At 42.3% G+C, this 70,592-nt stretch overlaps 3 protein-coding genes across 3 annotated transcripts in view; 1 reads left to right on the top strand and 2 right to left on the bottom strand.

The window, feature by feature from the left end:
- Positions 1-16,096, top strand: part of LOC136365623 (LIM and senescent cell antigen-like-containing domain protein 2) — a 27,740-nt gene extending 11,644 nt beyond the window's left edge. Inside the window, exons 2-10 of the mRNA XM_066326239.1 lie at positions 834-993; positions 1,894-1,960; positions 2,268-2,388; positions 11,341-11,490; positions 12,229-12,379; positions 13,405-13,497; positions 14,388-14,436; positions 14,623-14,698; positions 15,509-16,096. Coding sequence (XP_066182336.1) covers positions 834-993; positions 1,894-1,960; positions 2,268-2,388; positions 11,341-11,490; positions 12,229-12,379; positions 13,405-13,497; positions 14,388-14,436; positions 14,623-14,698; positions 15,509-15,656 — 1,015 coding nt within the window. The 3' untranslated portion in view covers positions 15,657-16,096. The remainder of the gene's footprint in view (positions 1-833; positions 994-1,893; positions 1,961-2,267; positions 2,389-11,340; positions 11,491-12,228; positions 12,380-13,404; positions 13,498-14,387; positions 14,437-14,622; positions 14,699-15,508) is intronic.
- LOC136365622 (uracil nucleotide/cysteinyl leukotriene receptor-like) lies at positions 3,313-9,415 on the bottom strand. The gene is made up of 2 exons (XM_066326238.1): positions 9,284-9,415; positions 3,313-5,137 (listed from the first exon to the last, which is right to left on the bottom strand). Exon 2 carries the CDS (start codon positions 5,104-5,106, stop codon positions 4,075-4,077), a length of 1,032 nt encoding a protein of 343 aa, XP_066182335.1. The 5' UTR covers positions 5,107-5,137; positions 9,284-9,415; the 3' UTR covers positions 3,313-4,074.
- A 3,636-nt stretch (positions 16,097-19,732) lies between the features above and the next one.
- MYO7B (myosin VIIB) lies at positions 19,733-66,466 on the bottom strand. Its single transcript, XM_066326231.1, has 47 exons — positions 66,424-66,466; positions 65,019-65,132; positions 64,261-64,413; positions 62,865-63,049; positions 61,885-62,006; positions 61,073-61,215; positions 60,866-60,979; positions 59,066-59,219; positions 58,062-58,138; positions 57,635-57,754; positions 57,258-57,400; positions 55,674-55,884; positions 54,062-54,197; positions 53,675-53,835; positions 51,255-51,392; positions 50,147-50,299; positions 49,475-49,573; positions 48,838-48,932; positions 47,635-47,719; positions 46,199-46,432; positions 44,737-44,886; positions 43,805-44,014; positions 42,735-42,899; positions 42,375-42,455; positions 41,726-41,853; positions 40,184-40,310; positions 38,679-38,798; positions 37,639-37,812; positions 37,017-37,244; positions 36,408-36,575; positions 35,702-35,819; positions 35,480-35,606; positions 34,583-34,752; positions 33,709-33,896; positions 32,825-32,952; positions 32,169-32,326; positions 31,574-31,727; positions 29,593-29,748; positions 27,009-27,114; positions 26,760-26,873; positions 26,292-26,379; positions 25,093-25,199; positions 24,463-24,648; positions 23,496-23,612; positions 22,791-22,874; positions 21,973-22,092; positions 19,733-21,269 (listed from the first exon to the last, which is right to left on the bottom strand). The coding sequence occupies exons 1-47, from the start codon at positions 66,439-66,441 to the stop codon at positions 21,186-21,188; spliced, it is 6,411 nt and encodes a 2,136-aa protein (XP_066182328.1). The 5' UTR covers positions 66,442-66,466; the 3' UTR covers positions 19,733-21,185.
- Between the last annotated feature and the right edge of the window lie 4,126 nt (positions 66,467-70,592).

Genomic DNA, 70,592 nt, shown 5'->3' with positions numbered 1-70,592 from the left:
CAGAAGGCATAAAAAAGTTTTTCTATATATAAAAGTGAAATAATATTGAGGTTTTATACTATTGGATAGCCTGGTGTTTAAAAGACTGTTGCACACTGCAACAGGAAACTGATATGTGCCTGGTAATTTTTCCCTCCTGGTTTGCACAGGTGATACACATTTTAAAACTCTATGAACTTAGATTAGCATGATGGCAGGCATAAAAATTTTGTGGAAGAGGTTAGGGTGATTCCTTATTTTAGGGTAGATCAAGGAAGTGTTCTTTACATGATTTGTAAGTATGGCTTGAGGGAATTTTATCCTCCCGTTCTGAGGAAATGAAGCTGAGGCACTGGCCAAGCCAGCTAGAGGGACTTCTCCCTGCCCATAGCTTTGTAACACTTGGACAGTTTGAGCTAATTTGTCAGGACAGGGGACTGTAGAGGGGGAAATGCTTTGTTACTGCTGACAGTAAAGGGGAGAGTGCAGTGGGATATTAACGTTTATCACATGTCAGAAAATCCACATCCTGAGACCAGAAGACCCAAGAAGTCAGGATCACTGATTTTACTATTCTCCAAACTGCTGGTTTGTGAAAAATTGTGGATATTTGCTCTGAGCTATTAGCAGGATGATGTAATGGGGTGAAATATTGGTAAAGCAGCCAGAAGTGTTTAATAGGTACATCTAGTAAGTGACCTCATCTGCCCCATATGCGTTGTCAAAACCTTATTTCTGACCAATGTCAGTGATTCATTGACTCATTGATCTTTCCTTTTTTTTCATGTAAAAGGATGTTTAAAGCAGCTGGAATGTTGTGTTTATAAACATTCTTACTCTTGTCTTTATTCCAGTAATATGTCTGATGCTCTGGCGAATGCGGTGTGTGAGCGCTGCCAGACGCGGTTTGATCCTGCAGAGAGGATTGTGAACAGCAATGGGGAGCTCTATCATGAGAACTGCTTTGTCTGTGCTCAGTGCTTTCGGCAGTTCCCAGAGGGACTCTTTTATGAGGTGAGTTTTCAGACTGGTCGGAAGAGAAGAGAAATAGCTGTGGTAAAATGCAAGGAATTCTCATCTTTCTTGGACGTTTAATTTCTTAGCCCTAAACATTTGTTGTCATTTCTTTGAGGAGCTTCCAACTGATTTCCCTTTTTTGCTTCTCACATATTCCTTCAGTAACAGCAAAAGCTGCTCTTTGGGTAAGACACATTAGAGAAAGAAAATAAGAAGTGTTTTGGTGATCATCACAGAATCACAGACTGGTTTAGATTGGAAGGGACCTTACGAATCATCACATTCCAAACCCTGCTGTGGTCAAGGCCACTTTCCACTGGACCAGGTTGCTCAAAGCACTGTCCAACCTGGCCTTTATATTTCAGTAGACATAAGTGAATTTTTTTCTTTATTTTTAAACCTATTGCACCAAATTGTTCCAGTTCGGCAACATAAAAAAATAAGTGAACCCATTTAAAAGCTAGGTTGAAATTTTTTTGCAGAATGTGCACAAGCACGTATTTTGAATAACACATTGTTTTAAACTTGCTGTATTTTATTTTGACAGGAGTTTTATACTCATGTCAGAGGAGAAGAAGTTCTGAACTAAATTAAAGCAAAAATGAAATTAAAGGAGAAACTATAGGAGAAGGATTGGAGTGTTCTTCAGGATTTTTACTGTCTTGTAGCATCATTGCTATTAATTTAGCTGTGCAAATTCACCATGAGCCTGACGCCACATGTGGGCATTTCTTTAAGGAGAACCTTTAGGAGTTGAAAAATGTGTGTAGGGGGCTAGAAGGGGAAAACTTGACTGACCTTGACTTGTCATGTTAATGGAAAATCATGTTGGACTGTGATGATGTAAAAGTAGTTCAGTTATTCATGAGGGCTCCTTCTCTCTTGTTTTGTTTGCAGTTTGAAGGTAGGAAGTACTGTGAGCATGACTTCCAGATGCTGTTTGCTCCTTGCTGTGGAGAATGTGGTAAGAAGTGGCAAATATCAACACCAGGGCTTAACGACTGCAGGGCTCTGCAAACCTCACAGCCCTGCTGTGACATCCAGCCTTGGGCTGGGATTATTGGAGTCACTTTAAGGGGTCAGGATCTCTGGGTGGGAACAAGGCATGACACTGGCAGTGATTTTGGGTTATCCTGGTTGTGGGAATAATTGGGGTTGTTTTCAAAGTTAGACTGTAATAGTAATTGTGGAATTAAAATGAAAGGACTACAAAGGACAGTAGATTTTGATAATACTGTTTCCTGTGTGCATCTCATGCTTTCCTTTTGCAGGTGAGTTCATTACTGGGCGTGTTATCAAGGCAATGAACAACAACTGGCACCCGGAATGTTTCCGCTGTGAGCTCTGCGATGTAACCCTTGCTGACCTGGGGTTTGTGAAGAATGCTGGCAGGTAAGATGGAGCAGGAGGTCAGAAGTTTTAGCAGTGTGTTATTGGTACAGCTGTGAGATGCTGAGGGTGGTCAGTTAGTTTTACACTGAGAAGGAAAGCTTGAAAAGGTACAGAAGAAGCTTTAGGAATAAACTTTTAGGTGGAAAGTTCTTCATCCAATGAAACATGTAGGAAATCAGATTTTAGTGGCTAGTGAATGGGTTCTGGAAAAGAAAGGGTTTTCAGGCAGAAGGCTGCATAGTAAGTGAGAAAAAGGGATTACGTGATCTTAGGCAGGCTGTTTATCAAGTAAGCTGCTGAGCAGGAAATCAAGATGTAGCAAAAGGCCAAAATAATAACACAATGATTTCAGCAAAGATTTTTCAGCCTGTGATTCCACTGGTCTTCAGAGATCATTCATTCTAAATGCAGAAATACAATAATGAATCATAGAAATTGATTAATGCATTTAATTCAGAAATAAGAAATGAAAACACAAAAGGAGCTTAAAAGCATACCATTATAAGGAAATGAAACAATCCAGCAGTTAGCAGTGTTGCACAATTCAGAGTTAATTATGGGCTTTCATATGTTATGAGCAAAGCCTTGTAGTTTCCTAGAGTTTATATTTTCACTAACTAAATGGTGAAGGGAGGAGGAAAAGATCATATACTTGTACCTGTCCAGCAGGGAGTCCTCTTAACTCTCTTCCTTTTTGAGGAAGCAATCAGGATAAAAGCAGTTCAAGCAAGATAAAGTATGTTTGATTTTCTAATTTGTGGACCAAATCTAAAATGGTAAAGAACTTGTTCCCAAAAGCATAGCAGAGAGACAGGTGTGTGTATCTACATAATAGTGTATTTCACCTGTCACATGTCCTATAATATTTATCTCCATAGCATTGAAGTAAATGTCTTCTAGTAAATGTTATTGGAAGCTCTTGCATTCTTTATTTTTTCTTTTCATTGTACCTGGTCTGCCCTAGTCTGCCTGTCATTTCCAGGCATATTCTGCTGGATACAATTTTCTATCAGTGAGAATAAAGATAATCCCTGCTCTGTCCATGGTGAAGGAATAGTCTTGCTAGATAAGTCACAAAAAAGAACTGTAAACCATCTTAAAGCTAGGAATCTTTTCTGTCTCATTCCCTGTCCAGGCTAGGTTCATTGCTTCATTCTGGTCTTTTTTCTTTTTCTTGTCACCATTTAGTACCAATTTTCTCTCTTACATATAAACACTTTGAATTCAGAGACTTGAACAAGATGCACAAATGTGGGTTTTTTCATCAGGCAGGTCTATCTCAGGAGCAGATCTCTACTGCTGGCACAATGTGAAATTTTAAATAAGGCTGTATGCATTGTGCAGAAGAAGAACTGAGTGCTTTGAGAATTAAGTTCTTTGAAAAAAAAAATTCATGGGTCCATTTCCTTCGTTGTCCCCTTCCCTATTCCTAAGCACTCAACCCTCAGTTTAATTTCTTGGAAGTCAGTAGGACTGTCCTTCTGTTTGCAGTTTCAGTAGTACAAACATATGTTCTCTATGGTCAGAGGGGTTCTTGTTAATGGCATCCCCATGAAAACAGAACTTCCCTTCTCAGGATGAGTTTGACTCTGGGTGGACTGTCATGCTGCATATTTGTGCTCTCAGCTGGTTTTGGTGGAAGAGAGTGCTCTTAAGATGAAGCGCTGACACTGACTAGAGTCATGTTCACAGTTCAGATTTGGCACTTAGTGAGCTTTCATTTGTCTTACCCTCATATGTTTGAGGCAACGTTACGGTCTTTCTAATACAAAACAGATTGCACAAAGCCTCACGGAATTTCTCAGCTACAAAGAAATACATGACGGGGTCTAAGGCGCCATTGAGGCTGGTGAGGCAGGAGGTGATGCGGTTGCTGAGGGCCAGGAGACGCTGTGTTTCACAGGAAGCTTTGGTCCTGTTGTAATGGAGAATATAAATGTAGCGATTGACATGATAAGGTACAAAGCAAATTAAAAAGATCATCACGACCATGATGATCATTTTGACAGCTTTTTCCTTCAGGTGTTTCTCAACTCTATTCCCACTCCTCAGGCTCTGGATGATGAGTAAGTAGCAAGTCACAGTAGTAACGAAGGGGAAGGTGAATGCCACTGCTAAGGACACGAGGGCGTGACGTGAGGCCTTTTCTCTGTAGAGCTGCAGGCAGACAGTTGTATTTTTCATGTGGACCGTCTGCACGTTGAGCAGCAGAGGTGCCATTGCCACGCCAACAATGACCCACAGAAAGACACATGCCGCGTGGGCGTACCGGGACCTGCGGAGCTTGATGGACTTCACGGGGTGCACAATGGCCAGGAAACGGTCAACACTGATGCACATCAGGAAATAGATACTGGCATACATGTTGAGGTAAAAAAGGAAGCCGGTGAGTCTGCATGGGATCTCACCAAATGGCCAGTGGTTGCCAGAAAAGTGGTACACCAGGCGGGTGGGAAGTACCAGCACAAAGGACAGGTCAGCCACAGCAAGATGCATCAGGAAAATGTTGGCAGGTGTGCCTGATTTTTGGTCCCGGATGAAAAGCCAAAGAGCCAGAGCATTGCCAGCAAAAGCCAGGATGAAGTCCAGAAAGTAGAAAGTGGCAAAAATCATGTTCTCAAGGTGTGTCTCTTTGCCACATTGCTCTGATGTTTCCAAAGCAAAATTTGATCGATTTGAGCAGTTGAAGAGCAGGCTTGAAGCTGCTGGCCCATTCATTTTTCCCCACGGTTCTGAAGAATAAAACGCCCTAAATGTGAAAGAATTAAAACAGTTTATTACAAAAGAACCTGGGTTTGTGGAAAACAACAACAAAAAACAAGACCCAAAATCCCACACATGAAAGTCAGCATGGTCTCCTTTTTGCTAGTGTTTAGTATGGCATGTCAGTCTGAATTTAAATCTTATATTAGAATTCTGAATACCCTCTGCTTAGCACTCATCAAAGCAGTGTCATAGAGTACTAGACATACTGTACAACTGGCACAAATGTACATTAGGTACAAAAGTTTGAAAACCCTTTTAGTTTTGAAGGAGTGATGCAAACAAAGGTGAGGAAATTTTACCAGAGTTCACCAGAGCAGTAATTCCTGTGGAAGGAATTCCAGTGAAGAGCTGGCCTGCTGGTGTTGAGCTTGTCTCCAGCTTGTGTTGAGGTCAGTTGTATAACCAGGTAGTGAAGTACTTGTGTGTCTGGTTAAGAGGAGTAGGAGTGAGTTGTGTGTATTGAACTAGAACGTATTTGCCATGTTTCAGTTTGAAAGCCTAGTTAGAGACTGAAGAGTTCATGAGAAGCTCAGCTTTTCTGAGCATAGGTATCTGTTGTAAGCTGATCTAGCTTAGAAGATCTATCTTGTTCTTAAAAGAGAGAAAAAATAGGTCAAATATTTCTGTTACTGAAAAAATCCACAGGGCTCCTGAAAACCTTTGGGCGTTATTTTAGTTTAAAGTCCTGTATTTAAGGCAAATGCATCTCATTGCAATATAGGAGGAAACTTTTCAGATGGGTAGCAACATGTCTTTTGACACCAAATTGACTTGGGGAAGAATTGAAATAATGCCCATGCTGTCAGTCACCTGTCAAAGTGTCATCCTTCCCTGCAGCTTTTATCTTCCACCACAGCTCTCTCTTTTCCTCCCTCAAAAGCCTGAGCTTTGCTGTAGCTTATCCAGGGCCTTTTACAAGAAGCTTAGTAAAACTGGTCTTATCTTTGCCAGTCTCTGTTTGCAATGTCCTGAACAGCATCAACATCAGGAAGTGTGATGGGATTTTCTGGGCACCTATGCATGGCTTTTTATACATTGCTTGTCTGTGGGTATAGGTGGTAGGGAAATGCAGGTGGTCTGAAATTCCGGCATTGTCTCTATTACTTGAATTCCTCAGAGGTGTGGAATCCAAGTAATCCTTACAGTTTGGGCAGCAGTACCTCCGTTTTGCTCACCAGTGTGTTTTGTACTGACTGACCATTTCTCCATGATATTCAATACATCTTTAAATACATCTATTATGCACTGTGTCCAGGTCCTCAACAGAACTCATTGTTCAGATGTCTAAAAATACTGGGATCATGGAGAATGTGAAATAAGATTAAGGACAAACAAATACATTGGAAAATGTTAGAAAATTCCAAGGTAATTAATATCTTCAGTTTGGCTCCTGTTACTTTCAGGTGAACAGAAAACTGGAATTGCTGGAGATTAATGTGCTGGATCACTTGTGTTTGGTTCACAGTTGAAGAGACAAAGTCAACAGCAGGGAGACTGGATGAAATTCTGAAACTGGAAGTTCTTCCTATGGCCACAGGGGGCCCTTCTTCCTTCATGCATTGCCTGGAAACCTTTCTTGATTTGAGTATTTATAGCAAGTTGCTGTCTCGCCATTACTTGCAATTGCATGTGCAAGGAAGACTGTACAGCCCTCTTGTTCTTATCTATAAAAATACTTGTGAAATTGTACTTTCACATACAAAAAGAAAATGCCTTACTGCATTTTTTTATGTGAAAGTCACAAGTTTATAGAATAGGCCACAATTTTTTGTTTATATTACTCGTTTGTCCTTTACAAACTAAAACCTGCAAGTATTCTTGAACCCTAGAGTTTAAAGTTTGTATGGGATAGTAACATTGACTCATAACTTGTCCTCCCTGGATGGAATTAGTTTGAATATATATTTTTCTGTTGCATACCAAAAGAGAAGCACATGAGACCATGCCTTTTTACTGGCTATTAATTTATGATGGTGCTTATTACCTCATGTTCTAGCTTTAAGCCTTTTTTTTTTGTGTCAGGCCCATCATTTAATTAATGCTTTTCCAAATGCAAAATGTGTAAATCAGGTGATCTTTATGTGCACACCTGTCAGGGATGGGGTGGTCTTATGGCTAAATCCATGGTTGTGACACCTGAGCAAGCAGTAAACACTGGCTTAGAGCAGCTGAAAAGGCAGAAACCAGGGTTGCCTGATGGAGCAGACTGGGATGGCTCTTGTCTTATTGATAATGCTTTAAGTCAGTTCTCAAAATGAAGGAGTAAGCAACTTTTCCCTATTAACAAGCTAATTATTAGGGGTTTACCAGCATGATACACTGAACCAATTCTACTTGAGTTGACTTCCTAAGGCAGATCTTGGAAATTCAGATTCAGCTGCGTGTCAGTGCCAGACTTAGAATAGGCAAGACTTAAAAGTTGAGAGTTTTATCCTCACTGATGACAACATTGAGTCTGCTATGGATTTCTATACCACATCTGCTGTCGGTGCAAAATGCTGTGGGTTGGAGAAGGGAGAATGTCAGAGCTATCTGGAATCCCAGTATGTCAGTGTCAGGAAGAGAGAGGCTCAGAACTAATGATAAAATTGAAATAGATTCCATCTTTGCAAATGATGGCCTTCATAGGAGAGCTGCTGTTATCTAATTTACTTTTTGGAGTAAAGTGAAGGGAGATGTTTTTCATTGTCTGGTTAGAAATTACAGAAAAGGAAAGTGCTCCTCTTTCTAATTTTGCTTATGTTTTAAGTTAAAAGGAAGTTTTAATTACAGCTTTAATGTTTGGGGTTTTTTGTAATTCTAGTTATTGGGTGAAAATAGTGGTGTAGCACTTGAGTATGTTCAGAAAAAAGCCAACATATCACTAGAATTAATTGTTTGGCTTATTTTTAGACTGTACAGGTTTTCAACAAAATTCTACAGCTTTAGAAAAGTAATAATTCTCTGACAGTGTGTCCTCTAGAAGGTGTTGAAAGCCCTTTTGCAGTTACTTGCAATTCTACTCCTATTCTCCTTGGATTTATCCTATAAATTTAAAATAAAAGTGTTTAGTTTTTTTATGCTTACAGACAAAGCACTGGGATTCCTATAGTCTGTATAAATGCTAAGAGCAAACTAGAAACATTCAGAAATGACCTAGAATGTGTAGTCTTTGTTAAGCTGTATGGGGCAAGAGGCATTCATTCCACAGACAGAAAACTCCTTTAGGAGTCTGGCTCATTATCCAATAATTTCTGCTTGGACTGCACTCTTGATGTTGTGTGATTATTTAGTGATTTATGTATTGCTAAACAGAGCACTGTTCTGGAATGAGCCATTATCCCAGGCCTCCCAGGGCTAATGGGGATGTCACTGCTCATTTGAAATACATGCATGCACACTGACCATATTTTTTGCCCTGTTTCTCTTCTGCTCAGAAGCAAGCAAGAGAACAATTCACAAGGCTGTCAGTATGGACATAAGGCAATCACTCTTCCACCAGATGCTCTGTCTGTCATTAATGAAAGAACTAGCAGGAGAAATCTTTAGCTCATTGTACACAGTTACCTGGTTAGTTTGGAGCTTTTGTTTGCCCAGTGCAGATAAACTGTTAGGGTTTGTGGTAGGTATCAAAAATTCCTGTTCTTGCTCTCAGCTAGAGCAGTTTCTGGTATGATTATACTGACTTGTGCATTTTTATGATTATGAGTTTAGTTTCTTGTCAAATGAGTGTCTCCTATCTTTCACTCAAAGTACTCTTCATTAGAAATAGTCAGTTTCTGACTGAAGTTGTTCTCCTGAAAATCACTCTCTGCTGAGCCTGTATTTCAGCTGAAATACTTGTGTTTTGTGACCATCAAAGCAGTGTCATAGAGTACTAGACATACTGTACAACTGGCACAAATGTACATTAGGTACAAAAGTTTGAAAACCCTTTTAGTTTTGAAGGAGTGATGCAAACAAAGGTGAGGAAATTTTTCTTTGAAGTTCAGAAAATGCTGCCTGTTCTTAGATTCAGACATTTCCATTCTGTTCATCCACCTTGGTACGTGTACTGCTCCTCATTGGCACCAGCTAAAACTAATGCCATTAAGAAAGCTCCTTAAAAAAAAGCTCCTTAAGCTCCTACTAACAAAAGTTGGTCTCTTACCTCTGCAATGCAGTCCTGTGGGTGGAGTGTAAGGGTCCTTTTGGAGAATATCTCAGCGAGCCCCTGATGACAGCAAACTAGGTAGAAGCAGAGCAGAGCAAACAAGATGATTCCAAGAGAGTGCAGAGTTGCTGAGAGTCAGAAGGGGAGCCCCTCTATATAGTGTCCTCCTTGCTCTGATAGCACATTATCAGCTCAGGCACACAACAGAGCAGGGGAGAGGACACCCCAGCACTGAGGAGCAGTCTTCATCCCAGCTGATCTCTTGGCACTGGGGCTGCTGCTGCTCATATAGATATGAGTATCCTGCATGAATATTCCAGTGTTCATGGTGCTTACTGAAGGCTGCTACTGAACCCCCAGCCCTAAACACAGAATCCTTGGAATCCTCTGATTATTTTAGGAGGGTGGAGAGTTGCATTGTTTGGGGGAAATCTAGTATTAACAGACACAACAGGACATTTCAGAATGGGATAATTCCATAATGGTGTGGAGGGGGAGAGGGTGAGGGAAAGGGGAGGCTGCTATGGTAACAGCTTAGCCTGTCCAACACTTCCCTTTGCTTCTAATAGAGAGGGCCTGTGGGAGGGCAGAGGGTTTGTGAGTGGGGAGGGGGTTGATAATAGTTTATCAGTGCAAATGGCTGAAGGCATCTCATTCAGCTGAATGAGAGGGGTCTCTTTCAGGACTCTTGCTTCGGGGTCCCCATGTCCAGCCCTGTATAATTATTCTGCATTTGACAGTGCTGAATAAAATTGATGCCTTTATGCTGGGATGAGCACAGCTGCATGTTTCCGTATAATGGGGTGCTGTCTGCTTTTTCTGGACTCCGTCTGGGCGGACAGTACTTCCAGCCCTGGACAGAGACCCTTGCTGACAGAGGGCTCAGATTTGGAGAGAATAATAATGATACTTAGCACTTAGACAGGCACCTGCCAGCTGAGAGTCATAAATGTTTGAGGCCTCACAACAACATGTTTTGTATTCTTATCCCCGTTTTACAGATCTGAGGGTAAGTAATTCATCAGGGCAGAATTTTGGAAGGGCCTCTGGGAGGAACCTGCTACTTAATCCATAAATCTGCCCTTTCCATTTGAACTTTTTCTTTTGCCCGATGTGTTTTGAGAATGACGTGTAAAATCTCAGTGAGTGTTTGACATAGCGATACTGTGAAAGGAATTAAGCAGATTTCTTGGTTTTGGGATGAAGCAACCCATAGAAGTATTAATCTGTCATTTTTCTTTTATCATGAATTCTTCCCAGCCCACAGCATTGCAGCTAGAGGGATAGGGAATAGGCAAGTAAACTGAACGACTTCTCCTCAGAGCTTCTAAATATTTGGATAAAACTGGTGGCTTTCATGAGCCTTCACAAGTTTTTTTATGCCTTTGCCTGAGCTTTTCTACCAGAAATTTGGATTATCTGCCTGTTCAGAAGTGTACTTGTAATGTGTTTAAGAACATGTGCTAGAAGTACAGCTGTTTTTACCACATAAAATTGCATAGTCATTAATTTCCTTTAACTTAGGAGTAAAAGGAATTTGTAGGCAAGAAGAGGTCTCTTGTTTGTGCTAGATATTGAAAATTAAGGAATCCAGCCATGGTAAAAGGCATTCAAGCAGTGCACTTTGGTTTGATCCATTGTATGCTCTCTCTTTGGCTCCCTGCCAGTGCTGTAATGCCTCTGTTATGGTTGGATTCATTAGTTATAAATAGAGGGTGTTGCCACCTTTCCTTGCCCATCTATCAGAAAAGATTTAGAGGGTTGGAAAGGATCCCTAGAAGAATGACTGGATGATACCCCTGATGGCATATAAATCAGTGAATGCTGGACTAGTATTCTAAGGAAATACAACTCTGTGGCTGCTTTATACTCATTTTCTTCTCTGTGCAGCTAGTGTGAAACACTGGATACCAAATTGAATTATATTTAGTCTGACCTCAGAAGACAGTGCTGTTACATAAGGTACTTCCTACAGTATGTAGGAGAAATGTATGTATGTTGTTTTAGAAGAAAGAGTTTTTAAATATTTTCTTTCCTTTACTTTGTTCAACCAGGCATCTGTGCAGACCCTGCCACAACCGTGAAAAAGCCAAGGGACTGGGCAAGTACATCTGTCAGAAGTGCCACTTGATAATTGATGAGCAGCCTCTGATGTTTAGGAATGATTCCTACCATCCAGATCACTTCAACTGCACCCACTGTGGGTATGTTGTCGTACTGTAAACTCTGACGAAAAAGAGAGACAAACAGTTGAGTCAGCAGGGCAGTCCTTCCCTAGGTCTAAACTTTGCTGCCTTCACATTGTTGAGCAAATGAAAATTGTGTGAGGAGAAACTGAAATAAGTTTGGAAGAACTACAGGAATTTTAGGATTTTTTTACCATTCAGTATTCTCTTATTCTAACATTGGATAATGCTATTTTACAATGAAAGTGAAAATAGTTTCTTGGCATGAATTTATCTGAAAGGCTGTGTGCAGATTACCATAGTACAGTTTTCCAAAGATAGGAGTTACCAAGCTGTCCAAACTAGTTTCACTTAGAATTCCTGGATAGGAAAAAAAAAAAACAACAAAAAATGGCTTGATGAGCTGTGTCAATCTTGTGGCACTGTCCATTGCCATGCTGATACCTGTCTGATCTGAATTACTTACCATGAAGGCATTTTAACTGGGCACAGTACTACCCCAGAATGGGGCAGTACTATGTCCGTGAGAGTATCCAGACATGATGTTCCAGATATGTTCTTGTCTGGCAAACTGAGAAAGCAATTTTTTAAAGATGACTTGGCAATAACTGCATTTCACTAGCTAAACTTACTGACTGCATTTGTAGTGGGAATGTTGCCTGAGTTACCTTCCAAGTTCAGTCTTCCAAAACTTCCTCCTGCACATTGAAGAGTTTCCCTCCGTGTTCTTACTTGGGGGCACGTTTGTGTTCCCAGGAAGGAGCTGACTGCCGAGGCCCGGGAGCTGAAGGGGGAGCTGTACTGCCTGCCGTGCCACGACAAGATGGGCATCCCCATCTGCGGGGCCTGCCGCCGCCCCATCGAGGGCCGCGTGGTCAACGCGCTGGGCAAGCAGTGGCATGTGGAGGTGAGGCCTCTCTGAGTCTGAAACTTCCTTCAGGAACTGGTCTGGAAGAAGAGTAGAGCTCTTTGGAAGCGGTAGACGTGCAAGTGGTCTGTAATATATGAATTCAGATGAAACCCTTGACAATTTTTGGATTGTCTTCACCTTTTGTGAGTGAATGAGTTACAGCAGGGCCACCAAGATTCCTAAGAAAGCTGTTCTCGTGACTGTAATAACCTTAATTTTAATTTTTTTCCATGATCCTTGCAGAATAGGGTTCACTGAAAAGCATTTACTTGCTAATAAATTTACATATTTTGTATGATGTACTTACATATATCCTCTCCAGTTTGAGTTACCTAGCAGTGTTGGAATTCTTACTGAAAGCTGAGTAATTCTTGTTTTTAAGCCTTTTCAGCTCATTGTTTCTATAACTTTCGGCTGAGTTGTCACAACTCGCTCTGAAGATTTTTAGTGATCTTTGTTTCAGTCATTTATGCCTCCTATGGCTTGACCTGAGAGAGACGCTGCTGCTCATTTGAGGTGTATTTATACCAACTGTATTTATCTTCCTGCTTCTCTTCCCTGAGACAGCCATGATCATAGTCCACAAGTCTATCAGGACAGACACAAGGTGATTGCCCTTCCAGCAGGGCATCTTTAACACAACTCTTAATTACTATAAATAGACTAAATATCTCCCCTTTTTTTGCTTCCATGAAGATCTTTCCTGTCTGTGCTTCATTAAAGCATTAAGCAGTAACAGCTTTAAAGAGAAAGAGCTAGATTTAGATTAGATACTGGGAAGAAGATCTTCCCTGTAAGGGTACTGAGGCCCTGACATAGGCTGCTCAGATAAGCTGTGACTGCCCTATCCCTAGAAGTGTCCAAGGCCAAGTTGGAATGAGATGAGCCTTAAGGTCCCTTCCATACCAAACTGTTCTGTGATCAAGTGTCTTGTATTGAGCTACAATTTTTTGCCATATTTTTCCCTGGTGATGGGAAAGTTGTTTTGCCTTCCATGGAATTTTGGTCTTTTTCTTTTACAGCATTTTGTTTGTGCCAAATGTGAGAAGCCATTCTTGGGACACCGACACTACGAAAAAAAAGGGCTGGCCTATTGTGAGACTCATTATAACCAGGTAAATTCAGCCATAACTGCTATAGGTACTTGCTGTGTTTGGCAAATCCTTTTTCATGTTTTATATATACAAAGCTGTGCAGATTTTGCATAATCCGAATTTGTAGAGGCAATGAAATATTAAGAAGTTAGTCAGATTTAACAAAAAAATAATAGCTTTTCTTGCCAAAAAAAGTGATTCTGAAAACAGAATAGAAATGTCTTAGGGACACTGATTTTAATTTGTGCCATTGACAGAAAATCACTGACCATGGGTTGAGATTAAAATCCTTGTAATTTTACTTCTAATGTATTTGTGTGGGGTTCTTTTATAATTACTTGTTTCTGTGGGCCTGAGGGAACCATTGTGTCGTCTAAAACACAGAAAAATAGATCAATTAAAAGAAAGTCGAAAAGCCAATCAAACCCTGTTTTTCAGTGTGATTCGACTGAACAACTTTTTGTTATGGTATTTTCTTCTGTCAGATAAATGACTCTCATAAGACGTAAGCATTGGTGTTCTGATAGTAGCTGTATTTTAGCAGTAGTTCCATTTTAGTGTTTGTAGTTGAGCATCAGGAGATGTTTGTCTGCACTAAGCATAATACTGTACCCATCCTTTCTTCTCCAGTTGCCACATATACAGGACTTTAAGATCCTATAACAGTACTAGAGTGTGAGGCATTAACAAAAAAGGTTTTGTAGTATTTACTGGTGTGAGATCCAAAGGAACATAGACTATTTGGCAAGTGTATGAAAAGTTATTCAGAAGATTTAAATTGGTATATTTGGGGGGCACTGCTGTGTCTGGGAATTCTTTGATTATTAGTATTTAATGTTCACACCAGCTGTGTAATTTGGGGACCATGAGTAGTTTGCAACATGAGTTCCTGTTCTTATTTTTCTGTGCAGCTCTTTGGAGATGTCTGCTACAACTGCAGCCACGTGATAGAGGGAGATGGTAAGATTTGTTCTCTCCTTGTTTTGGGTTGCTGTCCTTGTTTCATTTGTTAGTGCAGCTGTTGCAGTCCCACAGTTGCAAGACAACAGTGTCTGTTTTCACATCTGGCTTCATTTGAATTCGGGTAGAAATCTGAATTCAAATAATCCGTTAGTTTCCTCTTACTTGGTGCTTTTACTTTTGCAGTGGTATCAGCTCTTAACAAGGCCTGGTGTGTGAATTGCTTCTCCTGCTCCACCTGCAACGTCAAGCTCACACTGAAGTAAGTCAGTGTTTATATTTTGGACCGTGTGGGACATTTGCCCCTAAGGCAGGATATCAGCCTGGAGGAGCCGTGAGCTACTGCCTTTCTGAAGGCCAATATACCTTTTCTCTGTGGGGGCAGGTACTTGTAATTCCACTGATTTCAGCACTGAAAGGGAGCTGGCACTCAGCATCCTCTCTGATCTATTTTCCTTCCTAATCTATTCTGTAAAGAGATTGGGTAAGAGGAGGAGTCATTCAGCAGTACGAAGGGAAGGCTCTAAACTTTGAGGAGCTGCTTGTCCTGAGCAACCTGCAGCCTCCATGTCTCCTTAACTGTGGTCGCTGCCCTCAATGACAATATTTGCTATTGCAGAGATTATTTTGAAATAAAATACTGTGCTATTTACTTCGAATATCTAGAAGAGGGACAGAAAAAAAAGCAATCCTACATTTCTCCTTTGTCAGGTTCAAACCCTTATCCTACTCTGCTGGGTTGGCTCCACTGGCCATATAAAGGAGCTTTAATTTATCTCAAAGGGGACCTGTGAAGTGACACTTGCATTCTACAGTAACAAAATTATTATTCTAGACAGTTACATGCAGATATATAGCAAAATCTTGCTCCTTAGTTACCTAGGGCTACTAAAGACCTCAGTTCACTGATAAGTACCCAGTCTCTGTACTTGCATCACCAAATGAGGAAATTAGTTGTGTTGTAAATGGAGTAGAACACTTGCAATAGCACTGATACAGATGCATGGAGCTTTGAATTAGTGAAGCATATGGTTTGCAAATACCATTTTAATAACTGTTCTTTGTGTTAAAGGAATAAATTTGTGGAGTTTGACATGAAGCCTGTGTGCAAGAAATGCTATGAGAAATTCCCTCTGGAGCTGAAGAAACGTCTGAAGAAGTTGTCAGAGCTGGCATCCAAGAAGATCCATCCTAAAGCTTTAGATTTAAACTCTGCTTAAACAGGTCTGTCAGTCTCCTGACTGCACTCTTAACACATGCTGCTGCTCACTGCAGCTATTGATTACAGAAGCAGTTACTAAGAAGTGAAACCAAAGATAAGGAGTACCTTCCCCTGCTTCTGGTGATGTCTCTTCCATCTAGACTGCCTCTTTTCTCAAGCAATTGTCTATTAACACTGGCAAGAAGAAGAGTATGATTTCTGCTTGAGCAGCATGCAGGCTGATTCTTAATTTGCTACTAACATTGCGTTTTGCCTTTGTGGAGTTAAACACAGTCTTTCCATCCTCAAATGAACTGTACTACTCTTTCCACTCCTCTAGTCTAAGGAATTCAGAAAAAGTGGTTAAGTGTAGGGCTGGAAGAAATGTCAGATTTACTCTTTCCATCAGAGTATCAGAACTTTTCTTCTTACTCTGGGTGAAGCAATTTTTATGGTTTTTTTTTTTTTAATATACAGGCAGATAGTTTTAAAGTTGTCATTCTTTACTACATGTGAAAAGTTCTGGTCTTTCTCCAGGTTCCTACAGAGAATATTATGGGTGCCCTATCCCGTATCCCAGTCCTTCTGGTTTGTAGGTTAGGTGGACAAGCCCAGGAACCAATAGCTATGGCATCTGCACTGCCCACTTAGGCCCAATGGTTAAGGCAGCTAAGATGTTTCCTTTGCTGCTTCCGTGCTCAGCACTAAGGAGATTTCAGCTGTCAAGGCCATGTGAGCCTCTTCAGAATAGTTGGCCTCTCCTTAAGGAGAGTGGCTATGGGAAACTAAATATTTTATTAGAACTGACACTAATTTCTTCTGTTCTCTACTACTACGTGGCTGGTAGAGCTTCTACTGGTCAACACAAAGTGTGTCCTGTCCCTTGGCATAGCTGATATTTATTGAGGCAGTGTGGCTGGAGCTTTGGTCACTCTTCTGCATAAAAAAATAGAATAAATACTATGATGCAAATTTGAGCACTTGAGTTTTCCCATTCTCACTTTATTTGCCAGCCAAGTATATGCTTGTTGGTCATGCTCCAGAAAGCCCAATTACATAAAGGAGTTTCTGATGTCTACAGTTTGTAGCAAATGTGGTGTTATGCAGAAAACCCCTTATTTTTCTTAAATTTTTTAGCCAAATAAGAGTGCCATCTTTCTTTTTGAGACCTGAGTGTACTTAAGGAGAGGATCTCAGACATGATGCTAACATAAGTCCTCCTCTGTAATTTTTCCTGTCACCAGTGAGGTTTCACTGATTCTACTGTCTCCTACCACAACCCAAGGTGCTGAGCAATTTACTGGTTTTGTATATTCTCAATACTTCTTTGGAGGTGAGCCATCAGCAGTGCTGTTCCTGAGCCCATCTGCACAATGCTTGATCCCAGTGAGTTTCTGAGTCCCCTGGAGGTGACCCCCAATACTTCCTTGTGCTGAACTAAGCTGAGCAGCCTGAAAATCCCTTTCCATGAGCAGCTGTGAGACTGTACCTGCCCTTTTGCAAGGATGACAAGCACTGGAGGACTACTGTCCTTTGCATGATTTAAATCTTCCAAAAAATGGCTGGTTTAGTCAGTCAAATGAACACAGCAGTTGGGCCTAGACAGCACCCTGCAGCCACAGTTGGTTTAGGTAGGAAGAAGTTAAAGCTTCCCCACTTTTTTTATGTGTGAGCAGCAGTTGGATTGGGGCCGTAGTCTGCCTTAGAATTGTGTCACCATGCTTGCTGCATCAATACCCATGGAACTGCACCATGGGTAATACCAAAGCAATGGTGGAAAATCCTGGATACCTGATCAGAATCCAACATGTGACACCATCTCTTAGATCTTCACTGCCTTTGCTAACTCTGTTTCCCTCAGCCGCTTTGCTTTTTGTTGCTGTAAGTTACTGTAATCTTTTAACTGGTCATAGTGTATCCACTCTAACAGTGATGAGGGGATAGGTCTAATTTTAGCAGTAAACTCTTTCATCTTCTGACCAATTTGCATTGTAGATCCCAGTAATAGCAGCTGCTTGTGTCACTTCTTTAAGAGAGCATGTGGCTGTTCACTGTTCTCTCACCACCCTTAAAATGGTCTTTTAGTTAAGGGCACAAAGAACAGCATGTCTTTTGATGCAGCAGTGTGGCCCTGCAAAGACCCCCATTTACAATCAAACCTGTTGTTTGGCATTCTGTCACAGCATAAAACTCTGGAAGTTCTGTCCTAGGTGCATCTCAGTATGCTATGCAGATTCTCCTGAGCATAGAACATTCTGATCTGTTCCTGTAACCTCAGTCACAGGCCATGGCTAATGCTGAATCTGAGCAGCTGTGTGTCCCCAGCCTCCTGGGAAGTGGTGGAGGAACACACAGCCACACATTCCTGGTAGATATGGAAGGACTAAGTAACTAGCAGCCAATAGGTAAAGTTCTTTCAGCAGCCACTCTCACATTCAGCAATGGAAAATGCATGCATGCGAAGGTGAATGGCATTAGTTCTGTGCTGCCAGTAAAGATTTAGTGTGCGCTTTCACCTTGTCTCGTGTTAGAAATTGGGCAAACTTAGAAAGCTTCAGAGTTCAAAGGAGAGTTGATACCATTCTCTTCGATAAGCTGCTCAGTTCTCTAGGATTTGGAATATGTCCTTATCTTCAGGACATTTCACAAAATTAATGGGTGAAAAAAATAATTGTAATCCCTGATCTCTCTCTATATATATGGCTTAAAAATGCATCTTCCCCTACTTCTGTCAGTCTGCTTTTTAAAAACCAAGTAGAATATAGTTCAAACTCACAAGTTCTCCTTGGTAGGCTGATAGGTTGGGTTTTGTTCTCTTTTTAATAAATATAGTCAAGGTGTCAGTAAGAAATAAGCTGCATGTTATTTTCCATTGCTGTAAATAGACCTGCTGGCCAAATTCTTCCTAATCACACCACTAAAGACCAGAAATTCACATGAAGGTTGAACTTGGCTCAGAAATCTACACTTAATAAAAGCTGTTGTCTCATACTATACATTTATGGTTTACAGTCATATTTATACCTAATTAAAGTCACTAACACTCACTGAGTACACTTGAAAATAGTTTTGGTTTTAGAAAGCATGGTATGTGAAGCTTGTTTGTATTCAAAGGTATGCTAATCACTTGCAGTCTTTTTTCATGGCACTAATCCACTCTCTAGGATTTGCATCCTGGTGTTTTTACAGCAGTCTGTGAAATGCTAGCAAACAGTGGTCAGCCTTTCCTACAGAGAATTCCTGGCATGGTTGGTATTAGATGATACAACTGACATTCTTTCAGAAGTGACTGGATGGGGAAGGAATAGATTGCAGGCAAGCATATAATAAATGTGGTTATACTAGCCTGTAAAGCACTGTTAAGTGCTGAGGTTATTAGACTGAGAAAAGAATTAGCAGCTCCATGCCTTGGTTCGGGCCTTGATGGATTCTGCACTGTGTAGAGCTCTCACTTTATCACACATTGTTTGAGCTGTCTAACCAAAACACGACTGTTGATTGAAATGCTGTAATACTGTGCCTTTGTATGTTCTTGTATTAAAGTTAACTGTAATACATTTTAAATATTTACACAACAAAAAAAAAAAAAAAAAAAAGGGAAAAAAAATGTATAGTGTCCAGTTAATACCATATTTTCAGTGCTTAGCCAGAGACAATTACCCACTCTGAGGAACTCTGGGATTGCCAAAACCTGAGGCACTGTTACAGTGAATTCATGTTTTGAATCTGTGCTGCTTCTGTGGTGATGTGTTGGTTGATGAGGATGTGCAGAAAGGAGTATCTCCTTTTAGTGGCTGTGTTGTACAAACTGTGTTGTGTATGTCATGAGCAGATGGTATGCTTTTTATGGTATGATCATTTACAGGATATAGTGGATATTGGTAGATTTAGTTTACATGGATCTGGAGCACACATTCAACTTTTCTTGGTTAAAAAAAGACACTGTGGTTGATTTTCTGCAGTCTTTATTTAAAAACCAGAAACAATATAGTTTGGCTGCAAAATTTCTTTTTGTACACATGAAGTGTTGAACATTTCTCACTTCTAGCTACTTAGATCAAACACTGGATGACAAAACCGTTCCAGGTGATTAGACTCCAGTGTTTCCATTGCCAGCAATGGATGTTACAGCAGGAAAATCTAACTGCTTCCAAAAAGATCAACTATTATGACAGGTCTGGCACTTGTTTAGATGCACAAAGAGAGTGGGGCTCTTCCCTGCCACCCATATACAAAACTCCCACCAGCATTCGAATTTTACATACACATGTCAGAGGGAACAAGAGAACCATTGTGCATCTGTTGGCAAAGTTGAGAGATCAGGCAGAGCTGCTTTTTCAGCACTGCCAGACTGTGTCTCAAGGAACTTGGTGTAAATGCTTTAAGACATGTTCATGTTTCACTGGGAGTGAGGGAGGAGTACTTGTTCTGAGGGGGAAGCAGCTGAGCTGACTCCTACCATAGTCTATAGCTGCTTTACACACTCGGAGCACACTCTGGTTCTCGTGGCACCAAAGCTGCGTTTCTCTAAAGCTCTTAGAGATAAACAAGTGCTGAATCAAATTTTACCACTCAAACTGTCTGCTAAACAGGAAGCAGAAAAGATCAGGACAAATTAAAGCTATTATTCTTGTCTCATGAAGGAATGTCTGCATAACTCCAAACAGAACATTTTTGTGGAGCAGAAAAGTCTCTTTTCAAGAGACCTCTGTTAGACTGAGTTCTTCAATTCTGATTTGCACTGAATAGCTCATCTATATCTTGAAATAGGAACAACTAAAAGTGATGGACTGAAACCCCACGCTCATTTCAGATCTTACTAGAAATTGCACAGTAGAAAGCAGTTGTTAAGTTTCCAAGAGCATTATAACGTGGAAGAAAGAAGACTATTTAATTTAAGCAAGGCTGTGGTCAGTCAGGGGACAGTGTGCAAGTTTAGCAGCATGCAGAAAGGACAGTTACATTCTGACAGTAATTGGCTGTCAGTTTACTGTAAAGTGCAGCATGTAACCTAGGGATCAGAGGATGAAACCCAGCATCTTGCCTTTCAAAGTGTCCAGTTATCTATTACTCAAGGGCATATCTTCACTCTTAGAATTGCCAGTAGGGGGAAGAAAACTACCTTTGTTTTCAAAGACTCTTGGAGTCTGTGCATTTGGTAAGAGCATATACAATAAGGGCAATTTTCTTTCCAAAAGGAAGACAGCTCTTAATGTCTGTCTGTCTTAGAGTGGAGGAGATTCAGGCTATTAGAAGGGGCCCTCACTGGGTTTCCCCACTCCCACAGAACATAAAAATCCATCTAAACTTTCTCTAAATCCAGTATCTGAGTGGAATTCTCATACTACATCTAACACAGGTGTTACAGATACTTGAAAGCACATGCTCATTTGAGCTTCTCTTGTAGTAGAATTTCAGCAACTCAGTTCATTCAGTGTGTGATCAGAAGATCAATGATCAAGATTAGTATTTTATAAATGGCATTTCTTCTGGGATATGAAATTACAGGTAGTTTGGCACAAGTACAGGTCATGGGCTCCATTTCCACTCAGGCTGGGAGATTCTTTTGCTTGTTTACAGCATTCATGAGCAGGTGTACATAGGATGTTAACAGGTCATCCATTTTGTAACCCTGTCAAGAAAGAAAAAAGTCTTAAATCTTTCAGGGAGCTCCAGAAGCAAAAATAACTATAATTTCTTCCCTTGTTTATCATCTTCTCAGGTTCTTCCTTGCATGAACATCTTTTCTTTCAATATCTGCCCGTGGTTTAGTTATAATTTATCCATTCCTCCCTCTGCTTTTCATAGATTTCAAAAACTTTACAGAGCATAGCTCTGCCCTGTCTTTGGTAATGACTCTGTAGCTTGACTTGTACTTAAGAATGTTGTATTTAAGAATCTAAGTCTTTCTGCCAGAGTAGTTAGCCTTTAAATGTTTTTGTTATCTTTACAAAACTACTTTTAAATATTAATACAGTGATTATTCTCTGAGACTGTGAATAGTCTGAAACCAGTTATTAAAAAGGTGGTACCACTCACTGGAAAATAGGAAGTCTTGAAAGGGCAGCATTACTACATAACTGGTGACAGACATGCAAGACAAAAAGCCTCTTATGTAGCTTTGCAGTCTTAACTTCTCATGTGGATGGAATTTTGATGTATGGGAGGAATTTGGAATTTGGAAACCAGTTCTAAATTTTACTGACATGGCAGTGAATGCTTTTTGTATCTGCATTGGTATTTTTATCTGTTTTCACACCATCTTTTGTAGCAATCCTAGTTGGGAAGGAAAAATTGTCATTTTGTTGTGTCTAAGTTGGCAAAACTCTTCTTACCAGAGATGTCTCACATAAGAGCCGGTTTCCTCGTACCAGGTTCCCTATTGTCATGTGAAAATACGTGCTCCCACTGCTCCAGTTGGAGATTTTATTGAAGGGATAGACTACTAAAATATCCTGCAAGGGGAAGCAAACTGATTTATAGAAAATTCTCAAATGAAAACAGGCTGTTACCTGTAAAGAAAACCTGTAGAGCCACAGAATTCTTGTTCTTTCCCACTTCATTTATAAAAGTAGTGGATCAAGGTAGTTCTTGCATCCAGATTAGTGGTATATTGTATTTTCACCAAACAGGTAATTCTTAATCACACTAATGAGACTTCCTTTCATTATATATTGATCTTTGCCTTATCTATTAGATTTACAGTGATCTAAAACTAGGTTTTAATTTGTTTCATTATTGAAAGCAAATATCCATATAGTCGCTTTTGCTGAGAACTTGATAAGACCAGGCTGTTGGGGTTAGACTGCACTTAAACATGGCCTGATCTTTTAGACAGCTGGGGCTTCCTGCAAAACATTTTTTGAAGGAGTTCCTGGGTGCACTGGTCATTCATCTTCCTGATCTTACCGCCTTGCCAGGTCTATCACAATTCCCATGCCTGTTTAAAAGATGCTCTATCCTATTCCTTTCCAGTGTTAAAACTGCAAAGAAGTGATTTGAGGCAGTAACATTTTCTTCAGTTTCATACAGAAAATCAATAGAGAGCCTCTATCCTCTTCTACCTTTCCTGGGCAAGGTCCTGTCACTGTCCCTAAAGTAGCAGGGTCCTTTCAGTCCTTCCTTAGATGGACTTGTGAGAAGCAGCTGTTACCTTTGTCTTCTGATGTATCAGTGAGACTCCTTGCTTGTTGATTGCAATCAATACAATCTCTGGGAAGTTGGGTTCCGAGGCTTGCTGTAAATGAGTAACACGGCAAGATAAGCAGAAAATCCAGCAATTATCTGTATCAGGGGCCTAGTGATCTTTAACAGTGTCCATTCTTTCTTGTTCTTTTTTCCAAATGAACCATGAAACATTTTGGCCATATATTGATGGCTAGAGCAAATGCTACATGACAGCAGAATCAGGTCCATTTTTTACTTTGCTGTCTGATAACAGGCTTAATGATTGATAGTGAGGAGAAGGTAAAGGTAACACATAGGAAATTATTTCTGGGTGCTGTCCACTCCAGAATGAGAGGATTAGTACAGCTCTGTTCTGAGGGAAGAATCACCAAAGAGAGAAGATTTGGCAGCATTTTCTTGTGGAGAGCAATGACAGGACAATTTAGCCCCTACAGCTACTACACAATTGTAGTTGAGGTATTATAACTAGAGCATCATTGCCAGTAAACAACAAACATAGTTCAGAATAGATAAAGAATCCATCTCCCACTTGGAAGAAACTGAGTTTTCCTCAAGAGATTACAGGAATTCAGCTTTATAATGTATTCTTTCTTATATGGAATTATAGTCAATCTGTATCCCTTGGTACTGATCTACTACCAAAGCAACTCACACAGGCCTTCAAACCTACCTTCACTTCAAAAAAGGCTGATCCAAACGTTGGCCACCGGTGTATCATTTTCAAGAAAGCAATCTTGGCCTCATCCACAGTTTTTCCTTCATGTTTACTGTATGCTGCAATAATGCTCTGTTTAGGAAAAGAGGATACAAAGGGAGTTGAGTTGGAGACAGGCAGGTTTCCAATGCCTAGTCTTAGCACTAAAGACAGCATCAGCTCACTAACTTGATCAGGCTTTTTGCCCCAGCAGCAGAAAAATGAAAATGAAAACAGCTGCTATGCCATGGGGGAAAGTAAAGCCAGAACTCTCCGGTCTTCTTATTCCTCTGCTGGGTGAAGGAAGCCCAGCAGCCCAAGGAAATGGACTTCAGGGAAGAGGGACAGTGTGAGATAAAACTCAACCAGTGTTCAGCACCCCACAGTATTACATCTTTGGCTGAAAAATGAAGGGTGAATTTTCCCTTTGTATTTGAAAGAATGTCATGTGTTTTCCTCAGCAGAGGCCAAATGATAACTGCTGAAACTTCCTTGCCCTTTTTGTGGATAAAAAAGCCTTTTGCTGTAAGTAGCATGACACAGTGCAAGGCGATTGATTTGGTACCAGGAAATAACTTCTGAGACACCTTAGTTTTCTATTTCTGTCTAATATCCTCAACTCCCAAGTCCCTTTATTGACTCTTCTATCTCTAACCCTTTTTCTGGGCACTGGAAATAGATTAGTATCTCCAAGAAAGATGCACACTTCAGATAAGCCATCCAGGCCTGCAGATGTCTTTCAGAATTTTGGATGAGTATGTAAAATCTAGACTTTAAGAGGCAAATCCTCTTGCTATCCTGCTGGCAAATCCAACAGTATCCACTACTATTCCTCCACGGTACTTTCAAAGACCATCAGATCAAAAATGTAGCGTGGCTCAATGTGTTTTCTCTACTAAAGCTCTGTATATGTAATATGACTAATGAAAGCTGATGTTCTTACCTTCTTCCATTCATCTGGTGACACTGCTCGGAGCAGATTGTCTGGCACCAGCTCCTTCAGGATTTTGGGGATGGCTGCCAGCTGTGTGCGGTCGTTGTTGTAGTGTGCCTTATAAATCAGCCCTGCCAACTGCACAGCTTCATCTTTGGAACACTTGTGGTAGCCTCTGAGGTACTTTGGCAGCTCCTGGAAGAGACCAGCTCTGAATCCAGGCAGAATGGGCTAAAGCAAACACTGACTTATACATTCTAAATTTGTGAGGTCAGCACACAAGTTTTGCCAAACACAGTCCAAGAATATTCCAAGAATTTTGGCTCCTTCTGGAGATTCTCTGGATGATCTTTAAAGATCCTTTCCAACCTAAAACTTTTGTGATTCTCCAATTTACAGAGCAAGACGAGCATTTCCACAGTACAATGAGGTAAAGGAGCTGTACCCTTAACATGTTCAGTATAGCTAAGGTGTGAACACTGGGAAATAAATCTGTTCTGAGGCTGAGCTGTGCCCCCCTCTGAAGGAGGCATTCCTCTGGAGGCTCTATAATGCAGGCTTTCGAGAGGGAGACAGTAATACTCCTACAGACTTAATTTCTCAGGAGTATTTCTTGGATCACAAGATACCTCTGCTTACCTGGTGGTAATGGAAAATGGTATCAGCTTTCAGATCCTTGCCAGGAGTGACATTCAGCCACAGCTTTCTCATGAAGTACACCTCATATGCCACAGACAGAGCAGCCCCTGAGGAGATCAGGTCTTGTTAGTGTTCTTTGTGCTACTGACAGTTCTACAGTTTTTAAATGGCTTGTGAATTTCTTCAGAAAAGTAATTATGGTTTTAATAGTAACAAACAAAATTACTAACAGAACAACACAAAAGCTGTTTTAGATTACAAAAATTCTGAGTTTTCAGTTCCTGGACACTGCTCATGCAGTGATGAGATGGAGGAGAAGTTGAAGGACTACCACTGTTTGTTATTTGTGCTCATGACAGCTGCCTCCTGATCTGCAGTACACCCAAATTCTCTCACACCCATGTGAGTATATCCTCTAATAGCTGTGCTTCTACAAATGAATTGTGATTTAGTACACCCACATCTTTATACTGTGATTTTCAGAGCTCCTAGCAGTTACATCAGCTGAGAGAAGTTAGAAAGTCTTTGATACATAGACAGAGCTTCAGGGAGTTGAACCTCAGCTGTCCTGAAATACACAAAGGTCAGGACAAATTGATACAAAATTTGAGTGGAGTTTGAGTTTGATGTAGATTTCAAAATGTTTATTATCCATGGGGGAAGTAGGGTACATTATCCATGGGACAGTTAAGTGCAAGGAATTGCTGTTATTAATATTACATTGTTCTATTCTATCAAGTGGTTCCTTGACAACATAACTTGTGTTTGGGTATCACCAGGTAATAACCTGGTTAGAAATTTTCTAACAACCCAAAAAATGTGAGTGGCACTCTGTAAAGAACCTACTTACATGTGTTGGCTTATTCTTAGTATCTGAGGATCAACCTCTCTAACTTGCATGCATCCAGCTGTGTATTTTGGATACAACAGGTCAAAAAATATTTTTTACCAATTTTAAATTTTGGAGAGATCTGCCCCCCTGAAATGTTCTGGTGTTTTTGATAGCCAGTGCTTGGCTGCATCAGATCACTGAATCTTGCTGCTGGTGCAGGCAGTAACCATGTATGTACAAACAAAAACAATACAAGTCTCTGCTAAATACTTCCCAAGATGGAGTGAATCCTACTGGATGGATCAGCTGCTTCCCAGTTCAACACAGCCTCTCGTGCAGCTTCTTGTCATGCTGGCATTCTCCTTACCGTCTTTTCCTGGTTTATTCCTTCTGTTCCAGTCTGTCACCTGCCTTAGTGAGTCAAAGAAGTAGTCTGCTTCATTCTGACTGATCACCTGCAGAGGCCAAGCAATGAAGGAGACAAAGGAGGGGTTAGCACATCATATAAAATACTGCCTGTGCCACATACCCAAGTATCAGGCTGAATTTTCTTTCCCCGTCTACAGTCAGAAGGCAGAATTATAGCAGGAAAAAGGTAGAAAAAATAGGAGGAGGAAGAATGATAGAAACTCCACATTTCCATCCAGCCCCTTCAAGAGACTGAAAATAATTGTCAGGTGCTCAAGTTCAAGTTTAGGTTGTATGCCTGCAGTAAGACAGAAGCAGTCATCACCTGCTCTGGTCCTTGGCTTCCTATGGTTGTTTAGGTGGTCTGGAGAATGAGTAAGAGAGGAGGGGAAGTCTGGCTACCCTGCCAGAGTCAAGAAGGAGTTACCTTGTCTGCAATCTTCACAAAGAGGCTGAAACCTTCCCAGGAGTGCAGCTGCAGTTTGGAAGCGATGTTCTGACACAGAGTCTGGATTTTGGTGTTTGTTCCCACGTCAAATGTCTATGAGATAACAAGAGTCTTGTCACACAGAGGAGAGGAAGAAATAAGAATATTGAATGTCTTCACATATGTTCCTGGATGAGAACAGAATGGCTGAAAATATGGTCAAGGCTGGGAAAACAAGTAAGTGCTCACCTGTTCTGTTTCATTGGGGAAGTAAATCTTGTGTGAGATCTTAGTGTTGTTCTGTAAGATGGCCTCAACCTCCACAGGATGAGGTGCCCACTTCCTGCAGCCACTCCTGGAAAATGCCACCACCATCATAAGAGAGATCAGTTTAATCATTGAAGAAATCAACAACTGTATTCCAGCCAAACAGCAGACACCCTCCAAAATGCCAGTACCGTGTGATGGGGTGGGCTCCAGTGGTCCTCCACCCCAGGGAAAATTCAGTGTATTAACAGCAAGAAACTGAGGGTCTCATTAGCATGTAAAGTAAAAGTCTGTTCTGGTAATGCAAGTAGGTGGCATGAGTAAGGCACCCTCCTGGCCAGCACCATTGCCTCTTCTATTGATTTAGCAGCATTTTTCCTTACTGAAGTGTGAGTATAATGGCTACAAGGAGAAGTACATTTTATTTAATTCCTGCATCAGCAAAAAGATGTGTATTGAGATACAAAATGACTTGGAGCCCAAGTACCAAGAGGTCTGGAGGGCTGCTGAAAGCATTACATTTTCTATGAGAGCTGGAGTGCAATCACTTAGGAGGTGCTTAAGCTGTACAAACCCAGTTCTCTAAAATCGTACCTCAGAGCAGAGCTGCCTCTTAAAGCAAAGGTACTGGCCCTGATGTCTCAGTCATACCAAAACCCTGACATAGATAAAGTGAGAACAAATCTAGCAGATTACCTCCTGGGGCTGGTAAGTTCCTGTCCTCAGTGGCATAAAGCAGGCTGTTCAGATATTTTGAACACCTTACATTATGGGCCTCTCAAACTGGTCGGTCTCTTAGGAGGAGGTTAGTCTGGATCTAACCTTTAATTATGTGGATTTGAAAAATAATTTTTTTTCCATTCAGTAGAGAAACATTTCCATTTGGAGAAGGAAAACTTGACTGTAACCAAGCTGAACAAACAGCATGTGCTTTGTACTGTACAGGCACTGTATGAAGTGTGGACCTGCCCTACTCAGTCACCTGTTCCTGGCATCAGAGGGAGCCCCTGGCAGCTCAAGGAATTGCAGCAGTTTGGCTGCAGAGGCATAGGGCTACCCACCTCTTCTTGCAGCCTGAGCTAGGAATTCATTGCCAAGGTGGGATCTGCTTAACACCATCAGGGTGGTTCCCTGGGCAGGATTCTGGGGATGAAACTGTAAAATGGTTTATGAAGGAAAAGGTGTGTACCCAAGGGCTCAGTTTGCTTCCCCTGTATGTATTGTAGGTCAGTCCTTTGAGCTGCCTCTTCTACCCTTTCCAAAGAGACTAGGTTACTTACAGGGAGAGGTTAGACTAGATGATTGTTGAAGATCTCTCCCAACTGAAATAGATTATTCTATGCACATGTAGATGCAAGTTTAATCTTAGGAAAAGAACTGCTATTAGAAGACAAGATTTGTCTTTGTTCCACTTCCCATCCCCCAGGCTCTAGATCTGGGGCAGTTTAGCAGATAAAATTCTCCTTCCAAACAGCCCATTCTGCTTTGCCCTCCCTATTTGCTCTCACTAAAGAAGCTCTGTACAGCTCAACAGGGCTTAAAGCATGAATAGCACATGATATAGGGAGGCAGGAATTTTTAAGTCTTCTCCATAGAAATAGACAATGAATAGCATTCCTCGACATGCATTTTTCAGACACTTCAAAAGCAAGTTCAATGTGTGATGACATTTCCCCAGCAGTGTCAAACCTCATTCACTGCAAGGGGGATATCAACTGTGTTAGTGTTCCCTAGAGCCTGAGGCTCACAGACCAAAATGCAGCCCAGCCTGAGAGAAAAAAGAGAGATGGAAGCTGAAAGGAGAAATCACTGGCCAGATTCTTTACTGATGAGGTCTGTGGTAGGCAAGTGGTAAATCACAGCACCATCAAAAGGGAGAAGGCTGGAGTCAACCTTGATGCCAGGGTTTTGTTCTCAGAGGGGCAAGCTGGGTTATTCCAGTGCTTGGAGGAATCTAGGGAAACCTTTCCCCTACAGTTCGGTAGTTGAAATCCTGTTAGCTCTTCTGTCTGGTTGTGTCATGTCCCTTAGAAAAACTCATTTGGAAGCTCAGGATGCACTGGTTTGGGGGTCTTGTTGCTTCAGCATGGGGTAATACCAAGTGGATGGAGAAGTGCCTTGCTGTGAGCAGCCAGGTAAGAGTCAGGGCTTTGTTCATTTGGGTTTTTTCAAAGAATAGGAATTGATTGTACTGATCCTTTCAACAAGGACATGCTGCCTCACCAAAGAAAAGTAAGGTCAGGATATCGTCAATGACATAATTCCAAGCTGCATTCCCTTTAGCATGCTTGAAATATCCAGCTCTGGGAGTCAAAGAATTATGTGTAGTGATGAACTTTTAAAAATGCTGCTAACTCTCTGAAATAAAAAAGTGAAACTATGATATAGACTTCTCTTTAATGGTTCAAAGTCCATAAAGAAAGTTAAAAATAATGATCACTTAAAAAAACCAAGATGTAAATAGGAAAATGAAAGTGTGAGTCACTCTGTTTTAGCCTGTGTGTTTTTTGGGACCTGATTATTGACATTTGAACACTTTGAGCTGGTTATGTGCCAGGTTATTTACCTCATTACTGTCTGAATCCTCCGACGGCACGCCGGGGCCAGTGTTTCTTTCTGACGTGTCTCTATGAACTTCTGGGCATGTTTGAGCAGTGACTTGCTGGGTGGGAAGAGGCCAGTGCAGAGCCAGAGGAGCTGCCAGCCCTTGGTCTCACTGTACCTGTGAACATGAAACCAACAGTTCTGCCACAGCCACATATAATTCTCTGTCTGACCACACACCAGCTACAGGGAAGGGAAATACATTCCCACCATAGTCCCATTCTGCAGAGAGCTGAAAATCAACAGAGCCTTCACCCAGACTCTGGCATTCATTTGCTGTGCAGTGATAGCTTGCATGTGAAGACAGTGCCAAGTCCTGCATGAGAAACACTCATAACAGATGCAAAAGTCATGAATAAATATAAATTCCAGTTTAGCAGATATCTTAACAGCAGTGACCCTGGTGCCATCCTCTTGGAAAGCCACTGTTGATTTGATGTTCAAGCTCACATGTATTCACATTGTGGTTTCTCAGTGGATGTATTCACCTGCCCTCTGCAGTGGCCAGCTTTGCTGAGGGCATGAGCACTTTGCATGCACTGACTTCCCCTTACATGTACTCCTGTTCTATTCTGAAAAATGAATATACTGATAGCATTATGTAGTGAGGTAGATGCAGTTCTTAAATGCTCCAGATCAAGCTGGTACTATTTTTCAGTCAGAAATCCAGTTCTTCCAGCCTCTGCATCTGTGAAATCTGCCAGTTGAAGCTCTTCTGGCACCTTCCCCTCACCATTAAGGGCTCTGTAGCCTTGTGGTGGTCAGTCATTCTGCCCCAAAGCCAGGAGCAGAACACACTTCAGGGGTGTCCAAGGATTGCTCTGAAACGTTCACTGGTGTGAAGTGGTTTTGGTTGGGAAAGTCAGCATGTCTGGCTCTGAAAGGCCATCAGACTTCGCTGAATAAAGAGGTTCTGGCTTCTTTATTCCCACTTACTGTTCTAATTTTGCAGATGAAGACAGACTATTTTAATCCCATTTATATTCAATCAGTGGTGTTTGTGTCTGTGTGAGAGCAGGACATGGTACACAACACAGCAGCCTGGGAAGGACGAAAGATTTGTTGTTCCACTGAAAGTATATGGAAATAGCCACCTTTCAAGCATTGTTTTTTCCACATCAGTGATCCCACTCACAACAGCTACTACATTGGTGGAATACATCAGGCATGGCACTGGCACCATGGTTACAGACTATGCATGAAATAGCCTTAAGATTCACTGCTTGTAATGGAATTGGCCATTCAACAGACACCCATGATTGAAGTTCCACTACCTGTAATACTTGTGGAACAGTAAGACAGAAAATAAATTAATACATAAACACAATGCATCCAGAAACAGACATTTGTGTTAATAATTAATATTATTTTAAGCTGCTTTTTGCAATTCAGTTTCCCTGGAAGTAGATCAAATTAGCATTTTGTGAGTGGGGATGAAGCACCAGCCTGTTTCAGAGACTTTTATGTGGGCAGGTGCCTCTGTAACCAATCTGTTCTGCAAGGCACTTATGTAAGCTAATTAATATAACTACTTAAAAGTATTTGTTCACTGGTGGTAAAAGTCCAGTGTGAGAGGGGAATGCTGCCATTGGGAAATTTAAATGGAGAGTTGTCAGGGCAGTCACTGAAGGGATGCAAAGACTATGCAGTACCATGTTTCCCCTATAGACTGCTTCAGGAGCAGGAGAGCCTCCGTGACACCTTGCCTGCCTCACACCACAAGGAGATGAGCACGGAGTGCTGATGGGAGCAAAGCAGCAGCTCAGGGGAGATGACTGATGGTGCTCTATGGCCTCTCCCTGGCAGGGAGTGGTCCTGAGTGCTCCATTTGTTTATCCTTCCCACTGCCTCCGCTGTGTCACAAATGCAGCAGGGGTTCCTGATGCCCCCTGCACTTGAGGCCTGGCTCTGCAGGAGCAGGGTGTTTGCTCCCAGGTGAATACCTGTTTCTGTTCTCAGTCAGTTGCTTCATAATCTGACAGTAAATCTCATCCCTCAGGACCTCCTCCTGGATAGCTGGCACAAATATCTGGTCAGTGACTTCCACGGAGGAGTGTGTCTGTTTTGAGGGGTAGTCTCCCATGAATTTCATGATGGGTGAATGTGCTGTTAAGGAGAAAAGCAGGCCAATTTTGGAAAGCAAATGGGAAGTTTCATCTGGATCCAAACGTGTTAGTGACTTCATTGATGTCTAAGTGGCAAATACTGGAAGGTCTGGATCATGTTCCCTGTCTGCCCCTACCCCCTTTCCCTATGCAGCAGTTGCTGCTTGGCTGTGATTTGTATTGTGCTAGTAGCTGCTTTCTCTAGGCATATGCAATAAATCTCTCATTCCTAAAGCCACACTATTAGTTATGTGAGCCATCAGTAGCTGTGGAGTTCTGTGAGGAAATAGGAACATTTCCTCTGTAGGCAAGGGAAACAGATTTGATCTGCTCCATTTTTATGCAAACACCCTGTAGGGTGGCTAAGGTAGTTTAGTGGATCTAGCTAACTCTTCCTTCTCCTTAGTGCTCACATATCCCAAAGAAAGGATATCAATGAAGGCCTGGCAGGCCAAATCCCGAAGATCAGGGTCTGTGCATGCTCTCTTCAGCAATGGCTGTTTCAGAGGCTCCTTAGAATGTGCCCACAGTTGACTGTGCCCACGAGATTTCTGAAGAACCGCTTTGCTGATGGATTCCTTCTCAGGAGTCCTGAATGAAGAGAAGTGCAAGCAATACAAAATTACTGGATCAGTATTGCTATGAACAAAGGAGTTCATTATCACAAAATCGTATCTCTAGACCTATTCTTTCACAAAACAGTGATCTCAGATCTCCTTTGATTCTGTAGGTCAGCAAGAGCAGGGAAGTTTCCTGTATATCCAGAAGGTAGGAGGCTTGCAAAAAGAAGAGGGGTTTTTAGAAAACTAATTTTCCTCTTAGTTTCTGAAGAAGGGGTGAGAAGTAAGAACAGGGCCTGCTGAAACAAGCCAGTCCAGCTGGGGTTCTTCTACCCTCTCCTTCACATTTCTGCAGACTTAAGATACAGTAGTGCCATGTGCCAGAATCTCTGCATATCCAAAGTTACAGTTACAGAGAACAAAAAGAAGAAACCCAATCAGAAGTGGGAGATGCCATTACATAATAGGCTTTAAGGATTACTGATCAACAAGAACTTTTCTAGGGTGTTCTCTACACAGAGAGCTTCACCTGAAGTGTTCGTAGGAGAACTCCTCCAGGGTGTAAGGCTTCACCTTGATATCCTCTTCATCAGGTTCCTCCATGAAGGAGTTCTGTGAAGCTGTCCTCCTCTGGTCTGGAGACATCAGCAGCAAACTCTGGAATAACACAGCCACATAAAGGTGTCACATGGAGACAGGCCTCTGCACTCACTGTCAGGTATGTGTGCAGGTATGTCTCTGTGCTGCCTGAGACCTGTCTCAAAAGCAGCATCTCCAGAGATTCAAGAAACACCTGGGAATAGTCACACAGATGTAACAGTAGTAGGCATTAAAATGTATGTGATTATCCAAAGCACAACACATGTTTTACAATGCACTTGCTTCTCTCTAGTGTGTTTTGCCACCAGTTTTTCTGCTTTTTACCTGTTAGCACAGGATCCAAAATACTGAATTCTCAAAATTGAAGACAAAATTATTAGCAGAGGCATTAATGAGAAACCTTGGCTCCCTCAAAGACCATGTTCTCCTTAAGTAACCTGCTGCACCCAGAAGTTCTCTTGAGGCATAGTGTGATCACCACTCAAGCCCAAAATGAATGCAGGAAAATTCAACTGCACGCCCATACCCCTTCATTGCAATCAGTTCCAGGCACTGAAATCTCCCACGGTGAATAGACTGGATTTTGGGGGTTTTTTAAGTAATTGCTTTTGTGCAGCTCCAGTCTTCTCCTTAGAGTCTGGGCTAGGTTTAGTTTTGTTTTCAGACAGAACAGAATTAAGTGCTTTGTTTCAACGGGAGGAATAAAACTTTTCTGACTTTGGAGGGACATTTATCTTCTAGTTATACATTCAACCATATTAATATTTTTATCTTCTTCCAGTCTTTTCACAGGGAGTGCTTAGCTTTCCTTACCAGCACTTGACTAGAGGGTTTTGTGAGAGAAGGAATGATGTAGATGTCTTCCAAAAATACATTCCCTGTTTTGCCTGTCCTTTCATTCTGGGCACAGATCCAGCCAGAGTCTGCATCCAGGCTTTTGTCTTTGTCTTCGGTGAAGATTAGCAAGTCTCCCTTCTTGAAGGACAGGATGCTAGGATCTTCTGGAAAACAGAATAAGGGTGTACTGTTCAGGCTTGACTCTCTGAGAAAATGCAAAGGGATTGCAATGTGAAAGACAAGGGAACTGTATTTCTCGAAGGTCTGGATTCAGTTAGCAGTAGAAAGTGATTTCTGTAAATATGGCTAATTTTCCAGTAACACTTCAGAGCAATCATTTTTGTTTCCTCTGACACCCTGACTTTGATCCACTGAGGGCAATGGCAGAACTCAGTTTCATTCATATGAATGCTGACTTTGTGTCTAGACTGGCAGCAAAGCATGGAAAGGAACTCAGCAGTTGTAAGTAGCTGAAGTTAATGTTTACATTTTAAACATGTATGTCTGTTTGAGCCACCTGTATTCCACAGAAAATTCCAGTTTACTGCCTCTGTGAAATTCTTCTGCAAAATATTTCCAGAGAGCCCAGATCCAACTTCCTACTATAAACAAGCTGAGTTCCTGGACACTATACTATCTAAATAAAATATATAAGGAAGGAAAGGTTATTTGTGAGCAAAGGTACTGAATCCCATTGCCTTATGCTCAGCATTGCTGTGCTGATGCATCCCCCCCAGGAGCAAAGGGACTCTTGATGAAGTTCTCTCTCTCCTCTTTGAGCACCTTCAAACAAGTTGTGGGATTCTCTCGTGATTTCTTCCCCACCCTGTAGAAAAGTTATGAGACTTACCCTGGGATTTTTTCTCATGCATTGCCACAGCAAATTGCGATCTTTTCTTCAGTTCTTCCAGGAACATCACCACCAGTTCAGCAATGACAACGCTGTTTACAGATGTCAGAACAAACTCCTCACCACGAAGCGTGATGAGAGTGCAACTCTGTCCGAATGACTTCACTGCCCTATGCATTATTGAACAATTTGTTACCAGAACATCCGAAAAACTTACAGACCCATCTGTAAACACAACCAAGGCACCCACCCCTCCTTGCAGATAACTCCTTTACAGTGAATATTGGTAGTTCCTAATTTGCCTTCCCATGATCTCGTAGGTGTGAAGGACTGAAGTGGTTCAGCTTTACTCTGGACTTCATCATGTTTTGTACAAAAGTGCTTCCATACAGACAAAAGAACACCCTTCTTTTGGAGTAACTTGACAACTAATTAAATCTCTGGCAGTCCTCACAGGGGGCTTTTTTGTGTATGTAAGACCCTTTTCTGCAAGTGACCTGATGCAAGATGTGTGCCATGAGCAAGCAGTGGTTAACTGCTTTTCTCAGTGATCTTATTCTGGTCCATGACACTCAAGAAGTATGTGAACTCCCACCATGCACAACAGACAATGGCTTAAGTATGTCAGTTATTTGGGTCATTCTTGTCTCAATGCCTGTCTGTGCTTCCTCACACCTTTCTGACTGAACAGGATCACTTTACACCAGCTGGAAGGATACAGTCCTTTCAGTATTTCCTTTACAGGCTGTTCAGTTTTCCCTTTCTGTTTCCCAGACATAGCTTAAACCACCTTTCCAGGAACAGATCAAATCACCTAAGGAGGTGGCAGAGAAGGTACACCCTTTCTGAGTATGGAAGAGATGCCATCTTCTGATCTTGTCTTTCTGGGGCTCTCACCTGTTGGTGTGGATGCCAGTTATCTCTGGGAAAGTCAGCTCAAGGAGCCGCTTTTCTGACTCATCCAAGAAACAGATGCCTTTCCAGTTTATAGCAATGATGAAGTGGTTCTTAGGCAAGCTGGGTCCTGAAAATACAGAAAAAAAAATCCTTATCAATGCTCTAAAAGTATTTTCCTATTGATCTTATATCCATCCTGTACCTCCAGGCTCTAGGTATTACCTGAAAACTTAGTGACTTCAAAGAATCTGGAAAAAAGCAAAGGCCACTGAAAGCGAGCAAAATCTACAAGTTGCTCCTTCACAGTCTGAGAGGAAAGATGGTCTTGAGTGTATGGGGCCTGCAGGAAAAAAACACACCCAAGGTTTTTCTCAGTAAAATCTGGTTTGCATGACCTGCAGATAATAAAGAACAAGCCCATTCCCAGAGATCCCAACAATCCTCTGCTCTTACTGGTGTCAAGGGAACTTGGAGAAAGTAAGTCAGGAATAGTGTCCAGGGACCCACATGCAGCTAAAAGTGCCCACAGGCATCTGGATTCCGAATTTCCCTCAAATCCCCGCTGATGTGTTCAGAGTCTAACACACCTTGGATGCCATGGAAATAATTCAGGTAATCCATTTCCAGATCAAACCCAATACTCCATCCCATGCCAGTCCTGATGTGGTTTTCAGATGGAAAATAGAGCCTTAAAAGCTACTCTATTCAGAGATTTAAATGTACTTTTTCATTCTTCCCCCTTGCTCTTCATATGGAAGTGTGAGTGAAAAGGTTTTCTGCTCCCCCAGCCCTAATGGACAATTTGGGATCTTCAAACTGAGTTGGTTTTCCTTCTTCCCCAACAGACTATTCATAAATGAAAAGGGTGAAAGAAGCAGAAGCTGGTGCTCAAGCGTGGTTACCCAGCAGTGCCTGACAAACTTCTTACCTTAGCATGTGCATAGGTTATAAGGCTCACCCACTTTTCCAGGGGCTTGGACTTCAGCTGTTTTACTGGGATACAGTCATGGAGCACCTTCTGCACAAGTTCATTGTGGATGGTATCTCCAAATTGGATATAACAATATTTTGCACCTATCTCCACCAAATCTTCCTCCTGAAACAATCCATTAAGAGAGGTCTAGAAAGATGTCACAAAGGCTAGATAGCCTCTTTCAACCTTTGAGCTATTTAGGAATGGAGTTTTCTCAATTTTTGTCTGGATAACTCTTAATAGTCACCCAGCATAAGGAGGGATGAGCTTTACACAATCACAACACCAGAGGGATTATTAGCAAAGATATTTTAAAGTACGACCCAGTTTGCCCCTTTGGACATGCCTCCAAGCTCCCACATGAACTGAAAGTTGCAGGGAAGGACAAAATATTGATTAGAGCTGCCAGTGTGACAGCTGGCACAATCACCTGGACAGGGATTGTTCATTAAGAAGGGAAGGGTTGATGACAACCACTATAAACTTAGTTCATATTCCTGCTTTTTAAGGTAGGAAGCATTAATATAATTTTGTCTTGTAAGGAGGATGAATCAGGAGACCCACCTTCTCACAGCGGTACTCCCCAAATCGAATGCCACGGATGACTTGGTGGTAAATGAGGTCAGTGCTGACAGGATCCTCCCGGGAGCTGTGCCAGGGGGTGAAGATCTCCTTGCGGAAGTAGAGGCGCCAGGGCGCGTGGCGCTCGTGTGTGCCCCGCTCCTTCACCAGCTGCTCGCACTGAGAGATGGCGTCCAGGACGTGGTCCCGGCCCCCACCCAGCGACCACACCTGCCACACAGGGACACTGCCTTTACTGCCACGCCTGCTCTGCCTCAAGGGCAACAAGCACAATGCTCCTGGCCTCCCGACAGCAAGAAAAACTCCAGAAAGGTAAGCAGATGAACGTGCAAGTTGTACGTGGTAAGTGGATGTATTTTTACTAGTCAGCTATGTGGCAAAGGAAACCTTACAGGGCTGCAGCAATAATTGCTGAGTGATGAGCCAACAGAAAGGCAGAATAGGATTATCAGGACTTGAGATTCAGCTGGGATTGAGAACTGATTTGGTTTTAGTGCAGGACTGGGTTGAGGATGTTCCAGAATTAAGGAGTCCTCAGTGAGGCTGGCAGCAGCAACTCCACAGAAAGAGAAGGGAGCTTTCATTCTATTTTCCTACACTTTACCTTATCAAACACAGCAATGTAGAGTGAAAACCCAAAGACATCCTTCAGTTTGATTTTATCTGCTATGAACTGACAGATTTCTTTGGCAGTGGAAGCAGAGTCTGCAGGGGTAGTGATGCTTTGTCCATTCATGAGGGTGACATTAAACATAATGGGTTTCTTCTGTTTTGTTGCCTGTAAATCAGAGTTAAATGAGATAAAAAAAAATTATGGGCAAACTTTACTTTCTTCTGAAGAATGAAGAAGGCATTCAGATTTAAGAGCTCCACACCCTGTACAACCTGGTCAACAATCTTAAAGTGAATCTCCAACACCCACACAGTTTCTTCAAAACATGGTGAGTCATAAATACAAATTACATCCCTGAAGCAGCACTGGACTCAAGTTTTCTCCTCCCCACAGTGCAGGAGAGCTGATAATCACATAACAGTGCCAACTGATAGACTTTTCATGAGCCACAATTGTCCTGATGACTTTTGGGAACAGCCTTACGTGCATCAGTGGAGAAATGGCCTGCAGCAAGTACATTGCCCAGGAAGATGTGTGTTAAAGAATAGGGTCCCTGAGATTTAGAGAGGAATTGAACTGAAGTCTTCACTTGAAAGGGGGGGATGTGATTTTTAATTACTAGGGTGACATTTAAAGGAAGTGGAGGACAATATAGCACCATCATACCCCCTTCTTCCTTTCATTTTAAAAGCATAAGCTTTGCTCAGTTCTTTCCAAAAGTGACAGTAAGAGTTTTCCTCAGGAGGTTGTTTCTGGCCTGTGGTTCCTGAGTGAATAGAGGTATCTCCCTGCAGATAATCTGCTGCTGCTTACATATTCTTCTGAATTTAGGGTAACTGAATAGCCAGAAGAGGTGTATCCAAGAAACTGCCCAGACCAAGGTGGCTGGTCTTCACTCCCCTTGTGCAATTGATTTCCATGATTGGATTTAGGAACATCTGCTATTACAGGTTAGTGAATGTAGTATAACTTACAAAAACCAGTATAAAATGTCCCAGATCAATATAATTAAGCCAAAAGGGAGTTGCTACCTGAAGTTCCAGCCAGCTGGGAGGTTCAGTCCGGGCCCCGTTGCTGTAGGTGCGTCTCAGACGCTCAGCACAGTATGGAGCATAGCCCGTGGGCCCGTGGTGGATGAAATTCAACAAGTACTGCATGCACAGAGCAGGAGAAGGAGTTAGGAAATATTATACCACAGAAAACATTAAAAACCTTCTGCAGCTGATACACTAGATTAAAGTTATCCATTAGCTTTCAGTTCACCAGAAAATATTAAAGATTAGGGCTGGAATTAATGTCTTCAAAAAGGAGGCTTGAGACACTTAATTTTCATTCATTCTTTAGAACTTTCAGTCCAAAGGGAGAGAAGACTTGTGTCGGTCTATCCACCATGTTTAACTACATGAGTAATGGAGACTTTATTCTTATGGTTAGGTTAGAGCAAGAGTTAGTGTTTTCAATCCAAGAGCCTGAAGTCTTATGACAGGCTGTAAGAATGGAAGAGCTGGGAAGAGGGCTTATGGCAGATTAGGTCTAATGATAATCAGTACTTTTAGTTTTACCAAGTTCTCTGGCAATATCAACTGAAGCCCATGATTAAGATTAGATATTTGAAGAGATGAATTGGATAAACTGAGCTTTTGGAGTCTGTATGGCTCTTTGATGACACAGACTCGTATTTACATGTCTGTATTTAGTGCAAGCATGGGTCATTCACCTGGTTGTTTTAATGATTTAGAATATTCCTAGAGGTAGGGTATGGTCACGTCTTTCATTAATTCTGCATGGTTCCACGTCTTTGAATGAAGACTAGTGTCAAAATATGCCTATGGCTTGTGACTGGTTTGTTCCAGGTAGTGTCCATTTAGCAGCATTTATGAATATCTGTTTGATATTTGATCATTTGAACTGGGGTGTTAGTAAAGCAAGGTTGAAGTTTCATGCACATCCATGGATCCTGTTTGCTTCTCAGACCTAGGAGGATACCTTGTGTCAAGTTGGATCCACAGGCTGAGGTTTTGTCCTGTGGTGAAGTGGATTTATCATCCATTTAAACTTGGAAATTAATAAATAATTTAAAAGTCCAAGTATCTATTGGACTTTTTAGGGTTTAGAGATATTGGGTAAGGACTGATAAAACTTGGGGGTGTGATTTTATACTGGTCTCCTGAATATATTTAATCACCGGGGTTGTAACTGGAGACACCTTTTGGTTGTCTTTGGGTGGAAAGGCAGAATTGGAGAGGTTAAAATTTGCCAGATCCCTTGCAGATTACAATCTAAAATGAGAGCTATGATTAACAACAGAATCCAGAGTGTATGATGTGTAATGAAAAAAATTAAATGTGACCGCAGCAGTAATTTCTTTAAATTCCCAGTTAAGCATATGAGATGAGAAAGTTTCTGTGAAACCACAGCACCAGCTGCCCTGGAAGCCTAACATTTTATGTAGCTGTCAGCATCAAAACATCAAAATACACAAGGCACCAGCTCAGCTGAGGCATGTGAGCTGCTGTAGGAAAGGTCAGCAGTGTACCTTCACAAACGTGTCTGAAGGAGGAAAGCAGCCAAGGCAAAGTGACAGAAGGATCCAGCCACGAGCATAGCTGTTCCTGTTGCTGTTTTCAGTGAGTTGTTTGCAAATCTGGCAATAAATCTCATCTCTGTAATGAAACATGTGAGAGCAACAGATAATTCACTGTCTGAACTGTCTTTGGCTGGATTTCAATTGCAAGCTTTGCAGGATTGCAGCATGATGAAGTAGATCTGAGCTAGGTTCAACCACATAAGCTAGAATATCACCTGTAATGCACCACAGGAAATAACTTTGTTATGGAAAAGGCTCCAGGCATGCTTAGGACTTTTTGCTACCCCTTCTTACTCAGCAGCTCAAGTGCAATTCCCATGCTGAATTAACTTCTGTGAGAAGCAAGGGGCTGTGCAGGAAAAACAACTGTTGAGTCATCCAGCTGTGAAATGGCATTGCTGTCCAAAAGTCTAGATGTGTAACTTGCTCAGAGCTCTCTACAGCATGTGGGTTGAAGCTCATGGCTCTTGTCTGCTCGTAGGTGGATTTGGGGATAAGGATGGGGGACACCCTGCTTAATATTACATCTATATATTTATATATTTATGTATTTATATACAAACTTGGAGTTAATCTTGTACAGAAATGGAGAAAGGAGCGCTTCAGAGTAAACTTCTGAAACTGCAAGTTACTGCAGCAAGGATCTAAGGGAAACAGATGGAAAAATCTGCATACAAATAAAACTGTTATTAAAAAATCATCTTTATTTTTTCTAGACTCTTGGAACACACATTTGTCAAATCTGATGTGAGAGGACCTAAGCTGGAGGTTTTTGTTCCCTGATAAGACATTTGATGAAACAAACTGAAGATATAGGTACTTAGCCTGCGGCTATTCTGATATATAGATTGAAGGCATTATTTTCCTGCTGAGAATCTGTTTTAGCATGAAACAAAGTGATTGTGGAGAGAGGAATGCACCCCATGACTGAGGTCAAGGCACAGCCTCTGTCTATGGGCTTTGTTGCAGAAAATGCTTAGGATAAAACAAAGGAGAAGATTCATGGGGTCAGGTCAGAATCAACGAGCTTCTGCCATCCTCACACCATGATTGGCCTAAGGTCCAGCCTCACATTGCTTGTGGTCAGGATTTCTCCTTAGTGTCTGATAAACTACTCAGCAATCCAGACCTTCGACTGTCTCTGATGTGGAGACATTGCTTGAGTGTTCAAAAAGAGGCTACTGGGAAACCTTTCATCCACTTAGTATACATTAACTCCATATTTCTTACTCCTCTGAGTGACTCTTCTCCCTCATTCTAGGGCAGTGCTCCACCTTCAAGTGTTATTGAGTCACAGCCCTGAGCTCTTCCCCTTTCCATACCTGTGGGGTACTCAGAAAGCCAAACATTGAGGCAGCTGGCCTAAACTGCAACATGAAAATACCAGAAAAGGTATTAAGGGAGTCATTCTCCAGGACTATGGAGAAAGGATGCTGGATTTCCTTGATGTAATGGGCATCTGGCTCTAGGAAGGAGGTACAAATTTCCTACCTGATGGCAGGACGCAGAATTGCATTGCCAATAATGAAGTGTACTTTTTCTAGGTTGGACATAGGTCTCTGAGAGATCGAGATGTCCTCTTGGAAAGCCTCTTCTCCACTTCGTAGCTGATCTGTCACCTGAAAGAAACAGAGTAGAATCCCAGAATGCTCTAGAAATGTCCCCTCTTAGCAGGCACCTCTCCCATAAATAAGAGATGTTCTTTGTCTATCTTTCTGGCTAAACCTCTCTCTGCTCAATGCAGGAGAACCAGGCCATATTGCCCGCTTCCCTCTCAAGGTAACTCATTAAATGTGCTGTTACAGCACTATCTCTGGCTAGGAGAACTTTCTTGTACTGTCCTGTACAGCCCTAAGCACATGGTTCTCAGTCTGCTCAGGCCTCTGGGCAAGCTGTTCTGTAATGCCAACAATTCTCAGTAATAAATCTCTCCCTGTGTTCTCTGCCAGAGAACAGATGACATCAATGCACATGGGATTGTTTCCAAAGAACACTGCACCAGGTATCCCACAAAGGGGCTGCCCTGGCTTGGCAGGGGAACAAGTTCTCAGCTGGGAGGTTGCTTACATAACATCTGTTAGAAGGTGAAGACAGGGTTTCAGGCAAGAAGAAAGGGAAGCAATTTATTTCCACCTCTTACCTTCCCTGTCAGTTTGGATGACCGTTTCAGTTTCAGGGATGAAATCCCCTTGGAAATCTTGTTATCCCTTCTGCCTTCTCTCTGTAATACACATTACCATTATAGGAAACCAGTTTAATGCACAGCAAGAATGATCCATTAAGGACAGAAAGATGCTTAAGTGAAGATGTTTTTGTTTTTTCCTCTCCTGCCAGCAGGAGCTGAGTGTCCTGCCAGGACTGACTGGTGCCCTTTTGCACTTCTAGCATTTCAAGTACAGTAGCATCAAAGAGTTTTTTTGCTTGTCTCCCTCTTGGTAGAACAGCAGAGAAACCAAGGAAAGCAAATGAAAACACAAACATAGCCTGCTTGTCTCACCACATTTGGGCTGTCATTCCTCATCTGGACCTGGCTTTTCTTGCCAAGTGTGTCATATATCTGTGTCATCACGGAGCTGCTCTTGGTGGTGGAACTCTTGGCAAACATTTGTGGCTCTGGCATGTCCCCCATGAACCTCAGGATGATCACCCACACAGCTAGAGAAGCCTATAGTAGCAGAAAGGACAGTCAGACAGTGCCAACAGGACCAATGGCTCCATGCCATTTCTGCCTGTTTAGATTAAAAGCATTTTCTTCCTTTACCCAGTCCAAATTAAAATTCCCATTTCCTTTGGCTACCTACACAAAGAGTTTAGTTTCATACCAAACAATAAGACAGCAACACACAACACTTTCCTGCTAAAGGAAGAGGGTACAGCTCCGGTGGGAAGGTCAGATTTCCTCTGTGATTGCTGAGCCCTCACCATTCCCTTTACTGGCACCTTGGAGGTGTGCTGTGGCTGGAGGGAGGTGGAGAAACCTTGGCTGACCTCTACATTTGCTGACCTGGACAGATAAGCAGTGGAGTGGAGTCTGTCAGGACCCTTCATGCCCAGAACTAGAAAGCCAAGTAATAGCAAAGTTCTTGAGAGGGTCTTCCATTCTGCCAGGCTGCTTAGAATCAAGGAAAACACCCTCCTCAATCCCCCTCTGGTTCAATGGGAAATTGGAGGCCTGGCACTCCCCCTTCTGTCCTATCTCACAGACCAGGAACCCTAACAAGAGCAGAGATATGGATAAGCTTTCATGCTGCTTCTCTCCAGTCCATTTTTGTCCCCAAAGGGTGTCTGGAGGAGTCAAAACACACCTCTGAGTTCCCTCTTTGAGTAAGAACAAAGGTGACCAGAGATCCTACACCATGCAGGTGTTTGTGGGAAGTGCCTGCCAGCAAAATGCCCAAATATGCTGATGGGAACTGCTGCTTTCAATATAAGAGCTCAGGAATATCTCCTTAGCTCTGGAGTCTCTGGTTCCCAGGGCTGTGCCAGAACCAGGACCCAGGGATGAGGGGACCCATAAAGCCAGGGCTGTGGAGAGAGCAGGTTCATCATGAACAACAAGGAGCAAGATACCAGGACGTTGTCCTTGTCTTCGTGGTAGAGTAGTGGGTGCCGCAGCTGTCTCCGGATATGGGTATGTGTAGAAGACCCCTGGAAGTAAGTAGCTGCAAACTTGGGGAAGGTGTACTCTTCCAAACCATGTGCTTCCTCTTCTAGCTCCAAACTCATGGGAACCATGTCCAGGTCCACTTCCTCCAGCTTGTTAGGCTTTGTTTCCAAGTCCTGTGCAGAACATGAGGAAGAAGCATATTTTCTTTTTCTGAACTCTGATATTCTTATGTTTAGTTTTGCCTTTTTTATTTTTCTCTTGGATGTAGGTCTTCCAGAATTTTCCAACTAAACCCAAAGCCATTTACAGCTGCTACCAACAGATCATTTGAACTCAGAGCTTGTCCTTCTAAGATGCATTCATTCCATATGGTCTTCCTGTCTTTGTCCTCAGCAAGAATACTGCTGATGGAAAATCCAGGTGTTACTGTTCACATCCTGTACTTATCCATACCATTCCATTCTTCCCACCTCTTCCTACAAAACTCCAACCTCCACAGCTATCAGGACAAGTATATCCCAAATTCTGCTTTCAAGAATATAGTATAAGTTGGGTCATGAACTTATAAGTTGGGTCACTTTCAGCATGTTTCAGGCAGAAAATCACTGAGAGCAGTGTCAGCAGAGCATGAGGTTGCTGCCAAAATGCAGAGGGTGGCACTGTTTGGCTGGACCAAAGAAACAAATGTGCAGTTTGAAGCTATATAGTCCCTAAATTGCATGTGACCAAAAACTCACCTCTGCAAGAGATGCCTTAGTGACTGGATGACTAATTCAGGGGATTCTTTCACTGTACAGAAGTTCATTAAACAGAACTGACCACTGGTGGAATTCCAGCAGTCTGTGGGCTTACACAAGGGATAAGCATGACCCGTTGCCAGTCTGCAGCTCCATACCTCAAAACCCAGAGGAGCCTGTCCTTCTTGGCCTCCAATCATAGAAGGTAAAAACCCAAAAATTTTGTCCACCATTTCTTGGTCGCTGATAACATCATGATTTGTTGGTTTATTGGCAAGCACATTCCTGCTTTGTCGTGCTTCTGCCTCCTCTCTCTCCTGAGTTGGTAGGCGTTCCTTTAAACACAGAAATAGGCATGACTTGAACAGGAACATCATGAATGAGAATCATTCTGCTAGACTGAAGGGGTATGAAGATGAAAGACTTTTACAAAGATGTGTGACTGTGAGGTCCAGCCCTGCCAGTGCAGTGTTGAAACAGGGAGTCAAATGTTGCTTGTGTCAAACAGTGACAAAGATCTGGCACATCAGCATCAGGGCCCTGCTCTTACAGCTGTCTTAATGGACTGTTGGCCTATTGATAATGATGTGGAATTATTCAAGAATTTAATCAACCAGAGATAATACAGGAAAAACACAGAATTTCTAACAGGAGAAACCCGCACAATATTTAAAATTTTGAAATGTTTTGTTTCAAGAGACTTGTAATAGTGTTGGGTATATTTGGCTAAAGTGCCAGCTTACGCTGCAGTCACAAATGTGTATGTGTTTCCCTTGTTATATTTTTCAAAGTATCATTACAAATAGGGTTACAACTATGTCTTCTCTTTCTTTAAATACAGCAGTGCTCAGAGGTTTGAGCAAGTCCACAGGTGTGAGCTAGGTAATGCTGGCCAGGGTTCCTCCACCAGCATACCTACCTCTTGTAATCTCACAGCTTCTTCCCTTGCTTTCAGTGGTCCCAAGGCTTGGATGAGATGTTTATCTTCTTTCAAGTGGATATTCCTGGCTTCCAGCTTATTCTGTGGACAACAAGACTATTCTGTGACTGTTTGTACAACTGCTGAGCCAACTCCCTTCTGTCTTTAACAAACTGTCCACACCAGGACTTTGTCCCAACACAGGCTTAGTTCAAGATTTGGCATTTTAGGGATTAGGCCACAGGCAGAAATCTGCAAACTGGCTTTGTCCTGTTTGTACAGCATTAGTAGAAAGGAAATCAGGGAGAGACCTGTCATATGCTATGGACTGCCAAGGGCTGGTAGCACCTACCAAGACACACTGTGTTAGGATTCCCTTCCGAATGGATCCCTGAGTGCCATTATCAGACCCTGCTGTAGAAATTGATCTCCCCTTGCAGGACTGGCTGATACACACAGATCTTTCCTCCCTTCTGTCAAAGCCACTGCAGCTGTGTCAGTGAAGTTTTGATCCATGATAACAATCACATAAAGCAAATGTAAACAAGGTCAGTCTGCTTAACACTCTGCTTTTGTACTTGGCAAGAGTTCAAAATAAAATACCCCAAAATGAATATCCACACCCAATGCCACGTTAAGGCAACACTTGCTGGTGATAAAATCTCTGTCGGAATTTCACAGAAACAACGTGTTCACGAGGCATCTGTGAGCATTACCTCCCGCTTTATCCTCCGGTAGGTCTGGCGAGCGAGCATGCCCCTTGCATATGCCTGTATGACACACACGGCTTTCTTCTGCTCTGCCACCTTCCGGCGCACCAGGTAACCGCGGCACACGGCCTGGAGCCTGATGACCGCCGCCCGGGTGGCCGCGTACTGCTGGGCCAGCTGCCGGCTGCGGTACAGGGCCTGCAGGCGCCCAAAGCCCAGCAGCACCTGCGGGTGGGGCACAAAGGAGAAGTCATTATGGTTCCAAACCATCGACATGGGTTGGCATGTCAGCTGGGACGAGTAGAAGGCAACAAAGGTAAAGACACTGGAAGTGGCTAATGTAATATTACCCTTTATGCTTTGTTTACTACCAGTAATAGGCCTTTAAAACTAGTATATAGAGTTACTTGGGGGATCTGTTGTAGGGAGTGGCTCCAGAAAGTGACAATGGTAGCCTGGGATTACAGCAAGAGAAGGAACAGAACAGAAATGAAGCTAAGGGAATGGAAAGAAATGAACAATCAGTCAGAAAGGAATTGCATCACTGATGCAGAATAAAGAATGTTTCTGACTGAAACTGGCAGTTTCTCCTCCTGCCCATCTCAAATGGGTTGTATGGGATATAATAATAATAATTATAATCCCTGCCACACAAATACATCATCTGTGAGTGCCCTCAGTTTTCCTCACCCAGAAAATGTGCCATTTATAGAAGATCAGCCAATATTTTTCACACAGAATCACAGAGAATCATCAAGGTTGGAAGAGACCTTCAAATCTAGTCCAACTGTCGACCCAGCACCACCATAAGTACCCCTAAACCATAGCCACAGGTGCCACATTCAGATGCTTCTTCAACACATCCCAAGATGGTTGGTATCCACCACCACCCTGGGGCAACTTATTCCAGTGCCTGACTACTCTTTCAGTGATTTTTTTTTCCTTATATCCAATCTGAATCTGAACTTCCCCTGGCAAAATTTAAAAGATTTTAAATTATTTTTATACTTTTAATATTACTATTTTTTTTTAATTAATAATTATCAGACTTTTCTGGTAATTTTTTACAAATTCTCAGTTTTCTTGCAGCAGTTGGGGAAGACACTTTGCTCATAGCATGGTAATAATGTACAAAGACTAGGCTTGTGTTTTTGACTATAAGTAGTGTGGTATCACTCATATGTCAGGTCTCTGGAGCCAGGCCTGCCAAAGGTGAGTTGGGTTCCTATTTCACCAAAAAGCAGAAATGTCACAGGTTTGGCAAGCCCTGAGAGGTCCCAGAGCCCTCCTTGGACTTTACACCCTCTCATCTTGTCTAGTCTCCCTTCAGTTGAGAATATCTTGATTCCTAATACTTCACTCAGTCTGGCAGGGCAGAATATATAAACACACACAAATATATATTCATTGATGCACCTTCATCTTACCATTCTGAATTCCTTCCGGCAGCAGTAGCCTCTCCAGGCTGACTGAATGGCTACAGCAGACTTCCTCTGTTTCAGGAACTGCTTCCTAAGCAGAGAGACACATGAGGTGACAAAAAATAGGTTATCTCTGTTGCTGCTTATGACAGTAGTAAGAATAAGGAGGCTTCTTTTTCCTTGTATGGGATGTCCAGAGTCAGATGTCAGCCTTGTTTGCTGCAAAAATACTCACAGCACCTACAGACCAAATTAACTGTTGTGGTCAGAGTGCTCTATAAGAGCTGAAAACCCCTCACATCAAGACTGGACAAGTTAACTTCCCATCTTTCTCCCCAGTGTTTTGCTGCCAGGACAAGGAGCCCCTCTGAGCAAGATAAACCTCCCATGGTACAAATTGTCACACTGCAGCTGGAAAAGCAGCACATAGCTCTGATGGATTAAAAGTAAAAACAAGGTGAAGCTTTTGGTTTGGATACTCTGTTGGATGCAGGCAGAGTCTGAAATAAAAGAGGGAAGTTTTGGGGCATTTGTGTCATATTTTTTTAGTTCTTCCTTCACTATGATCAAGAGCATTTCTAAACCGAACCAAGACTTAGTCCTATATCATGGCTCTGATTAAGGGGATAGAAGATCCATGAGTACAAATAATGATGTAAAACATTTAGTAAGGACAAACATTTATTTGACAGTGATTGATTTCACTTCTGAAGATATTTCAAACTAAACCAGACACAATGCAAGAATTAAGCATCTTTGGCAAAGAGAAGGACTAATTAGTTTCTATCAAATTCTTATCAATATGATATCAAAGCATTGTCCTAAATAAGAGAATTTTTGTAGCTCTGAGAAGGGCACAAATTCCATGGGGATTCCCTGCTTTCCAGATGTCTACTATTCACTAAAAATACTAAGAGCAAGTCCTCTTTTCAAACCTTCCTTTTTATACATGCTACAGCCCTGCATTTTGAAAAACATCATGAAAATAACAAAACTGAGCCAAAACAAATATTTTTCCAACATCTGCATAGATACACTGTGCATTGTTACATGATGAACATGACCATGATGAACATGAAATTTAGGGCTGGTGGAAGGTATAGACTGATGCATTTCATACTTGGAAATGCTGCACAGTGTGTGTTAAGCTGCACCACAAAGATTAATTACTTCAAAATAAAGCAAATGCCCTTCTATAAGATCACTGACCTGTCCTTCAATCCTCTCATCACCTTCTGGATAAGAAGAACCTTATCTGCGAGTATATTTTGGCGTTGCAGCTCCAACACAGTGTCATGATGATCCTGTCAAAAGAAAGTGTGGACACACCAGCTTAGCAGACACACCTACAACCTCTGGAAATGGGATACATGATCTGAAAGAGGCCCCAAATCAGCATGACATTGCATAATGTGACTGAAATGCATTTATAGGGTTCCAGTAGGAAGAGTGCACACCACCTAACCAGACTTGGTCTAGCTATAGTCATAAACAAGCAAGAATCTGCCTGCAGCAAGACTGTTTTCAGCTGGGAGTATGCTGCAGGCAAGGTGGTCCTCTGCAACAGTGCACTGGTATTCTGTTCCTTTTTATGCTGCGCTACATTGCACCGTGCTGTTTCAGCTGCAACACTGTAGCACAGAAACAAGATCAGCCTCTCCTACACCAAAGCCTCTCCATTGAGTGTTTTGGCTTTCAAGAACAAAGATCCACCCTCAGATTCAAGAGTGAGTTTGTAAGACAACCAGTTCTCCTTGGTTGCCACTCCTGCACAAGCAGGCCAAGCTGTACTCTGAAGCATCCAGTCTTTCAAGAGAAAAGACAATAACCTGTCCTTTTTACTTACTTTAAGGAAAATCTTGGTCCTTCCAACTTGCCAGCCTTCACCCTTGCCCAGCACTGCTTCGGAGATGCTGATGCAGCTCTGTCGAGTATCATTCTTCAGCTGATGTGCAAAAGCATCATGATGTTAGGGCTTGGCTGTGAAACACAGAAGCTGTACTATGCAAGGATCTAGTGCCCTGCATTCCAAAGGGTGAAGAACAGAAACAGATGAGGTCTTGTAGACCTCTGGCCTGACAGTGCAATGAATGAAAGTGGTTCAGCTCAAACGGTCAGGAAGAGGAGGAACATGATTGCATGACCAAACATTCCAGAGTCAAGGTGTAAGGTGGACATCAGAGACCTGAGAAATGTGTGATCACAGATAAAAACCATCTGAGGGCAATGGGAATCGGGATGTTACCCTGCCTGGGATGTCTGTGTGGAGCAGGCCAAGGACAGCTGGACTTCAAAGCAACTCTGCATTTTCTGCTAAGGTTGAAGAGACTATTTAACTATTTAGCTATAATTACTGTGATAACAGTTCCTGTGATTATATCTCCTGTGCTGACAGCTCTCTCAGCTCTGGCTCTCTCAGCTCTGCCAGCAGTAATTCAAGAACTTTCTGCTGTGGGAAAGACTAAAGCCTCAGAAGGAAAAGTTAGATTAGCCTTAAACCATATTTTTGCTTACATACCTGTTGTCGAAGAGACCATGGCAGAAGAACTCTGTATCTCTCAAAGAACTCCTCAAAGCTATAGCGAACTGGGTACCCAGCTTTCCTGATCTGAATGGTCTCCATCATCCCTGAATATCGCAGCTGTTTGATACATAGTTCCCGATCAAACAACTGAAAGGAAAAGCAGATAAGGAGGAGACTCACCACTGAAAAAAGGTACATGTGCAGTATCCCTCAGAACATGTCTATTAACCTCCAGCCTCAGAGGGTCTGAAAAATGGCCTGCTATGCTTTTTTAAATTGTATTTTTATTTCAGTGCACTAAATTAATTCATTACAAGCATAAGCAAGTCACCCCAGAGGGTCTTCAATTTTGTGTTCGTCAGCAGTAGAAAGTCCTCAATCTGGTTACTATTTTTCATTCTCGAACTGCAATTTCAGATGAACAGTGAATTGATCATACAGTTTTGCAAGTGTGAATAGCTGCATTAGCAACTTAGGCCTTTGGGCACACCATGCAAAGCACAGCAGGCATGCTGCTCTTATTATTGTTTAATCTTATCAGAGATTAAAACTTGGCTTACTAAACCACACGCAATGCTTCAAAAATTTTTAAATCACTTGATCAACACCGTACAAGGTTTTGGAGAAGAACCAGGTTGAAATCCCCCGAGTTCCAGCCACGTCCTTATGACAAAGTGACTCCTCCTGGTATGTCGGATTAAGCCAAATCACCCTTCTCACAAACTCCAACAGCTCTCCTATTCTCTCTCAGGCTATTTCATAGTATCATCATTGTTGATCCTAATGGTTTTTGTTTGTTCCTATGTTGAGAGGCTACAGACTTTTCAGTTTTGTCTTTATCTTTACTGAAAAGGTGTCTCTAACTCTACTCAGGAATATACCTGTGTGCTTTTTTGCTATCCATTACTCTATGGTGCTTTTTGAGATGTTTTTGTAAATTACAATGCTGTATCCTCCTACTATGTTTATTTCAGGAATACCCTGTACTCCAGCTCTCCTTGGATGCAGCCAAGTACAGCTATAAGATGTTAGACAGCAACTAAGAGCTTTTTCTCATTACAAACTTAACCAAGGGCAAGACTTCGTATTGTTAGAACATTACCAGTGGTTTCTTGTAGTCATTCGGTTTGATGCAGCGGATGAAGTATGGCTGGCACTGCTCAAGGATTTTCATTAGTTTTTCCAGGGATTGCTTGAACTGTCCTCCCAGTGTTGAGAGCCGCTTGGCGGTATCCATGCCCTGGGAAGAGAAAGCACATGCTGCCTGCAACATCATTCACTCTCAGAGGCCAGTTAATAAACTTTCTATTTTTATACAATGTAACAGTATCAGACAACTACCAGGAAAAAAAGTATTTACCTACGGGGGAGCGACATTGATCATCTGCACCTTATTAATTTGCATTTATTCTTGTAAAGAAACCCCCCACTAAGTGCTTTCACCTGCTTGGGCACTAAGTTCTAGCAGTAGGGGTGGCTGTGGTAGAATTCCACCCACAGGAGCCCACATGCACCTGTCTCTTCCAACCAAGGCTGTGTTTAGTGCTGGGCCTGGGTGCCAAGCTGTGCTTTCTGGGAGTGTGCCTGAAAGCTTGGTGAGAAACAGCCACTCCCAAAGCAGGAATAAACTCCAGGCCAGATGTTTTGCTGCCATCATAGCTAGGAATGCTAACAATCCAGAACAGCCCATTCCTTAGGGATTACGAGGGCTGATTACCTTGCTCATTAATACTACAGTAAGCAGTAAAAAGGTAAACTTTTACTGTAGTATAGTGTAACAGCACATTTCCACCTGTCTTTTTCGCACAAATCATCACATTAGGCCTAAGTTTCTACATCTCAGTATGGGCACATTAAATTACAGTGACAAGAGTACAGATTCCAAGGAACAAAAGGACTCCACTGTTTTTTTATGTACAGGCCATTAGCTGATCATTGCAGCACAACACAGTTGGCTGGTTTGTTAGTTTGTTTGTTTGGGGGGTTTAGTCCATTGTGGGGTTGTTGGAATTTTTTCAAAGTGAATAATTTAAAGTCCAGTGACTCTCCTCACTTCCATAATCTTTAGGATACCTCATCCTGCTGTTCTTATGTCAAAAGTGCCCTTTTGAATACTCAGATTTCCACCCTCTGCTTTAGCTACAGGGCAAGGCTGCCCTCCAGTGATCAATCATTTGTGTCTTTGGAAAAGAGCTCCTGGGAATGTCTCATTGCAGCACCGATGCATCTTAGGGCTAGCAAGCACCCGAAGTGGGTATAATAACAACTTGTACATATTTTAGCTGTAAGTGATTTTCACTCTCAGACCTTAGGGGTCTTTCTGCTATACTATCAGTGGGATTGCCACACAAGGCTGAAGCCCATGCCCTCATGATCAAACACACGCAACGTTGTTAAAGCTGAATTTTTGAGGTAATGGTGACTTTTTTGTTGTGGTGTGTCAGGAAAGGAACTCTGAGGCTTCAAGACAAAAAAGTGCTTTCTGGCACATCATTCATTATTCTTTCCTGTAGCCTGCTTCTTAGGATTCCCAATGGTGATCCTATTTATTTATTATATCCTATTTTATAGGATATTTAATAAATACCCTATTTATTTCTGTGCATTTTGACATGGGGTAGCCCACATTTGGTATTTCCTTTCTTGACATGCTGCTGTACTGCTTTTTTCAATAACACAGCCTTATTTATAGGGACAAGACTCATTAGAGCATTAAAGCAATGTAAATACACCTGATATTTAATCTGGAGGTATTCACAGCATTTAAGAGATGCTAAGCCAGTTATCTGTTACTGCTTATACCACTTCTGACATTCTTTGCCCCCAGGATGTTTACCTGTCCGTGGCCAGGTGTTCTGGACAGCAGAAAGCCACACTGGGACAAAGACAGAGGAAGAAAGGACAAGATCAGAAAACCATGCCAGGAGAATAGACAGGTAACAGGTAAGAGAGCAAGCTGATTGTTCTGTATCCTGACAGGAAAACTCAAAGATGTGAACAAGCAAAAGCAAAAGTACCTTCACATAGTGGCGACACTACATAGCTAAATGTTCAGAAATCAAAGTATGTGGAAGTTGGAGCATGACAGAGAACTTGAGCCGTGCCCCACACTTTTTTCTAGGCCATTGCACTTCACACCCTTGTTTTTACTAGGCACAGACCCAGCAGGCACAGTGGAGTCTGTGATAATGACCCACTGTGAACTGTGTCACAGTGATGTCCAGTTGATGATAACACATGGGGAGGCATCATGACTCACGGTTCTGAAACAACCTGCAGGCGTGGCTACACAGATGTCCAGGGATGCAGACCTGGGAGAGACAGGGCTGACACTGCACTTCTTTACAGCATGAACACCAAACTCTGACTTTTCTTGCAGCCCCCTTGGCAGAAACAATTTGAATGAAAGAGATAGGGACTTGCAGAGACAGCGCAAAAGAAAGAGGAGATCAAGAAGAGCCAGATCTTTATGGAAGGCAGGAGAAATGAGTTGTTTCTGCAAGACAGTGCCAGTAAGCCAACCTTGTAGACCTGGTCAGATCCAAGATGCCGAATGGTTCCACGTCCCAGACTAGGTGGGGTTGTTTCCACCTGGAAAATCTCTCTCAGGAATCTGTTTTTGGAGGAATGGACCACTTGCATTACATTAGCACTCAGTGTGTCACGATTTTTCTCCAGGAAATCTATAGGATGGAAACAGAATTAGCCTGTCACCTCTGCAGCCTGTTGGCTCTAGCACCACTCTGCCTACTTAAAATCCACTTAATTTACAGTAACTTGCAGATTGGTTTAGAGTAATCCTTCTGACCTCCTGATCAACTTCAGATCAACACTACCCTGCAGAGCCTCATATCCAGGGCAGGTCATGCCCTTCCCTTCACCCTCTGTATCCAGCAGAGATAGGCTCACCTTTTGATTCGTAAAAGACAACCCCAGCAAAGTGGTTGATGCCAAACTTGGTATCATGAACATTCTTAGGTGGGATGTAAACTTTACTTTTACCATGGAGGGAATTGATTTTGATAAGCATAGTGGCATCTGTGCCCTAGAAATAAATATAGGTAAAAAAGGATGGTTAAGCAGATTTTAAGCATATTGTCCCCAGCACTGGCCTGTGCTCAGTAAACAAACAGAAATGGTGCTTAGAGATAACAAAAGCTCGAATTCTGCCCTTATGTGTGTAGTAGATCTGAAGAAAGGTAGTACCAAAAGCATCTCCCCTTTTACACAGACCTCTGGCTCAGGCATCATGACAGGACACACCATCAAGAACAGAGCCTGGTGTTCTAGGGCTGTACACAAGTCCCCATAACATTACTAACATCCCCAGGCTGAGAATTTAGCAGATCTTTGGACCTCACAAGCAAAGCCCCCCCAACAACCTTCTCATGCCCTCCTACCCAGGAAGCTGTAAGGGATGCCTCCTCCTTCTCCTGGGCAGGCACAGTTCTTCTTGCACTCCCCAGTCAGCATGCCCAGACCATGAGTCTCAGGGGCTAGGCAGTCAGCTGGGTGCTTCTCTTCAAGGGGTGCCATCATGATGCCATCCCCTCGTGGGCCATGTGAGCTCTGTGCACTGGCCTGCGCCCAGGCCAGTGGGGGCTGTGCTCTCAGAAGTCACGTGCTCTGGGAATCATGGAAAATGTGTTTTCTTGATGGTGTGGAACCACCCTCTTCTTAGGGAAGAAAGGGGAAAGCTGTCTGCTTGTACCTGATCCTTTCAAAGTTACCTGAAGGACTATAAATGAGCTGAGGCAGGGGCTTGCTTTTCTGCACACCCTCCATTGTCATCTGATTCCTGCACCAACACTCCAGTTTAGCCTCATCATGCTCTGCAGACTATGAAAATGCTCTACAGGGATGTCTGACATCAGATGCTACTTTCATCTCTGATCTTCTGTTTGAGATGACTGGCCTTTGCAGAATAACATTCCACAGAATCACAGAATCATGGCAGACAACAGCCACAGGCTTTCTCTCATACACTAAGCAAGTCACCTTGTCATAGAAGGAGATCCCAAGCAGGGCCCTTGCCCTAATCAACTTATTCTGTACCTGCTCTGTGATGGTGCTCAAAATTATCTGTTTATGACCTTCCAGGCACCAAGGTTAGCTGCCAGGCTTGTAGATCCCCTTCAGTTCCTTACAATGGTGACATTGCTCAATTATGTCTGTCAGCAAGGGGAAAGAAGAGCAAGCTGCAGCCCAGACCAACAGCAGAACAATACTCAAACAATAAATTATTTCAAAGATTTCCTAAGAAGCTCTTGTAAAATGATCCAGACTCCTTCCTTCTCTGTCTGGAACAGCTGTAAGAGTTTCTACAGCAAGGCACCAGGAAGAGCACACTCTAGGAGAAAGTGAAGCAGTGAGCTAATTTGAAAGAAGCATCTATGGGGAGAAGATATTGCCTCTCTTAATGTATCTGGAAACCAGTTCTGCACTTTTGTGTGTCTAAACCCAAGTGTTACCTGTGAGCTGTGTGCAAAGCCAGGCATTACAAGTAAAACCAGAAATTTACCTTTGGGAACCTGCTCTCTTCATCAATGAGGGAGATGATATTCATAGGCTTGAGTGCAATGACTTCCAGAGTCTGGTGGTTATCAGTGAAGTCAATGTTGTTCCAGTCAATGTGCTCTGCAAGGTATTCCTCTTGCTCCAGCTTGAAGACATGGTGCACAAAGAATTGCTGAAGGTGCTCATTCGCAATGTTAATGCACAGCTGCTCAAAGCTGGGGAAGAACAAGATGAAAGCCCATGGTCATCTTTGGCCAGTGCTGCACTGCTCTCTGCTATTTGTTTAGCCTCTGCATTAAATGCAAATCCAGATACACCGCTGCCATATTCCACAGTGCTGGTGACTGCCATCACTGCATGTTGCCAATCTTAGCAATACAAGGGAGGCATTTTCTGTGGTGGCAAAGACCAGCAGCAATGAGCCAGTTGATGACTGAATGTTGCTGAGTGGGCAAGAAAAGATCTTTCATGTGTTTCAAGAAACTCCAGAGATAGAAGGGAATATGTAACTGAAAATTGCTTCACTTAAGAGCATGTGACATGTTTCTGCTTGCACTGGCACTACCACTTCTTTTGTTATTTGCCCTATAATGCTGCACCTGAGTATCATTCCCTCATACTTGTCATGGCACACTGTGGGTGCCTCTGGGGTGCTCACCACAGTGAGGACCCATGGGGACTGCAGATCTTGGGAACAGCACAAAATAACAGGAGAGAACACAAAACACAGAAGACAGACTGTAGAGATCCTAGATTCTGTTCCAAAAGTCACTGAGGAATATTATCTGGCTGAGGCAAGAGGCATCACCTGAAATGAATTGCAAAAGATTGCAGAGTATGTGCTGCTGGTTTGTGGACAACTGATGGCACCTGACAACTGAGAGAGCTGCTGCCCCCCACAAAGAGAAGGGCAAACAGAAATGCTGCTTTGGGAATGGAAGCACCAGTGGAAGAGACAGCAGTGACATGCAGTGACACAATGGTGTGCTGACCAGGGACTTTGCTGACCTGCCTTTAGGAGTAGAGAAATGAAGCAGTCAAACAAAACAAAACAAACAAACAAACAAACAAATGAAACCACCCCAACAACAAAAAACAAACAAAACAAACAAAACCAAACAAAAATTATGGGAGAACACCGAGAAAGATGTAAGCATGAGCTGAAATGGGAAACACAACACAGTCTCCTTTGTACTACATGCCAAATATATCCCAAGAGATATTGTAAAATGCTAGGAAACACGAAAGTTTGGTACAGAGACACAGGGATATACTACATCCTCACATAGTGGCTGTCTGCCATAGTAGCTCCATAGCCATTCCCCCACAGAAAATTCCTCAGGTTTGGGAATAGATGTGCAATGGCTGCACTAAAATGAAGGCTGAGGAAGGAGGCAGAAATATGATCAGGACTGAAGAAAAATGGAATCTGCATGATCATAATTGGGAAAAGCCAGTAATGGAATTTTCATAATTTTTCTGAGAATCAGGATAACGATGAAAGAGCACGTGTCTCTGTTTTTTCATTCTTTCCCTTTACATCAGCTGCTTTTCGGCTTACTATTGCATTGCAGCTGGAGTTTCCTACCTGTTGTTGCTAAAGTTTTCAAACCCAAAAATGTCCAGCAGTCCAATGGATTGATGTCTGTCTTTAGGCTTCTGAGAAGTTGGGTTAAAAATGGCTGAGTTTATTTTGTTCACAATCCACAAGAAAATCCGTCCATATATACCCTGAGAAAAAAAAACAAAACAAACAAACAAAAAAAACAGGAATTACAGCCCATCATTAGAGACTTTGGATGTAACTTACTGCTTGCTATTGTGCTGTCAAAGCTATGCCTGAAAACTGCAAGGGCCTGGAGCCCTCTGGGTCAATGTTTACCATATAAGACTCCTCAGCCAGGAAGAAAGACAGCTCTAAAAGCATCTCCAGTCTTTAAACAGGGGATCTGTGAGCACCAGTACCTTCACAAAGGCATCCCTCCCGTTGGCAGCTTGAACAATATTCAGAGGCCTGGACACACTTTCTCCTCGGACAATGATGGAGAGGTTTGTGAGGCTGTTCTGGAGTTCAGTAGAGTCCACCTGGAGAAACAGCCATGGTGATCTGATCATTCCAGGTGGATAAAGAAGATCCAGGAAAGTTTGTACCAGGAGGAGGGCTATGATAAGCTGCTTGTCTAGCAGCATCCACTGGCAATTTGCTGTCCTATTTAAAGGTCCCCCAGCTTGGAGAGACATTTGCAACAGCATGACTGGAGTGTCAGCAGGACAGAGGGGACACTCCTGTTGAATGTCCATTCCTACATAAACTCCAGGGACATGCTCCGCCAGTGTGCTCATGGAACAAGGGAGAAGGAAGAACCAGCAGGAGAAGATGAAAGTCCATTACCTCAAGCAGTTTGGTGGCAATGGAGAAGTGTGGTGAGTCTATCACATCAGAGCAGTCCAGGTTGTCGTACACAGCCGCTGCAAGGAAGAAACAGCCAGTCTCAGGGAGAGCCATCACTGTTAATGCAGCTGTATTTCTGTGCCCATAGCGCTGGGAATGTGGCAAGGTACTCAGTTCTCATTTGAAACTGACAGGTTTGGTGATTTTACCAAGGAGGGTCCTGATTTCACCTGGATCCTGGGATCTACAGGGCTCTTTCATGTATAGAACACCAGGCTAAACAGCAGCCAAACTAACAAGGTTATTCATTTAAATAGTAACTACTGGGGATCTGGGGAAGTGATATCTGACTCCAAAAAATGTGTTTCTGGAAATATTTTTCCTGTGTATCTGGCTTGTGGGAAATTTAGACAACGAAGAGGAATAAAAGAAATCCCTAATTTTGGTAGTCAGCATTAATCCAAAGAATACAGTTGGCACCTCTGTATCGGGCGCACTGTGTCACAAAGCAAGGAATTCTTTCCTAAAATGTGAAAGCTTCTGGCATATGCTGGTGGGTCACGCTGTCACTCTGTGCCTGTCCATACCAGAAGTGCATCTATGAGGTAACTGTTCAGCAGACTTAAGCAGGAGGATGACTGCTATTATCTCCAGGGCAAAGATCACTCCTGTGTCCTCTGGCCTGTGCAGAACAACAATCAGCAAATGTATCATGGCATTATACTCTGTTGTTGCAGTTTGTGTGATAAGGGCCTATTTATAACCATGGAGACCTGGGAGTGTGACAAAATAATAATAAGACGCTGTTTTTCAAAACACATGGCAGTGGAGTCACAAATCAGAATTTCATGATGCTTATCTGTCTGCCCTTCCAACTGTTCACTTGTTGATATAGGTCAAAGCAGCACAACCTAATCTGTGCAGGTGGAAGCAGGAAGCACCCAAGGGAAGCACCTTTACCATCGAGTCTGAGGAAAGGTAAGCACAGGCACTACTGAATTTACCTTGGAACTCTACATTCCCTAGGTGCAGGATTGCAGCCAGCAGCTTGCTGATGTCCCAGTGCTCAGAGTCTGAGAACATGAGGATCTTCATAGCCGAGCGGATGTGGGCATAGTCCTTGGCGTCATTCCGGCTGTCGCAGGACATGCAGTTACCCTGCAAGCACCACACCAACAGGTAAGCAAAATCCTCCTGCTACCCAGACAAGGAAGAAAGCACGTGCAGACAAGCCTTGGTACACAGGGTGGCTACCCTGTGAGTCCACAAGGATGCAAGGTAAAAACCTAGTTAAACATTCTATATCCTTTTCCCATGATTGTATCTTCCTTCATCTTTAGTCTCAGAAAGAATTCAATAAGGGAGGGATTGATAATGCATTTCTCCAGGGCTAGATGGAATACTGGGGAAGCCAAAAGGGAAAGCTGATGGGAAGGCTGCTCTGGAGCACAGAAAGACAGGAAGCTTTGACAAGGTTACCTATATTTACAAGGCCATGCCTGTTTCTTTGGTTTCCTCTCTCTGCCTTGGCAATGGAAAATTAAGAGCCCTCATCCCAAACCAAAGCAAGTCAGGTTGGATAAGTACTAGAAGGCAGATCTCAAAATAAAAATATTAGGTCCTAGTGGAAGGCAAATGGAAGCATCCAAGGCAGCATCAGAAGAGCCTTCATCAAAGCCTGCACAGTAGGTCCTAGGATGCTGCTCCTGATAGAAACTATTTTCAGCCATAATAGAAATGGGGAAATGCCTTTTTTACCCTTGCCATTTCTGACAATATAGTGTGATGATTACAAAAATTAAATATTCCTAGACATTTCAGTTTACAACATGTAAACATGCCAGCTTGTACCAACAGCTGACTGTAACAAAATTATGGATAAGTTCTCTTTCAATCCAATCCTCGTATTTCAGTATCACATTGCCCTACTGCTGACCCAGGGGCCTTTTTATGGAATGGCCAGTGGGTTAATTGTACCAATTGCACTCATCAGCTTTGCTGCAAGATCACTGCACTGTTTTGAAAACATTGCATTTGAAAAAATCTCCACAACTTTAATGGTTTTGCTTTTGAGACTCCAGAAACAGACTTGTTTTTATTTCATTCATTCCTAGAAATTACATGCCCAGCTCCAGCTAATTTCAGTAGAGTCAGGACTTAAACACATTCTTTCCACAGCTGTAGAACAACCTAAATCTTACCAGCTGATGTATTTAATACAAGGTATATACACAGGCTAAAGGATAGGATTTTCATCATGGCTTTGATGTCCTAAACCACTCAACTGGCTGTTTTCAGAAACCTCACCTATGAAGATCCCACTTCCGCCACAATGGCTTAACCCAGACATGGTCATTAGCACCAATCATGGGAGGTTACACTGAATGCCAGCTGCCTGCATTATTTATATAAGACTTATTATAAGGATTAGGATTCTTGTTCATTTTTCTCTAAGGCACACATATGTGATTATCGTTCTCCCTGGCATGAGATCCTTTGCATTCCTTTGAAATCTGAGTGTCTGGGAAAGTGGGGGATATTGTCCACATTCTGTTTTAAGATATCCTTTATGTTTCTTAAGTCTAACAGAAAGCTTTGACCTGCCAGAAGCTGCTTCCCACTGGTGGACAATACAGGAAGTGTCTGAAACTGATGCTCACAGCACTTTTGGTGTTACTGCTTCTGGTATTCTAAGGGAAGGACTATTCATATTTGGTAACTATCATCTGCAGTTCAAATGATTGTAATTGCTTGCTGGAAGAAGCAAATGGCAGAGGGATAATGAAGAATAAAGAGATTATTACCATAGTGAGATAGGTGTACTCAGAAGCAGTGCTCAGATTCAGCATCTTTTTCTGCTCTGTATTCATCCCCATTAGCATGCAGTAGAAGATGTGATAGTTCCTCTCCTCTGGAGCCTAAAAATAAAAGAAATAGGCCAATGGACAGCATTGTCAGGATAAGCCTCTAACACAAGAACAGGCAGAATGTTCACCTGCCAGTGCCCTCACCTGCCGGCAAACCCGGGACTTCTCCAGGAGAAACTGTTCTATCCGGGCTCCTTCTATCACACCATTTTGGTTGAAGTGAATATCAATGTATTTCCCAAAGCGGCTTGAATTGTCATTTCGAATTGTCTTGGCATTTCCAAAAGCTGATGGGCAAGGGACAGAGACAGTATCTGTATTATTGCAGTTCATTAATATCAAGCCGATTTTTTCCCCTTCTACTTTGCTGCTAGTATTTTACATCTGTTCCAAATGCTAGTGCTGAGAATGTCTTGTCTCAGTCTGCCTCCTGAAGAGAGGGCAGGCATACTGTGCATCCAGATAATTGGGTTCTAAAGGACATATTCAAATCATCCCAATGTGGTCTATATCTGGCCAGCCGGGGGATCTAGGCAAGTCTGAAAACCTCCAGAAGGATTTACTGGGAAAACGTTGATTCCTGTACAAAGAAAGATGGGTGTCTCAGGGAGCTCCCCTACAGATACATCTATGCTTGGCTGGTCACTCTGTCACTGTCTAGGGCAAACGCCAAACCAGGGGGCTTTGCCTTGGGCTCTGCAGTCCCAAGGGCTCTTGTGCTCCTGGCAGTTCCAGGGTATATACTACAGTGGTACCTTCTCCTACAGTGTGAGAGCAAAGCTGCTGTGGACTGCATGGGAACATGGCAGAAAAGTATAGAGAACATCTGCAGAGCATCACCAGTGTTTCAGGAGGGGTTACCAGTTAAGCAGATACAATGGTTCAAGGATCTGTTTCTGATTTTTTTAATCCTGAGATAAATGTGGTAAATCAGCCATGTTTCCTAAGTAACCCACCTTCCAGAATGGGGTTGGCCTCTAGGATTTGCTGCTCTATCCAGGAATGCTGGCCACTGACAGCTGCCAAAAACTGTAGTATTAGCTTTGTACTTTCAGTTTTACCAGCTCCAGACTCTCCACTGCAGTAAGAAAAAAAGATCATTACAGGCTTTTTTTTTTTTTTTTTTTTTTTTTTTTTTTTTTTTTTTTGGTAACATGGCAGACCAAGTTTAAAAAAAAAAAAAAAAAAAAAAACAACACTCCTAGGTTTACCCTGTGAATGGCAGATCAGACATCAGACTGTCTTTCATAGAGGGCTGGAAAATTCAAGTCTTTCATCATCTTATCTGCTTAAATTTAAGTTGTTTTTCAGACTTAGGCTGAGAACTAAATTCTCTGACCGATTAAATACAAGCAAACCATGGAAGATATTCTGTACCTGTGTTAAATTAAATGACTACTTGCTTTTCTTCTTTATTGCATTACCAGATTGATAAGGCTAGTGTTAGCACATCAACTGAGTTGACTCAGATACTATTACAATGAGACTATCTGGCTCATCACGCTGATGACAAACAGAAAACTGATTCTTTATAGGATGAAGAAAGCTTCCATCCATCTTTGGGTTAGCAGAGGTTATTTCTCTTGAGGAAATGTCTAGTCTCAGAAACTACATGTAACATAAATATCTTGTCTCCAAGGTAAAAGATAGCCATATATCATACACGCTCATGTTTCTGTATGTAGTGACCAGGTGCAGAATGTACAAGCACATTCAAAGATTCTGGGAGAAAATAATGGACTTCAGAAATCCTTTGTTTATGGTTTAACTTTTGCAGCCCTGACTGAAAATAAAGGAGCAGGGAAGAAAATACTTCCTTTCTGTTGTCTCTAGCTTTATCTGTGCCCTTCCATTTGGAAGGTCTCCTGTGTCCACAAGGTGCCCCAAACAATGCCAGTCTTGGTTTCTGCTGTTTGTCCTCTCCAAGTCCATTCACCTGATCACACAGCACTGGTCTCTCTTATTTCTCTTCATATTGAAGTAGCAGTTGTCTGCAATGGCAAAGACATGAGGTGGAAGCTCTCCAATCCTCTTGTTATAGTACAGTCTGATCTGATCCACTGTGTAGAGGGGCAGCAGCTGGTATGGATTCACTGCTACAAGGATTGATCCTGTGTAAGTCTGGAAAACAGTTGTGAGCATTATTGCTACAGTAAACCTGCAAATAAGAATACAACCAAAGCCACTTTCAGTATAAATCTAAACAGAGGCAGAAGGGAAACTTTTGAGATGATAGCAGCACTTGGGTGGGGCTGAGAGCCCAGTTCCTCACTATCAGCTGCTGTTAAACATCCCAGGATAAAGGAGGGTTTTGTCCAAGGAAGAATGCCAGGTGTAATCTCCTTGCCAAATGACAGCTCAGCTCTCTGTCTCAAGCTGAAGCACACAGAAGTCCAGTTTGACCGGGCACTTTGGTGTTGTTGTAAGGTGTTCTGCAGTGTTTTGTTAAGCTGCTTTTGTACTCTAGTGCAGATGTAGCTGAACTTTGCTAATGGGCCAAGTTATAGTTGTGCTATTCATACAGTCATTTAGACACATTTGTATACAGCACCACCAGTGAAATGAAGGAGGCTGTTGAAGGCTGTGGCAAGGCAATAATATTGTTTGAAAACTACATGAAACAACTGCAGGCTGCTAGAGTTTAATATAACAGGTCTATACACACACCTTGGTAGTTATAACTGTAGGATCTACAAAATCAATCCTTTTTTACACTAAGTATCATCACATCTATGTTGTAAGAGGCAGCTTCTCTCCAGTACTGTATATAATATTGGAGGCCAAACATGGAAAACCTGAATATTAATTATAATATTACAAATTGGAAACTAAGGGAAAAGGAAAATTGAAATGACAAATTTCCCAGTTACAGATAAAACTTGTAAAGGACAAAATATCCAGATTTATTAACTAGTCATCTTATTACATCAAAATCAAGTAAATGTTGCTTGGACTGGGGTACAATTGAAATCATGTCACTGCATACTAGTTAGGCTGATCCTCCAGGTAATAGCAGCAGTAAGCTGTAATGGGCTGGATTTAGTTCACTGTCAGTGGCTGGTAGTGATGATCGCTCTGGGAGAAAGTAAGTGGGGTCACTACCACTGTCAGCACTGCCACTGAGGGGCTGCTGGTACCTCTCTTCTTCAAAGACAAAGTACTCGAGCCAAGAAAGAGAAAAACTGTGTTTTGTCTCCTTGGCACCCTCAGTCATTAAAGAAATCAGAGGGCTCCATGTGTGAAAGGCTCACAGGCTGCTCAAATCACTTTTTAAATATAGAGGCCATTCCTAGTAGTGACCTGGCTGTTCTGGAAATGACCGTGGCACTCACATAGATTTTGTGCTCCTGATGTCGGATGAGGAGGTTGTGCACCATGCCAGCTTCATGGAGATCCCCAAGGCAGATCATGTCCTCTACCCCCTGGACAGAGGAAGGGTGCATCAGATGCACCATATGCATGTTCCGAGCCGTGATCCAGTGCTCCTGACACAGGCAAAGCACAGACTTTAACGTGTGATGCTGTGGCTCAGAGGCAAACAAAGGAGAGCTAGGTTAGACTAGAGTGAGCTTCAGCGTAATACATGCTCAAGCAAGCATCTTTTAACACAGGTGACTGGCCTACAGGAATGAACTGGTTTGCTGCTCCCCAGGACAAGATGGTTTAAAATACTGAATGAAGCCATTCAGGTGGGTTCTGAACAGCATCAATTTTTACACTGTTCAGAGTGCAACTCTGTCATCACAGGCAGAACATTGTATGAAGTAGGGATGAACTGATTTCAGTGGGATTATATTTCCACCTAAAACTTCACCAAATTTAGAGATTGGAGCCCATCAATTTCCTTTTCTTAACCATGTAGACATAACCTCTATCTTATGGAGCTCTGAACCTTCCTAGTGCTTGGACCTGGAGATGCCAGGTGACCACCCTATACTTGCCTAATTTCTAGTCTTTCAGTATATCCTACCCATATCAAAGTCAGACCACCTGGATACATGGAGCTTTGGTCTGAACCAATAGGACCTTCTTTTGTACTTTGTACTTTTACATTTTATGTTAATCTTTTACAGGTTATAGCATAGCCCACCTTGCCTTCATCATCCTCTAGCAAGATCCGTCCTGACTCAGATTCCTTCACAACTGCCCCAATAGGGACGTGAAATTCACTGTTTAGCTCAGTGTCCAGCCACACATGATCACCCTGGGGAGAAAAAAGCTACTGTCAAGCACAGTGACATATTTGATGTCATGCAGCTCACAAGCAAACACCTCTTGGTCTTCCTTTTTTAGTGATTTCATTTCTTCAGCAGTGTTTAACTGGGTACATTCTTACTGCTTCCAGGCAGTACATTTAGAGACCTCTGAATTCTACTCCCAGATCCACAGCTGATCTGGAGCATGACTTTAGACAAGTCATCAAACCCTGTTGTCTCACAAGAGGAAATGAGGCAACACTTTTTCCAAGGACAGCAATAATGCAGCTCCACTACCTCTCAGAAGCTGGCTAGGGGCACAGTGAATGCTGGGGAACTGGCTTGGCAGCCTCACATGAGCTATGATATTCTCTCAGAAGAGATTCTTGAGGAAATAGACTTTACCAGGAAAGATAAAAACAAACAAACAGATGTACATACTGGATGCCTGGAAATGTAGAAGCCTCTGTTGTGAGAAATTTTAAATACATACTTTTCCTGCTAGAGCTGAAAAGTGAGTGTATCCATGATCTCTCTTAGGAAAAAAACCAACCAACATTCTTTATCCAGCCCAATTCCTCTCTTCACATTTGTAGAGCCTTGTCAACATTTGGCACCTCTGCAGAGCAAACAAGAACCTGCTCTGCTGTCCCTTGAGAAAGGAATGAGCCATAGCTGCCCTTTCCTAGGAATGAGCAACATCTTGGTGTTGCCTGCACCAGTGTCCTGGTTATACTTCCCTACTCCAGGCCCTCAGGAACACCTTCTCTTGCTCCAGTCCCTAATACAAACAGACAGATGGAATAAAAACTGAACACAGTTGTAGATCAGTGGACTTTCTAGCTGTGTCTTGTCATATACAACTTTTGTTACACACCACAGCATTAATTGTTATAGTTTCAATGTTTTTACTGAAAAAAATTAATTCTTTTTCCTCTCAAAATACTTCATGGCTTACATTTAAAACCAAACAACCAATGTAAAGCATCCATAAACATTGCAAAAGATTATGAAGAATGTTACAGACTAATAGTTCTTATTTGTGTTGAATAAAACTCCAAAGGTAACTTGTGTAGCTTCAGTGCCACACCTTGTGACAGAGGTCACCTGCTCAACAAGAGCACAGCCTAGGGAGGCAGGGCAACTCTGCTTCCCTAGTCTAGGCTGAAATTGTTTTATACCTTGTTGGTACTGGGTTATTGCTACTTTTTTTTTTTTATTGAACCATGATGGTAAGGTAATTTTCTCCTATTTAGGCCTCAGGCTAATCACTCAATCAGAGCAAAAAGTGGGACTTACCTTTCTGAAAACCACCATTATGTTTCAGATCACTGTATACAACCTGCATGCCAAGAACATAATGTTAGGTCAGAAAAGGGCTTTGATGAGAACAGACAGTGGGGTTTCCTTGCAAAAAAATAAATCAAAATGTCTTAAAATAATTTTGTTAAAGAAGAAGAGATCATAGTAAGATACACCCAATGTAGAAACAATGACACCATCTACACAAAGCAAAGAACTTGCAGCACTGGGGTGGTGCTCTGAATTCTACCACGTAACCCTGGAGATGCTCTCAGCCCTCAAGATTTCACTGTGCACATTTTAATACCAAAAAATTCCTTCCATCAAGTGCTAGGCACAATTACTGTGAAGTCTGAACTTCAGGGTTGGCTTACTAATAAAAAGACCCACCAGTGCAATGTGACTTGATGCACAATAGAGTTATCTTTAGCTGGTCCATTGATCCAGCAGTTCAGTGGTTATCCCAGAGACACACGTTTAATTCATACTTTCTGAGCTGAGTTCTCTCAGACCCTCCATCTTGAACCCACCACCAAAAACAGAGGCCTAGAGTTTACCTTCCTTGGCTGGAATGGGAGGGAGGGATTCAAATCAAGGCATGAACAGCAAAATAAGGAACTGGAGGAAACCACAATAAAATTAGGAACTCACTATCAAGAACATAACAGCCAAAATATCAGTGGCTAGAAATCTACAGCAATGCTTTAATTAAGGGATGATGACAGTTTAGGCTGTCCTGACCAAGAAACTAAAGTCTTCAAAGCAACTTTCTGTCCCATGGAGCTGGATTTTAGGAGTGATTTCATGACTAGGATGATTTTCCAGTTGGTCTTTCATATTCTATTATTCTTATGACAAAGTCCTCCTGTTCTTATTCAGGGCTCAGTGGCAGGACCTACGTATCAACTTCAACACTGAGATGGCCTGTTGCTGTGAGTGGTGCAGGGTGGCACAGAAGCAGAGTCCTTGGCAAACATAGGCTAAGGATGGGCCACAGTCAGTGATTCACAACTGACAAGCACTTTTTCAGCTGCACCAGAAACCAGAATATAGCAAAAGAGTAGAAATGTTGGCCCCAAAGAAGGAGGGAGTGACAGATGCAAGCGCAGAGACAGCCATACAGTGTCACGTCAGAGGGACAGCTGGCTCTGGATCCGGTCTGACGGCAACCAAGAGCAAATGTGTAGGGAGGAGATCCCGTATAATCCCAGGATATGCAGTTCCAACATTTAAAATTCTTATTCCCAGAGAAGCTGTAAGTGGCCACCTCCTGCACCTGGTTCCATGGCCAGTTTCTGGCCAAGCCTGGCTTTCTCTGCTGCTACTCTTGACAAATAATGCCGCGCCATAAACCAAATCGCACCCCACAGGATGGGAATTTACCTCTCCAGAAGAAATCTTCACTGTGTGGCGTTTGCAGCTCAGGTCCCTCTTTTTCATAAGCATTGGAGTAAGAAGGGAAAGGGAGCTGAAACTGGCCCTGGTGCCATTAAGTGCCAGTTCTCTACTGCACAAAGGAGGAAATGACTGAAGCACGGTTATTTATTACAGGACTTTGCTCCCAGTTCAGTATGTAAGTCACTTCCAGGTCAGGTGTTCCAGTCAGCATGAAGGCTAATTCTTGCCTGAGTGAACCTTAAACTTCAGTCTCTCCATTGGGCCTGTATCCTTTCAGATTTCTGGAAAGCACTCCCAGAAGAAAACCCTTTAGCATGTGGTCTTACCCTGCTCCAACATGACTGACTTCCCTAGGACTGTCTCTCACCCTTTTAGGTATGAAAAAATCAGACCCTCATCTCTTCATCAAAACCTCCCCTTGGTTTTCCATAGCTCTTTGCTGCAAGCAGATGCCCATCCATCTGTGTTCTGTCTGGTCTGTGTTTCACAGTACCTTGAGCTCAGACCAAAATCACAAAATTAACTCATCCCATTTAACTGAAATTCATACACAAATCATACAGAACAAAACATCCTGGTTTCACTGTCATGACTTTATCTCTCAACAAACACTCTGTCCCTGTGTTCCAGAATCTAGGTGCATGTTAACTCCCTATTTGTGCACTTCTCTCTTCCTAAATAGCACACGATGGCCAAGAGCTTTCCTTTTTCTGTTGGCTCCATAAGTACTCTCTGTGTCCTCCTTACAAATCTGGTTAAATTCCAGTATGGGAAAGACACAGAAGTGTAGTACATCTGTAGAGAGGCAGATACAGGGTTTCTCCAGCCAAAGCAAGGACTCAAGAGTCAAGCACATTCCAATCCTTATGATGAGCCCAAACAGTGAAGACAAGATTTTTTCCATGTACCTTAAGCCAGCCATGTCACCCTCCTCCAGGGCCCTGTGTGCAACACTGTGCACTAGTCTGTATACCCACTATTAAACGTGCAAATGTAAATGTGCAATAATGGTGAGCATGGGCTACTATACCTAATACTCTAACTCTTATTTTATGTTTCTTAGGTTCAGTGTGGCGGCACTGTATAACGGGGCCCCTGCTGTAGCTCCATGTCCAAATCAGAGGTAGTTATTTAAGCACTGCAATAAATAGTTGGGAGTAGCATGTATTTATCAACATCACATATTTGTGTTTTAATGTCAGCCTCCTTACCCAAGTTTCTGTTTAAGTCTTACAGCAGCAGATACAAGTGCAGAAATAAAATTACAAACTTTCTTCAAGTTTGTAATTGCGCAAATCATTCCTACTCAAAGATTTTGCCTCAAACTAGTTCTTTAGCAGAGTTATTTTGATACAGTTTTTAGATGTCCATATGCTGTATGTGATGAACAAAATTCCAAGTACTAATTTTATTAGGTAAAGGTCAAATACTAGCAAAGAAATCAAAGTACATACTTTATACTACCAAGGCAGATATCTAAACCCAAAGCTTTTTGCATAATTGGACAAAAAAATGCCATGCATATTCCTTCAGCAAACAAAACATACCTGCTGGAATTCCAAATGGAGCCTGTTTGGGGGCAGAGAATCTTATTCTAAAATTAACTACTTTGTTAACACTTGTGCCCAAGACACAGTGCCTGTGCTACTTCAGAGAAAAGTACAGGATTTATGTCCTGCAGACACTGTACTAGATGGAATCATAGGGAAATCAAGGTCATTTGAAAGAAAAGTACAACTCATTGTACAGCTGAAATACGTACTAGAAAAGGAGATGGATTTCCACAGCTGACATTCTCAAGAGGTAGAAAACAGAAGCTGAGGGAGCAGGGACCTGATATACCAAGGGGAAGCAGTCAAGATGTTCTGTGCAGCACATGCAGCTAATGAGAGATGAGCAGGCTAAAGGTGCCTCCAGAGAAGGGCCTGTTAGTGCACAGGGGCAGCTCAGGTTTGGGCAGGTGCTGAGCTGTGCAGACAGGGAAAGACAGGAGGGGAACTTGCCAGGAATGAGCAATGCAATGTACTGCTGAACAGAGTTTGGTGAGGGACTGTGCAGGGCACAGGAACATTTGTAGTGGTAATTAGGGGCAATCTGTAGCATGGTCTATGCTGATTAATTGCTGTAACCTTTCCTTTAAGTAAATTGCTGATGGTGAAGACTGTGACATCACGTTTTAAGTAATAAAGCTCAAAAAATTATTAAGTATGTAGCAAGACACTGGCACAGGCTGCCCAGAGAAGCTGTGGCTGCCCCATCCCTGGAAGTGTCCAAGGCCAGGTTGGACAGGGATTGGAGCAACCTGGGATAGAGGAAGGTGCCCCTGCTATGAGCTTTAAGGTCCCTTCCAATCCAGACCATTCTGTGATTCTATAATGAATGCTGTACCGAGAAAAGCAACAAAATAAAATGGGCTGAACCCTGGTGAAAGTAATCCTGCTGTTGCTCCGAGCAATAGGTCGGTCCAGATAGACATGTGTTAACAAAACTGCCTCTTCTTGATACTTTCCTAATTAAGAGATTGATGTCAGGATCAAAGGGTTTAATTTGCACATGGCACTACCTTTCATATTTTCTCTCCAGCTAAATCAAAGTGGCCTTGTCATTTCTGCATCACCAAGTCCTGGACACCAAACATAATTTTCTATTAAACTAGTTATTTCTCTCAGGTTTTTGAAGCAAGGTGGATTGGGTGTAACAATTTTCAATTTAAACTGTTCACTCAGCAGTTCTCTTGCCTACACTAACCTCCTTCCCTTCCTCTAAGC

This window comes from Sylvia atricapilla, chromosome 10 (genome assembly GCF_009819655.1).
Source record: "Sylvia atricapilla isolate bSylAtr1 chromosome 10, bSylAtr1.pri, whole genome shotgun sequence".
Classification (NCBI taxonomy): Eukaryota; Metazoa; Chordata; class Aves; order Passeriformes; family Sylviidae; genus Sylvia; species Sylvia atricapilla.
Note: the sequence above shows the minus strand (reverse complement) of the source record. Positions and strands in the feature narration are given on the sequence as shown.

Excerpts from the sequence above, each read along its gene's own strand:
- LOC136365622 (XM_066326238.1), bottom strand. The coding sequence starts at position 5,106 with ATGAATGGGCCAGCAGCTTCAAGCCTGCTCTTCAACTGCTCAAATCGA.
- MYO7B (XM_066326231.1), bottom strand. Across the intron at positions 44,887-46,198 it reads GGGAGGTAATGCTCACAGAT|GAGGCAGAAGCACGACAAAG; the intron begins GCCTCGTGAACA and ends CAGGAGAGAGAG. Across the intron at positions 42,456-42,734 it reads TGAGGAATGACAGCCCAAAT|AGAGAAGGCAGAAGGGATAA; the intron begins GTGGTGAGACAA and ends TGTGTATTACAG.